This window comes from Carex rostrata, chromosome 7 (genome assembly GCF_964058835.1).
Source record: "Carex rostrata chromosome 7, lpCarRost1.2, whole genome shotgun sequence".
Classification (NCBI taxonomy): Eukaryota; Viridiplantae; Streptophyta; class Magnoliopsida; order Poales; family Cyperaceae; genus Carex; species Carex rostrata.
This window is the reverse complement of record NC_135924.1, coordinates 4,503,560-4,575,648: the sequence shown is the minus strand read 5'-3', so window position 1 is coordinate 4,575,648 and position 72,089 is coordinate 4,503,560. Positions and strand designations below refer to the sequence as shown.

The window sequence follows — 72,089 nt, the reverse complement described above, 5'->3', positions numbered from 1 at the left end:
ATTTTTGTAAACACAGGGTTATATGCTTTAAAATGTGTTTGTAAACACAGGTTTATATGTTTGTAACAAATTTTTCAATGTTTGTAAACACAGGTTTATATGCTTTAAAATGTATTTGTAAACACAGGTTTATATGCACAAATTTTCATTGTTTTGTTTATGTTGTTTTCTTGCCAGTATATATTGGTTTACTTGTTTTACACACATGTCTATATGCTTTAAAATATGTTTGAAGAATAAGCTTTAAAATGTGTTTGGAAACACAGGTTTATATGTTTGTAACAAATTTTTCAATGTTTGTAAACAAAGGTTTATATGCTTTAAAATGTGTTTGTAAACACAGGTTTATATGCACAAATTTTTATTGCTTTGTTTATGTTGTTTTCTTGCCAGTATATATTGGTTTGCTTGCTTTACACACAGGTTTATATGCTTTAAAATGTGTTTGAAGAATAAGCTTTAAAATGTATTTGTAAACACAGGTTTATATGCACAAATTTTCAATGCTTTGTTTATGTTGTTTGCTTGCCAGTACATATTGGTTTACATGTTTTCTTTTTTCTATTAAATCATACGTGTTTCAACAAGTTTATAATTTATTTCATTTACACCAATTGAATATTATGAACATCTTTAGTTGCTTGTAAACGTGTTGCTTCTGCACAACCTTTGTAAGACTATCCTAATTTCACCTGAAGAAATGTACTCAATCTATTAGATTGTTTTGACTTTCAAATTTTCAAAATTGTAGTATGACACATTACAGTAACCTGTTGATACTATTTTGGTATTTGCATGGCAATGGAAATTGAAATGCAACCCACACACATTCTTTAATGTTTAGGTACAGAGGTATAAATAACTGATGGTAAAGCCTATAGTAAAATTCCAAATCAGCCCTTACCAGAACTGGGTCTGTACCAGTATGACATTCAGAACAGGTATATATCAATTTACAAGAATATTTCCAGATATATATCTCTAAATTTGTCAGAATTACAAAAATGGGTAATTAGGGCTGGTACAAATGACATAAACATTTACAAAGGTGAGCACCTTATCGGAACAACAAAAGTGGGCCAAATACCTGCTTAATAGTGTTGATAATAGGCTGATACCGGTGAATAATGCAAATATCAGTAAAACATCTACAGGGCATTAATACCAAATGGTTACAGAGATATCTAGTTACAACTCTCTAGCTAAAGATTTTTCAATGTTTCTAAACACAGGTTTATATGCTTTAAACATAGGTTTATATGCACAAATTTTGAATGCTTTGTTTATGTTGTTTGTTTGCCAGTACATATTGGTTTACATGCTTTACTTGTTCACATGTACTGTTCCTGACACATTCTGCACAAATGAAAAAAAATTGTGCTTGGGGACGCCCTCGGGAATTAGTACAAATTTAGACTTGTAAATTTTGTGCTTGGGGACACGCTTGGGGATTGGTTCAAATTTAAAGCTTTAAATTTTTGCTCGGGGACGAATTCAGGGATTCATTTTTTGTTTTAAAAAATGAAAAATTAACTCATTTACAATGAAAGCTAAACACTTGAACGCAGTTGTTTAAACGCTTTCCTTTATATGTTTAAATTATACGATTGTTTCGCTGCATTTGGCGGTGGTTTTGTTAATTTTTTTAACATAGCGTTTTTATCTTCATGCAGCAAAATTATGTATAATAAAGAAAGATTGATACTGTTATTGCGCTGTATAAAGTAAAACCTGATATTTTTGTTGCCGACATTCTAGAAGGTTGGGGGACGCGTGCGGGTACTTTGTTTGGGGTACAATTATCAGCTTCCTTTTTTTTTTCAAATGTTAATGGTGTAATTTTAATGCCTTAATAATAATGAATGGCCAATTAAATTCAAAATGAATCCAAATTGGATATACACCATATCTAACAAATTGAAACACATCTACAATTTTTTTTTAGTTGAAATAATATTTTTTAAATATATGTACAATAAAATTTAGATGCGCTAGAATTATCCTTCAAAAATTTCAAATAGGAAAACTAATTTGTAGGTATGTTATTAGAAATCTATCTAATAACAAGAAGATTTTTTTTTTTTGTGTGTGCAGATGCTATATTCTCGAATCATGCACTCAGCTCAGATACGTTAAGACTGTGCTCTAGACGGATGGACGTAGAGGAAAGGGAAGGGAGAATTATTGTACGGGAGTGAGCCTAACCCTAGACCGTTACTGCCCGACGGTTTTACCTACTTCAGAAGAGAAGAACCGGAGATGGAGTGGAGGCGAACGAGCACTGTTCAGAGGGAAGAAAAACTCAGCGTTGTGTTAATTTTTAAAGACAATCGTGACCTCTAAATCACAGTATAAAATCACTGTGTGGAAGTGAATTTACACCCCTCCCCCCCCTCTCTTTCATGAGGGATTTCCCCATCCGTTTTGAAAAACATATATATCATACAATAGTGAAGAGAACAATGTATAATTCTTTTTCTTTTGTTAAATCACAGTCTAAAAGGACTTGAGCTGATCTCCATAATTTCAAAAGTTGTCGACTACAAAAGAAAAATATGTGGGCAATTTAGCACTAGAAGCAGAGAACAATGTATAATTCTTTTTCTTTTGTTAAACATATCTATCATACAATAGTGAAGAGCTTGGAGTATCTAAGTGTGAAGTCAGAACGGCATTACTGCTATTTTTTTTTTTTTAAATTTTATCCCAGTTATGGGTCTCATTGTCATGTGCATTTTGATGGAGAGTAGCACTTATTCAGTTTTTTTATTTTTTTATTTCTAGTGAAAAATAAATATTTTAAAGATTCAGAAAGATGATATATTTTTTTTGATGATATAGAAGGAATCCCACAAGTGCATTTTTTTTGGAAAATTTGCTAAGAAATTGCATATTCGCATTTGGATGCACTAGAGAATAGCGAGAATAACTACTGTTGAGAATAGTAAATTAAGAATAGCGAGAACAGCTATTATTTAAGAATAGCGCTAACTCAAAGCTATTCGGAAGTTGTTTGGATTGAACATTTAGAATAGCTACTGTAGGAATTGAGGCTTTGAGAGAGTTCATTTGCTATTCCATGTTTTTGTAGGAATAGCGAGAACAGCGAGAACAGCGCTATTCTCGCTGTTCCTGAGTATGTTTGAATGGATCGGAACAGCGCTATTCTCGCTGTTCTCGCTATTCTCGCTATAGTTTCTCAAGGAGCGCTGCACCTGCACGGTTGGTTAAGGAACTGCGGATTAGCTACAGCTCTTTAGAGTTATTTTCTGCATTGTAGAGAAATCGAGATGCAATTAAAAACAGAGCATAAAGAAACCACGCACATTAATTACCAAATGGATTTTTACGAATAATATTTTTAGTGACCGTCAAATAAGTGGCATTGTGACACAGTAAGTAACGGCTACAAATATGTGGTTCCTTAGACCTTAGGAAATTCCGCAAGGAACCATATATCTATAGCAATTTCTTTCAGTGTCACCAAAAAAAAAAAAAAAAAATCTTTATCTACCTTTTATTTGTAAATATTTTTATTTCATTTCTAGAAATTAAAAAAACCGGCAGTAATTTGTTGTAAGAGAAATTAAGTTGAGAGATGTTTATGTGTGGGCGAGTGGGTGGATGCTTTTCTTTAATTCCCAATATATGGCACTTATTGTGTACGGAAGCTGTATGGTAGGTAGGCAAAGAAAAGGAATCATGTCAGGTGCTGCCAGTTTTATAATCAAATACAAACACAGTGAAAAATAAATTATTTGAATTCAGTTTGACGAGATTAAAAGTTTGTGATTCGGAAATAACTCGGGTATAATTCGAAAATGATTCAGAATAATTTAAACTAGAGATCTTAGTTCCACAAGGGAGCAAAAAAAAAAAATTCACAAATTAGTTAGTCAAAGTTCAGTCGATCAAATAATTCAGTATTAGATTCGCCATCATCAGAAAAACATTTAATTCGCACATTAAAAGCGAATCTTATATCTTATGACTACAAATACAAATAGTTATACAAGCAAACGCAGTCATTGATAGTGTGGAAAAAATGGCACGACAGAGCCGACACGGCACGTGTTAGTGTTCCGTGCCGTGACTCGCATGTCGCATGCCGTGACTATTCGCGTGCAGTGACCACCCCTTGACATTTTAGTCACGGCACGGCATGACACGCGAAAGATCCGGTCATGGCATGACACGTAATCACGCGAGTCACGTGTAATTAGGACCGTTAGGTTTTAATCAAATGATGAATCTTGAAGAAACTAACTTAAATTATGAAAAAATAGTTAAACGTGACCAATCACGTTTGGACACGGCACACGAGTCACGGCGTGACCATTTGCATGCCGTGACCACCTCTTGACATTTTGATCACGACACGGCACGAGATTAAAATCACAGCATGTTAGTCACAACACGGCACAACACAACATGTTTTTTCCACTCTAGTCACTGGCTCACTGTTAGTCTGCCACACTGACACTGAAGCTTTCAGTTCAATCACACGCACAATTACCTAGAACTCTGTATCTCTCTCGCTCCATCAGCTGATCCTTTTCTCTCAAAAAAAAAAAAACATCAGCTGATCCTTTCCTAGATGGACAGTAGTATCTAAATTTACAAAGTTGATCGGTCTTCTCAAATATTTACAGGTTGGGACCTCTGAAAATCAGGTAGGCGGGCCAATTCAACAAAATACAGAAAATTAATTGGGACCTGACTAGATCTGAACCGATCCCTTCTGTTCTTTGAATATATCAAAGATTAGATGCCGTTGCAAGACGGATGTCGTTTTGTTCTTTATGTTTCTCATTTTATTGTATATTTTTATTAGATTTAATGTAGCAGAAGTTAGAAATAATAGATTTTGTTTGACATACTATATTAAGAGAAATATTTTAATATTTTAGTATAGAGTATTTTAGAAGGTATCATTTATAAGATTATTTTTTCAGAAATTTATATTGTTATGATTGGGCCAATTCAACAAACTACAGAAAATTAATTGAGGTCTGACTAGATCTGAACCGATCCCTTCTGTACTTTGAATATATCAAAGATTAGATGCCGTTGCAAGACGGATGTCGTTTTGTTCTTTATGTTTCTCATTTTATTGTATATTTTTATTAGATTTAATGTAGCAGATGTTAGAAATAATAGATTTTGTTTGACGTACTATATTAAGAGAAATATTTTAATATTTTAGTATGGAGTATTTTAGAAGGTATCATTTATAAGATTTTTTTTTCAAAAATTTATATTGTTATGATTGGGCCAATTCAACAAACTACAGAAAATTAATTGAGGCCTGACTAGATCTGAACCGATCCCTTCTGTACTTTGAATATATCAAAAGATTAGATGCCGTTGCAAGACGGATGTCGTTTTGTTCTTTATGTTTCTCATTTTATTGTATATTTTTATTAGATTTAATGTAGCAGATGTTAGAAATAGTAGATTTTGTTTGACATATTATATTAAGAGAAATATTTTAATATTTTAGTATAGAGTATTTTAGAAGGTATCATTTATAAGATTATTTTTTCAGAAATTTATATTGTTATGATTGGGCCAATTCAACAAACTACAGAAAATTAATTGAGGCCTGACTAGATCTGAACCGATCCCTTCTGTACTTTGAATATATCAAAGATTAGATGCCGTTGCAAGACGGATGTCGTTTTGTTCTTTATGTTTCTCATTTTATTGTATATTTTTATTAGATTTAATGTAGCAGATGTTAGAAATAATAGATTTTGTTTGACATACTATATTCAGAGAAATATTTTAATATTTTAGTATAGAGCATTTTAGAAGGTGTCATTTATAAGTTTTTTTCTTCAGAAATTTATATTGTTATAATTGGGCCAATACAACAAAATACATAAACTTAATTGGAGCCTGACTAGATCTGAACCGATCCCTTCTGTACTTTGAATATATCAAAGATTAGATGCCGTTGCAAGACGGATGTCGTTTTGTTCTTTATGTTTCTCATTTTATTGTATATTTTTATTAGATTTAATGTAGCAGATGTTAGAAATAATAGATTTTGTTTGACATACTATATTAAGAGAAATATTTTAATATTTTAGTATGGAGTATTTTAGAAGGTATCATTTATAAGATTTTTTTTTCAAAAATTTATATTGTTATGATTGGGCCAATTCAACAAACTACAGAAAATTAATTGAGGCCTGACTAGATCTGAACCGATCCCTTCTGTACTTTGAATATATCAAAGAATAGATGCCGTTGCAAGACGGATGTCGTTTTGTTCTTTATGTTTCTCATTTTATTGTATATTTTTATTAGATTTAATGTAGCAGATGTTAGAAATAATAGATTTTGTTTGACATACTATATTAAGAGAAATATTTTAATATTTTAGTATAGAGTATTTTAGAAGGTATCATTTATAAGATTTTTTTTTCAGAAATTTATATTGTTATGATTGGGCCAATTCAACAAACTACAGAAAATTAATTGAGGCCTGACTAGATCTGAACCAACCCCTGCTGTTCTTTGAATAAATCAAAGATTAGATGCCGTTGCAAGACGGATGTCGTTTTGTTCTTTATGTTTCTCATCTTATTGTATATTTTCATCAGATTTAATGTAGCAGATGTTAGAAATAATAGATTTTGTTTGACGTACTATATTAAGAGAAATATTTTAATATTTTAGTATAGAGCATTTTAGAAGGTATCATTTATAAGATTTTTTTTTCAGAAATTTATATTGTTATGATTGGGCCAATTCAACAAACTACAGAAAATTAATTGAGGCCTGACTAGATCTGAACCGATCCCTTCTGTACTTTGAATATATCAAAGATTAGATGCCGTTGCAAGACGGATGTCGTTTTGTTCTTTATGTTTCTCATTTTATTGTATATTTTTATTAGATTTAATGTAACATATGTTAGAAATAATAGATTTTGTTTGACATACTATATTAAGAGAAATATTTTAATATTTTAGTATAGAGTATTTTAGAAGGTATCATTTATAAGATTTTTTTTTCAGAAATGTATATTGTTATGATTGGGCCAATTCAACAAACTACAGAAAATTAATTGAGTCCTGACTAGATCTGAACCGATCCCTTCTGTACTTTGAATATATCAAAGATTAGATGCCGTTGCAAGACGGATGTCGTTTTGTTCTTTATGTTTCTCATCTTATTGTATATTTTTATTAGATTTAATGTAGCAGATGTTAGAAATAATAGATTTTGTTTGACATACTATATTAAGAGAAATATTTTAATATTTTAGTATAGAGCATTTTAGAAGGTGTCATTTATAAGTTTTTTTCTTCAGAAATTTATATTGTTATAATTGGGCCAATTCAACAAAATACATAAAATTAATTGGAGCCTGACTAGATCTGAACCGACCCCTTCTGTTCTTTGAATAAATCAAAGATTAGATGCCGTTGCAAGATGGATGTCATTTTGTTCTTTATGTTTCTCATCTTATTGTATATTTTCATTAGATTTAATGTAGCAGATGTTAGAAATAATATATTTTGTTTGACATACTATATTAAGAGAAATATTTTAATATTTTAGTATAGAGCATTTTAGAAAGTATCATTTATAAGTTTTTTTTTAGAAACTTATATTGTTACAATTGGGCCAATTCAGCAAATTACAGAAAATTAATTGGGGCCTGACTAGATCTCAACCGACCCCTTATGTTCTTTGAATAAAATGATTAGATGCCATTGCAAGACGGATGTCGTTTTGTTCTTTATGTTTCTCATCTTATTGTATATTTTCATCAGATTTAATGTAGCAGATATTAGAAATAATAGATTTTGTTTGACAGACTATATTAAGAGAAATATTTTAATATTTTAGTATAGAGTATTTTAGAAGGTATCATTTATAAGTTTTTTTTTTAGAAATTTATATTGGTATGATTGGGCCAATTCAACAAAATACAGAAAATTAATTGGAGCCTGACTAGATCTGAACTGACCCCTTCTGTTCTTTGAATAAATCAAAGATTAGATGCCGTTGCAGGACGGATGTCGTTTTGTTCTTTATGTTTCTCATTTTATTGTATATTTTCATTAGATTTAATGTAGCAGATGTTAGAAATAATAGATTTTGTTTGACATATTATATTAAGAGAAATATTTTAATATTTTAGTATAGAGTATTTTAGAAGATATCATTTATAAGTTTTTTTTTAGAAATTTATATTGTTATAATTATCATTTGTACTCTTAATTATAAAGTCAAGAATATATTGTTATAAATATAATCACTCTCTAGGTCTCATTCGTAATTGATTTGTTTGTGGATCAAGCAGAGTGAACGGATTTAGATTTTAGGTTCCGAGTTAAAACTGCTGCTGAGGACTGATTCATGGCTTACCCGAGCAAGCCGAGCTGCCTTGTTACCAGCTTGGTAGATTCATAAATTTGTATTATTCCTTTCATGCTATATCTTAAATTTTCGTAGTACATCTTATCAATTATGACTAAAATAAAATGACATTTATATGACTAATTATTGAACAAATAATCTTAATTCAAATATAAGTGAGCAAATAAACTACCATAAATCAAATTTGAAGCTAAATTCATACATACCAAAATATCAAAATTTTAAATTCATACAAACATAATTCACATAATAAATTCATACATACCATACCAAACAAATTCATACAAGTTAACTTAGTTGCTTATAATTCACCCATAGTATATATAAAAATTACCAATCAACTTAAGCACAATCCAAAGTGTAATTACCATAATACTGGTAATAACATCCATATATCATAGTATTCCCTAGCCTGAAGTGAACAAATATAATTAAACTATTGAACTACGTATATTCAATAGCTCATTAATGAACCGAGTTAGCTCATGCCAAGTTAAGTCTAACTCAAACTCAGTTAATTCTAACTTGAGTGGTGAACATACTCGTTTTAGCTCGGTTTTCACTAACGAACGAGCTGTCATATATTGATCGAGTCACGGACTGATACTAAGCAGGTCTCGAACCACAAATTTTTTTTTTGCGAGCCCTATCTACTATACGGGCTTTTCTTGAATAAAAATAAATATGAAGATGCAGATGCTAGCAGTGGTTTGTGTTTTCCTACTTCCTAGCTTTATTTTATAAGACAGACTAGATCAACAAAATTGGCTGTCAAAAGTCTCATCTCAGGGCTTCTAATTCTACTTTTTGCGTTAATCATGGCAAAAATTATTGATAATTGTGACAATTCTATCTATCTCCAAATACCAAGTTCTCTTAGATTTGGTCAGAATAAGTCAACAAATGATCAATTGTGGCCAGCATTAAGTATACGCTGGAAATCAAGGAGCATTAAATAATAATTTTTCTGACATATATATCAGCAGTTCAGCACACAGCTGCCTACCAGACAAGTGATGGGTCCTGAATTAATATTAGAGCTAGCTTGTTCCTTTCCAATTGTACAGTTAAACAGTTGAACAGTACTGATATCAGTAGAGTCGCTCTGAGACTTGCACCCTGTTTGGAACTTTGGATAGAGAGGGGAGGTGAATAGGGGTGTCAATGGGTACGATACGGGTAGGGTGGAACTATTTTAATATCCATAACCACTAAGAGTTGATCTTACTCATAGCTGTTAAAAGTGGACCGCTAGCATCCCTGGCGGTTTGGTTATATTTGAAAAAACTCAGATTTTGTAGTTATTTTGGTAAATACCTTATTTTTTTGGGTTATTAATAAAAATGGCCGGTCAAATGATTAAACAGGAATGGGCACACCAAAAAAAAAAATTATAATAGAACAAACAATTCAAGTTGTGGGTCAAATTTGAACGATCGATTTAGATGGAAGAAAATGAGAGCCATAGAAGAACACTTAAAATTGAACAAGTAAATATTAAAATTAGACCAATAATTTGGGCCCACATGAGCCTGGCAGGCGCACAGGTCGAATTTAGATATCAAGAAAGCCCAAAATCAAACTTCATTATTAAAACAGAAAAGATGGCATGGAACATTCGACATTCCGCACAACTACGCTCTTCAGAAATTTTCAATACTCAAAACTTGATTTTCATAAAATAATTGCATTGGAGACAAGTGAACAATGAGAATATATACATTAAGGAAGCTAATTACAACACAATGGAACTAATAAGTAATGAAAATTAACAATTCCAGCACCTCAACTATAGAACTTCTTTTATCTAAATTATAGAAATGCTCTCAACAGGTCCTTAAATCAACACTAAGCTTTTGGGGCTGAAAATCTAATTGAACCCATTTCTACGAAAATTTCTCATTTGTATACTTGTATATATGACTCACGATTTGTATACTTGCATAAATCTAATTGAACTCATTTCAATTTCAAGAGTACTCATATATGAACACAAAATTACCAATACCAAAATAGAATTTAATTAATACACGGCAAATTGAACACAAAATTTTGCTTTTGGGTACACGGCAAATTCAAAGTCTAAACAATATCTAATAAAATGAATTAGCAACTAGGGTTAACAAGAAATTTTGGAATTCAGAGAAGGAATTTACCAGAGGCGGCTAGGGTTACTAGGCACAGGCAGCGGCATAGCTATTCTTCTCTTTGCGCAGGCGCAAGCGGAGCGGGCATAGGTGGATTTTTTTTTTTGATTTACCGTAGAGGCGACTGGCTAGGGTTAGTGGTAGCGGCAGACACAGTTTGATAGGCGGTTTGAAACAACCGATCCTAATTTTTTTTTTTTTTTTGCTTTTTGCAGAACCAACATTTTGTGAATCCAGATATAATGCATTAGGATCGGTTATTATAAACAACCGATCCTAATATATGCACCATTAGGATCGTTTTTTTTTGAAAAAACCGATCCAGGTAGGTATTAGTATCGGTGGTTTAATATAGCCAATATCCAAATAGGCTGATCCTAATTTCAGTTTTTCCACTAGTGTCTCCCTCTGTTTTGAAAAACAGTCTAAAAGGACTTGAGCTGATCTCCATAATTTCAAAAGTTGTTGACTACAAAAGATAAATATGTGGGCAATTTAGCACTAGAAGCAGAGAACAATATATATTTCTTTTCTTTTGTTAAACATATCTATCATACAATAGTGAAGAGCTTGGAGTATCTAAGTGTGAAGTCAGAACGGCATTACTGCTATTTTTTTTTTTTTAAATTTTTTTTTCCCAGTTATGGGTTTCATTGTCATCTGCATTTTGATGGAGAGTAGCACTTATTCAGTTTTTTATTTTTATTTTTATTTTTTTATTTCTAGTGAAAAATAAATATTTTAAAGATTCAGAAAGATGATATATTTTTTTTTGATGATATAGAAGGAATCCCACAAGTGCATTAAGGAACAACCTTAGCATGCCACAATTAGCCGTTTCTTAAGGAAAGCTGCACGGTTGGTTACGCAGTTTGCTACGCTCCTTAAGGAACTGCGGATTAGCTACAGCTCTTTAGAGTTATTTTCTGCATTGTAGAGAAATCGAGATGCAAAAAACAGAGCATAAAGAAACCACATTAATTACCAAATGGATTTTTACGAATAATATTTTTAGTGACCGTCAAATAAGTGGCATTGTGACACAGTAAGAAACGGCACCAAATATGTGGTTCCTTAGACCTTAGGAAATTCCGTAAGGAACCATATATTTTTATTTGTAAATATTTTTATTTCATTTCTAGAATTTAAAAAAACCGGTAGTAATTTGTTGTAAGAGAAATTAAATTGAGAGATGTTTATGTGTGGGCGAGTGGGTGGATGCTTTTCTTTAATTCCCAATATATGGCACTTATTGTGTACGGAAGCTGTATGTTAGGTAGGCAAAGAAAAGGAAATAAATGGTCCCCAAATATTTGTTAACAGAGGAGGGTTCAAATGCCTCCATTTTTTGTGTCTCCATCATGCCTTCATTTTTTAAAACTTTAATAACTCAAAATTTAAAACTAAAAGTCAAAATAAAATCGTTGGATATGATCTACGTCATTTTATTAATGCAAAAAAATTATAACATTTCAATTTTATTTTGATTGTCTTCAAGAGCTTGTAAAAAATGCATTAATGTGGATGATTTCTAGACGTTGATTTTTGAATTTATTGATTCACATTAGAACAAAATTGAAATGTGATAATTTTTTATGAGCACATAGAGAAAATAACATAGATCACATCTAACGGTTTTATTTTGACTTTTAAGTTTTAAATTTTGAGTTATTAAAGTTTTAAAAAATGAAAGCATGATGGAGGCACAAAAAATGGAGGCATTTGAACCCTCCTCTTGTTAATATTAGCTAGTAACTGTAACTGTAAGTGGCTCAATATCATATACAAATAGTCTATTTTTCTTTTTTGAGGAATCATGTCAGGTTCTGCTAGTTTTATAATCAAATACAAACATAGTGAAAAATAAATTATTCGAATTCAGTTTGACGAGATTAAAAATTCGTGATTCGGAAATAACTCGGGTATAATTCAAAAATGATTCGGAATTAGTTAGACCAGAGATCTTAGTCCCAGAAGAAAACAAAAGATAAAAAATAAAAAAAATAAAAAATTTACGAATTAGTTAGTCAAAATTCGATCAACCAAATAATTCAGCATTAAAGTCGCTATCATAGTAAAAGCATTTAATTCGCGAATTAAACACCAATTTCATGACTACAAATACAAATAGTCATACAAGCAAATGCAGACACTGTTACTCTGCCACACTGACACTGAAGCTTTCAGTTCAATCACACGCACAGTTAGATAGAACTCTGCATCTCTCTCTTCATCAGCTGATTCTTTCCTAGATGGACAGTATATAAATTTACAAAGTTGATCGGTCTTCTCAAATATTTACAGGTTGGGACCTCTGAAATTAAGGTAGGCGGGCCAATTCAACAAAATACAGAAAATTAATTGGGGGCTGACTAGATCTGAACCGACCCGTTCTGTTCTTTTAATAAATTAAGATTAGATGCCGTTGCAAGACGGATGTCGTTTTGTTCCTTATGTTTCTCGCCTCATTATATATTTTTATAGATTTAATTTAGCAGAATGTTAGAAATAATAGATTTTGTTCGGCAGACTATATTAAGAGGAAGATTTTAATAATTTAGTATAGAGTATTTTAGAAGGTATCATTTATAAGTTTTTTTTAGAAATTTATATTGTTATAAATATCATTTGTACTCTATGTAATTGTAAAGTAAAAAATATAATCTCATAAAGTATGCCTTTTGTTTCTGATATCTCTTTCTGATCACTCGTTGACTTATTCTAACCAAATTTGAGAGAACTTGGTATTTGAAAATAGATAGAATTGTCACCATTGACAATTCTATCAATCTCCAAATACCAAGTCCTCTTAGATTTTCAGAGGTCCCAAATATTGGATTACTTCAGGGGATCCGGACCCATCTACTATACGCTTTTCTTGAATAAAAATAAATGAAGATGCAGATGCTAGACATGCGACATAATGACGTCCACTTGAGGAAGTAGGTGGGTGAAGCAGTACTTCCTAGCTTTCTTTATTTTATAAGACAGACTAGATCAACAAAATTGGCTGTCAAAAGTCTCATTTCCGGGCTTCTAATTCTACTTTTTGTGTTAATCATGGCAAAAATTATTGATAATGGTGACAATTCTATCTATCTCCAAATACCTAGTTCTCTTAGACTTGGTCAGAATAAGTCAAGAAGTGATCAATTGTGGCCAGCATCAAGTATACGCTGGAAATCAAGGAGCATTAAATAATAATTTTCTGACATATATATCAGCAGTTCAGCACACAGTTGCCTACCAGACAAGTGATGCGTCCTGAATTAATATTAGAGCTATTTTGTTCCTTTCCAATTGTACAGTTAAACAGTTGAACAGTACTGATATCAATAGAGTCGCTCTGAGACTTACACCCTGTTTGGAACTTTGGATAGAGCGGGGAGGTGAATAGGGGTGTCAATGGGTACGATACGGGTAGGGTGAAATCATTTTCATATCCATACCCACTAAGAGTTGATCTTACTCATACCCGTTAAGAATTTGTCTTACTCTATCTTACACATATCCGTTAAGATTGGCGGGTAACAAAATGGTAGTGAACGAATAACAAATAATACAAATATGATAGTTTTATTATTTTTACAAATAAACTATCAAAACTTATCATGTCGTACATATGCAATCATAATTACTAATATAAAATTAAAATATAAATATGCAATTAATTCTAAGTAATAGTTTTTTATTAAACAAAAAATTCTAAGTAATAGTTCCTTGACGCTTCTTAAACTATTAGTCCTTCTCTTATTGCCGAACAGCTCCAGAGAGATCCTTATTTAATTTTAAATTTTGTTCTATTTTATTATAATTGTCAGGATCAAATTTGTGGTGCATGTGATCATCTAAATGTAAATATAGGAACAAATCTCTGTATCCAGATTTTGTACAGAATAAATGTATTAATTGTTTTGTAATATTAAACAAAGCAGTGTATCAGTTTTATGATTTAAATTCATAAAAAATATTAATGTAATGAGGCATGTTCATAATTAATATGTTCGCTTGTATACTCTTATGCAGAGTTCGACTAATAAATTTCCCAAAAAAAAAAAAGTTCGACCAATCAAATTATTTAAGCTATACAAGAAACTTTTACAATTAACTATTTCTTGTCCAGGGTTTTTTTTTTGGGAATGTGCTATTGTAAGGACAATAATTTCAATAATAAGAGCTGAGAGAATATTTCATATACTAATATCCACTTTGTCCTTCTCTCTTAATACTATATATATAAATACGTAATCAATGAATATCCACTTTGTTCAAATGCCTCCATCATGCCTCCATTTGAGATAATTTTCTTATTAGTTATTCATTGATTACGTATTTATATATATAGTATTAAGAGAGAAGGACAAAGTGAATTTCAGTATAAGAAATATTCTTTCAGCTCTCATTATTAAAATTATTGTTCTAGAAATTTTCTTTTCTTTTCTTTTTTATATATAATTACATTATTCTCGAATTCAGAGGAAGAGATCCTACTTTGGCAGTTGGAACTTGGAATGATTCCACACCTAATAGTAAGATGAAGGGCATTATCGTAATAATTGATGATAGCTCTATTAGCTTTTAGCCGACACAGTGAATACTTCCACTATTTCATTTCAGCTCCCTTTGCTATTAATTAAAAGAGACCTAAATCTCAGGGTTCTAATTAATTAGCAGTGCGATATAGCACTATTACAGTGTTTTCGGACTATAAAAGCTATAGCGTTATAGTACGTTATAGCAGCACAATATGACAATAATATTATTTTTTTAGCCGTTCCGTTATAATGCGATAAATGCTATATAAACATTTGCTAAATATGGATAATCAAGTGTTTTAACTTAATCAAGCTGATCTTAACTTCAATAACTTATTAGATGAATTTTAAATGATTTATTTAAATTACTCAAACCGGTCTACTTCATTAGTGATATATTTAACTTTTCAAATTAATTTAATATAAAGTCAAACGGTCAAAAATAATGAAAATTAAATGCATCAAAACTAATATAAATATTTCTTTTACCACTTGACTTAAAATTAAATTAATTCAAAAATTAATTTTTTTGTATAGTATACTTTATTGATCTCAGTAGTTTGAATTCATTATTTAAAATCAATCCAATAAATTATACTAAATTTAATATATTGCATATTTATTAAACTCTCCCTATAAATATATTCCGAATTTGACATATTATATTGTTCAACTGGGAGAAATCATCTACTCTTATGACATGCTTATTAAGGCTTGCTTACATCACCATATGAAGCCTAATAAACTAATTGAGAAAAAAATAGGCACTAAATTCTGGGGCACTTCACAGTGCTTCAATGACATGCTTATTACCACTTGCTTACTTCACCATATGCAGCCTAATAAACTAATTAAAAAAAAAAAAAAAAAAAAAAAAAACAATCCTGGGTACTTCACAAAACAAGTTTATTTTTGAAATGACAAGGTTTTTGCTCTTTTTAATCAGAACAACGGGCAGTTGAGCCTGGGTGTGGGCACAGCTGACAGCCTGACCGCTCTCGGTGCGGTCAGTCCGAACACATCGCTCATGTCAAGCTCGCCGGGTTTCATTCCGTCGGGCAGATTCCAGTTGAAACAATGCACTAGCTGTGCCACGGCTAACTCGAGCGAATAAAGGCCTAGCTGCATGCCTGGGCAGGATCGCCTGCCCGATCCAAACGGCAAGAACTCGAAATTGCTCCCCTTGAAATCCTTTCCGGCACTATCACCCGTAACACCAAATCTCGAGGGGCGAAAAGTGTCGGCATCCTTCCACGCAGACTTGTCACGACCGATAGCAAATACATTGATCATGATACGAGATCCTTTTGGAATCTGATAGCCGGCAACAACGCTGTCTTCGGCTGTTTCGTGTAGAAGAAGAGGAATTGGCGGGTGAAGGCGGAGAGTTTCTTTTACGACACACTTGAGGAAAGGAAGTTTGTCGAGGTCGGTCTCATGGACCTTTCGGTCTAAACCGATCGTGGTTGCGAGTTCGGCTTGGAGCTGCTGCATGTCGTCTGGGCTTCGCATCAGCTCGGATAGGGCCCACTCTATGGCCGATGCTACCGTCTCTGTGCCACCAAACATTACATCCTGCACCAAAGAGAAAATAACACCTCTAGTAATTAAAGTAGATGGCACAAACAGTAAATAATCAAAAGTTAAAAGTTAAACATTTCTTATGGCATATAGTAAATATACTATTTATGTATCTTTATTACCATAGATCCTTAAAAGTTAAAAATAAAAAGTGAAGTTTCTTATTATGAGCATATAGTAAATATATTATATATGTATCTTTATTACGAGATATAGATATTTAAGAATAAAAAAAAGGTTCTGATGAGCATATAGTAAATATATACTATTTATGTATGATTTATCTTTCTTATGAGAGAGATAAATGGATATTTTTTACTATCTACACATCCTTTTTTATGAGATAGATAAATAAACTGACAGCTGTGAAGCTGGAATTTTTTTAACTTAAAGGTAAGTTGGCAATTAACCAGTAATCATGAGACTTAGAGTAGTGGTTGATTGTCATGTTTTGACATTGACAGCTGCATTTGAATTGAACTTATCAAGTAAAAAGTTGACAGCAAATTTCTCTTTGAAAAAAACTACTGCCGAAAGGGTAAAATTTTGCTTTACCCAATTGGCAAATTAATTGACAGAGATATCCCAATCAGTTTTCAAAGCAATTTTTGTTTCTTTTTACCAGTATACATCTTATCTAAAATATCTAGGCCTTTTGAAACATGAGGAGAGTTTCAAACTATCGATATCAACCGTCCAACATGATATCTATATTGAAACAAAAACATGCTTGGATCAAATATATAATTTTTGAATTTTTTTTTCTATTTTTTAAGATAGATAGAAAATCACTGTTTGATATATAAATATATTGTGATTGATTAACAAATTAAATTATATAATAAAAAAACACTACAAAGAAACATTGTTCGAGACTTTTAGGGATGTCACCTATCTCTTTTGTTGGAAATAATACCATCAAATTAACGATATAACAATGTAGATGTATTTAAATTTTCCTTAAAAAAATAAGGTTTTGTTGATGATAAAATTATTTATAACTTGATAAAATGTTCAAAACTTTACTTTTACTTATTTCATAAAATGTTCAACTTTAACTTCTTTATGATAATTTAAAAAATAAAAAATAATAAACACTTTGCATAATATGTATAAATATATATGCTTGAATTCGATTATGAACAACTTGCATATTAAAAATAAATATTTTTAAAGTGGAATAAGAAGTGCAAAATATTCTATGTAAAAATATTTTCTGAAAATATAAGTGTCCTCTGTTTTGCAATGTTTCTATAATTAATGGTGAGGTAGGGTTCACTGTTGTGCGGAATTCATTGTGAACTAATAATTATTGATATATTAAATGAGGAGACAAGACAAGGATGTCAAAGAAACATCATACAATATTTCCAGAGCTATATATTATATATAGTTGCAATTGAGAACTTGGATTTTTTTTTTCTTTTGGGAATTTAATTAAGACCTTGACAATTAAGACTGCCTGATTATTGTTATTGTTACAGTCTGAGTTACGGGTGGGAAAAAAACTTGTAGCTTGTGGTTCGAGCGTGAATTGCATCTGACTTGCTCATTAACAACTTGCTTGTTATTGGATCGAACTGTTAAGTAACCAGCTTATTAGTAGCTCGGTCTAGATTAAACGAGTTCAATCAGGGGCCTAGATCGCTCGCTAGCTCGGTTAGGTATGAATTTGTATGCATTTTATACTAGTTCGATTCAAAAAATTTATAAAATTTATTTTCTTCTTAAAAATAAGATCCAGTAAAATCCGTGAACCAGCTCACCAGTTCGGTCCAGATCACAAACTAGTTCGCAACAATTACAATCTAAAATTTCAGCTCGGTCCTCTAATCCCAACTCGATCCAGCTCACTCGTTGGTAGTTGGTACCATTGAATTTGACTATTTATTAAAGCTCAAGGACTTTTATTCAGATTCAAACTAGTCAAATTCAAACCATTGAATTTTTTTTTTTTTTTTTTTTTTTTTTTTTTTTTTTTTAGTGTAACTCCACAGCTTCTCTTTATGTTGCTGTCAGCTTATGTAATATTTTTTATTCAATCAAAAGTGCCTAAGGGCTTTCATCAAAAAAAAAAAAAAGTTGGTACCCGTAACTATGAGTTCGCTAGCAATAGCAATAGCAATAGCAATAGCCTCGTATATACACTAGGCGATAAATAATAAATTTATACTCGGTGAATGAAAGTTCACGTGACAATTGATGAGCATGTTTCCCAGCTACCAAATAAGTAAAATATCTTCCTACGCAATGCACACATGGTTGGAAGCACTCGGGCACTAAAATATATAAAATAATTGGGGATAAGCAGAAACTTAGAATCAATGAATGTGTTTGTCTTGTTTTTGGTTGGTCAAAGGAATGGGCGTTATCCCACAAATGTTTCTTTTCTTCATTGAGATAGGAATTGACAAATTAATAAATTACTTCAAGTGTATGCGTGACTGACCGTCACTCCGGACTTTTTGGGCTTTCCTAAAACAACATTAAAGCTCAAGGACTTTTATTTCTAGAAATATATAATTATTTTTAAATTTTCATCCACACTTTATCTTTATTCTATCCAGTATATTAAAATTCGGTATATGCTGTCGCATATTTTTATTCCGTTACAATTCGAATAGAAAATATGTATTCGATTAAATATGTGATTTTATATTTTGACCGCATATTACCGCATCTGAATTCTCATTTAAATCCACATATGTAACCGTATATCACATGAAAACCGCATTTTAAAACATTGATTCTACCTATGTCTTTTCATATGTGATCACTATGTAGATTTACAGGTTCTGTTTTGTGTAGGAGTAAGTATAAGAATTAATTAATTAAATAATGCCATGCTAATAATAACATATAAAGTGTATATGATTTAATTGGAGCGTACCATGATGATAGCTTTGATATTGTTTCTGGTGAGCCTGAGGCTGTTTTGCAAATCATCTCCATCTTCTCCCCCTTTACCATCCTCTGATTCTACCACAAATGCCAACATGTCATCTACCATATCAGCATCGACATCATCGCTACTCTTCCGGTTCTTCATGTGTTCATCAATGATCGTATCAATGAACCGGTCCAGTGACTCGCGCGCTGCTTTGAGTCGCTTGTTGATCCCTTGTAGATCGATCCAACCTAGCCACGGGATGAAATCTCCGACATTAAAGGCGCCGAAGAGTTTAGAGAACTCTTGCAAAATTGATATGAACTCATGTTGGTTTTCATTTCCTTGTGCTCCAAAGGCTGCTCTGAAGATTATGTTTGTTGTGAGATTGAATATGAGTTCACCGAGGTTTACGGCAGTGCCAGGAGTGCTGTTCGCAACAGAACGAACCATCGAATCAACCTAATTAAAACAAGAAGGGTAGCTTAGCTTTCAGTAAGATTTTGTTTGTTTAAAATTTGTACATCATAAACAAAAAAACATATCATCATTGGAGTAAATATACCTCGTCACGAACTGAGGCCCAGGATTCAGCCCGTTTCCGGCTGAAGAGCTTCATGACACAAAGTTTGCGCATTTGGCGCCAGAAGGGGCCGTAATGAGCAAACGCCATATCAGCGATGTCGTATGTCAGATAAGTAATGGCTATGGTGGCCGGACGATTCGAGAAGACATTATCTTGAACCTGTTAAAGATGGAAATTTTAGGAGAAAAAGAAAAAGTAAAACATTATGTTTTTCTAGTAATTGACTGAGTAACTGGTACCTGAAGAACCTGGCGTGCCATTTCTGGAGTGGAGACAGCAAAGGCATGGAGAAAGCCGAGACGAAGATAAAGGAGGCCGGTACCATAACGCTCAGCCAAAGTTGCCAAACCGCGATGCGTCAACTCACCCATCATTAGCATGTTGCCAATGAAGGGTAGTCGTGGTGGTCCCGGAGGGAACGGAGCCTTGTGCCGGTCCCGCCAGAGCTTGAAAACAATGAAGAGAGTGATGCATATAATTGCCAACAACACTGGGTCTTGAAGCAACTCCATGGTCATAGTTTGTTGTCTCAGGATTCTAATTTTTGGTTCAGTGGTAGTTGTACTTGAGATATAAAGAATATGTAGAGGTGGGGGTATTTATTTATAGCTTGGAGAATCGGAGAGCAGATCACCTGCCCCCGGGTGCAAGAAAATTCTGCTTCTTCAGTCACTGCGGGTGGGATCTGTCACTGTTAAAGGGGACTGGTCACTGTTACTTTTTAAAATGGGGACTCACCAATATTAACTCTGGAGACAGACGATTCGATCTCGGAGAATCATAGAATTAATTAATTTTTGAACCTGTAGGTAAGTGTGTTACAGCGAAAGTAAAAATAAAAATATAAAGTTAAGAGGGACTTTTTCACAACGTGATCTTTATAGGAGTGTGTGTCCTCTACATTAACTCAAAAATGAATCTTTTGAGTTAATAAATCTCAACCATCTGATTTTAAACGGAGTCAATCCGACCTCTACTTATAATATAGGGATCCTTTAATATTAGTACGGATTTAGTCTGCACGAATCTTAAAACAAATCGGATGATCAAGATTCATTTAACTCAAAAGATTCTCTTTTAAGTTAATGCAGAGGATACGAATTCGATCTTTATAGGGGACGTAAAAAAACAGTACGTGGACTGGTTAGTGGTTACGTATCAGGACTTGTATATCTTTTGCTTTGATTATTCGCGTAACGTGACAATTTTTCAAAAAAATTGACATGGTATGGCATGTAGGAACATGTGCCTGAATCATGCGTAATTAAGACAAGATCTAATGATAAATATTAAATAAACTATGATCAGACATATTTGGATACAACACATGTGCTCACAATATACCTCGGTCACAATGCGACTAACACTAGTGTAAAAACTAGAATCAGGATCGGCCTATTTGGATCGGTTATATGAACCAACCGATCCTAAAAGGTATTTGAATCGGTTTTCTTAAAAAAACCGATCTTAAAAACTATTCAGATCGGGTTTTATTGTCAACCGATCCTGATTTATGAACTATCAAGATCGGTTTTTTGTTAGAACTGATCCTGATACTATCAGGATCAGTTATTCTAAATAACCGATCTTAATAATTCAACTATCAGGGTCGGTTGTTTATAAAATCCGATCCTGATAGTATCAGGATCGGTTCTAACAAAAACCGATCCTGATAATTGAAATATCTCAAATAAATCTTATTAATTGAAATATATCAGAAAATAGCATCTGGATCGGGTCTATACATAATAACCGATCCAGATAACTTAAATACATCTAACAAATTAAACTATATCAGAAAATAGCATATGGATCGGTTCTGTACATAATAACCGATGCTGATAGTATCTGGATCGGTTTTATTGTTAAAAACCGATCCTGATAGTATATGGATCGGTTTTTAGCAATAAAACCGATCCATATACTATCAGGATCGGTTTTATTGCTAAAAACCGATCCTGATACTTTTTTTTTTTTTTTTTTTTAGAACCAACTTTGAAAAAAAAATAGTATTAGAATCAGTTATTTCAAATAACCAATTCTAATACTATTTTTTTTTTTTGCAGAACCAACTTTGTGTGGTGCGCTGTATGTAGTCTAAAATGCTCTGCTCGGATTGAAACCAAATTGGCACAGTGACAGCTTCAAAATTGAGATAGCAAATTTCATTTTATAATTAGTTTTTTTTTCAATATTTTAAAATATTTATGTTTGTAATTTTAATATTGAGAAGTATATGTAATTAGGCATTTGTGTTATATGTAATTAGTGTGGTGATTAATAAAATATATATATATGACTGTTGTATATGGCATATGGTTCAATTATAAATTTTTTTTTATGAAAATTAATGTAATTTATATTATTAAAATTTATGTGATAATATAATTAATTATTTGACATTGATATTTCATTTTGAAGTCATTTTGACTATTGAATTTTTTTATACAATCATGCATGATGCATCAATGACTTGTGCCATATAATAATATACATAGGACTTGAACCCTTGTTGTGTGGGGTTGTGAAGGAACGAATACGAATATTAGCATTTGGTCAATCGGAACCGTTAAAATGAAAGAATGTCATATTAATTTCACCATTATAAAATTTGATACAATTCGGGATTCGTGTACTAGTTCATCAAAGCAAAACAATATAGCAACATCGCACGGCCGTAAATAATTTACGTTGTATCAAAACTTACAGTTGTCGGGCCTTCGGCACTTTTACGTTATTAATGTTCCATGTTATATCTTGATCATTTTAAAAATTATTACATGTCATTTAATTACAGACCCACCGTTGGATGATCATGCAGAAATGAACGGTCTGCATTCCATTTAACAATTTGATGCCATTAATAATAATAAAATTGTACAAAATTGATCATAGTAGAGTTGATTTGGCCATACAAACACAAATAAATAAATTTTATATTTTTCACATTTTTCTTAATATTTATCTGTGTACATGCATTACCAAACAGAAAAGAAAATAAATGGTAGCCGTTTGATGGTTGATAGACCATCAATATGAGTGGGGTTTACCTCAGTGATCTTTCTTATATATAGTATCAGGATCGGTTTTTTATAAAAAACCGATCTTGATACTATTTTTTTTTCAAAGTTGGTTCTGCAAAAAAAAAAATAGTATCAAGATCGGTTTTTTATAAAAAACCGATCCTGATACTATTAGGATTGGTTTTTTTTATAAACAACCGATCCTAATACTATTTACTCCCTATATAACCTGCTTAGGGTTCTTCTTATTTTCATTTCACGCCTCTCATTTTCAACTTAGCGTCTCTCTCTCTGTGTCTCCGTATCTCCCTCTCAAATCCTCAGTACTCTTTGTGTCTCTCTCTCTGTCTCCGTCTCTCCCTCTCCTCCGTGTCTCTCTCTCTCTTTCTCTCCGTCTCTTCCTCTCAAAACCGAGCCTCTCGCACCTCCGGCTCAATTGTGTCAGTTTTTAATTTTTTTTATTGTTTCAAAAATTAATTAATGGTGTTTGTATATTGTTTTACAGTCTTGAGGACATCTCGCTCAAGTTACTTAATCATCCGGCCGATCAACTATGACGGTATTAGCTTTATCTAATTTTCTCATTATTATACTTTAAAAATACATTTTTTTGTATTTTTTATTGTAAAATGTTTTTCCATCTAATTGTTACCTTTGTTTTTATTTTTAGGATCTTTTTTAATCTCAAGTGATGTGATTGCAAAAGAGGTAATTATTGATTTTTTTATTGTTGTGCTTTACATTAATTGCATAAATGTGTGTTAATTGAAGAAATAGCTCAATTAGTCACTTGTATGTTTGTTAATTAATTTTTCTTGGATTTAAATTTCTTGTTATAATATGTAATGCTTCACAAAACTTTGTATGAACATGATTTTTTTGTAATAATTTAAGATGTGTATGATATTTAATTTAGGATGTGTATATGATATTTGATTATTGTTTCTTACTGTGCAAAAAAAAAATATTTAGGATGCTGGCCAGCAAAATATATATGGAAGCTGGTCAAATAAATAAAAATATTTTTTTTAGCTTCAATAAAACATCAGGATCGGTTATTTTAAACAACCGATCCAGATTACTACTATTAGGATCGGTTATTTTTTAATAACCGATCCTAAAAGTTTTTTTTTCAGATCCTCATTCCAAAAAAAAAAAAAGTATCAGGATCGGTTTTTCCTGATACTATTAGGATCGGTTTTTTATAAACAACCGATCCTAATACTATTTATTTTCAAAGTTGGTTCTTCAAAAAAAAAATAGTATCAGGATCAGTTTTTTATAAAAAAAACCGATCCTAATACTATTTATTTTCAAAGTTGGTTCTGCAAAAAAAAAAATAGTATCAGGATCGGTTTTTTATAAACAACCGATCCTAATACTATTTATTTTCAAAGTTGGTAAAAAAAATACTATCGGTTAACCTAAGGAACCGATCCTAATAGGTATTCATTTGGATCGGTTATTTTAAAGAACCGATCAAGAATATAACTATTAGGATCGGTTCGTTAAGAAAAACCGATCTAGATAACTGCTATTAAGATCGGTTATAATAAACAACCGATCATAATAGTTGCTATTTGGATCGGTTCTTTAAAAAATAAAAAACCGATCCTAATAGTTGCTATTTGGATCGGTTCTTTAAAAAATAAAAAACCGATCCTGATAGTATCAGTATCGCCTTCATCAGGATCGGTTGTATTCCGATACTGATATGCGTATATAACTGATCCTGATTCCATATTTTCCACTAGTGTAACGTGTCATTACTGAGAGTGTAGATATTTATAGCTTGAATAATTGGAGAATTAATTATTATTTTCATGCAGACAAGGATCTTGCAGCAAAAGTTATATGAAAATATAAAATTAAGATGTGGTTTATTTGCTTTTCATCTTTGTTAGAGATAGAAGTAGATTTGATGGGCATTGAACCTATTTTTAGATTTAATTAGCTTCATCACCGTACAATTAGCATTACGATATATCCGCATGAAAATTAATACAGACGCGCACAGATTTTAATACAGAACACACAAATCTTGATGTAATCGGATGGTCACTACACATCGAACCAAAGTAGGTCCGATGGACATCGGACCTACTCTGAAAACCCCTTGTTAAACCAAGGTCCTATTCTTTGTTTGTTTGTTTTGTTTTTGTTTTTTTTTGTAGCTTCTTCCATTTTCCCCTCCGCCAATTGAAGTTTGATTGTTTTTTGGTTATTCAATAAATCAGAGGATTTTATATTTGATAGATAACATTGGCAGGAATTTGGATTTATACTTGATAGATAACATTGGCAGGAATAATTTGGAAGGCTTTACTAGTAAAATAATAGGCAATGACAATACAGTATGTTTTGGTTGAATAGATGGGATGGTGAATATGAGCTACATACCACATTTCTCCATTTTTTTTTTTTTTTTTTTATTGCCAGAGATTCTAAAATCTGAGTGGCATTTTTATTTTTATACAGTAGAGAAAACTTATACTTTAAAAGACAACTTTCAGATATTTACTTATGTGAATGGAAGACTTTACCAGCAAAATTCTCTAACTTTGTTTTTAATTTTTTATCATGATCAATTAGTGTGAAGATGGCCCACATTTGGTATCTTCACAATACACTCTTTGTATATCTGGCTTGATTATGGAGGGTCCCCTAATTGTAATTATATTATATTTTGGATAACTAAGATTCTCTTAAGATCAATTTTTTTTATGGTTGGTAAAAAAAATAATATACTTGCCAAGGTTAATTTAGTTAAAAGAGGTTGGAAAGGCTCAGTTGATTGCAACTTTTGTGGGCTCCCTGAGTCAACTGATTTAATAATTTTAGTTTTAAACTTTTAATTGTAATAACCATTAGTGATTTATGGTTTATTGATGCTTCTATATATTTATTTGAAAGACATGTAACTTATAGAGATGATTAAAGCTGCAGGTGTTAATTTGTTGCTTCAAAGCAATGTAATTTTGCTTTCATTTGATAACTATAGTTGTAAAAGCTCTACAAATAGTTTGGTGCCAATTTAGTATCTACATCTTGTGCGCTTGATTTCTAATAAAATCGGTAGAGTTATCCCACTTTTTCTAAAAAAAAAAAAAAATAGTGAGAGGAAATTAATAAAGGATTTTTGTTAATTTCTTGTAACCTCTTAAAATGTATATTTTATTACTTTGTAGATTAAGACTAAACAAAAGTAAAAAAAAAAAATAAGGTCATGAAAAAAAATGATAATTTCTTATTCGATTCCATATTTTGTTACTCTTTTTTCATCCTCTCCTTTCACCTCATGGCAAGAAGTAATTATATTTGGATTGTACGACAAAGTTATAGACATAGTTAAGACTTCAATCATGGTTCTACCATCACGCGGGTAAAGAAATTTTAAATATTTTATTTAAAGAAAATGCAGAGGATGTCTCCAGAACTTACAAGTTGGAATCAGTAGTAACATATATGCATCTATAATAAAGTCAAATTTGATCATGTCATAAATTCATAATTTCAACCGATAAATCAAAATATAAGCTATGAAAAGGTCTCATAACTTTTTTTATATTAATAACGACAACAATAAGAGAAGTCAACATTTATTAAAAAAGGGGGTCAGACTAAATCAAAAGAAATAATTTTGATAGCCATGTTTGTCTGTTGGAGAGAGATGCTCAAGAATTTTTAGGGATGAATACAAGAAAGTTCATCAACTGACGCAAGAGGTTATTGATCAGTGGTTATGGCTGCAGGAGCAGTGTTACTGATAGATTTGTTTTACTAGTTAGCAAAATTATTTTTCAACAGCTTTCTTTTTCATACTAATGTTCAATAAAATATTGAACAGCTTTGTAACTCTCTGTAAAAGGTTTCTGTAAGGAAGCCTTTAAACTGTTCAAACAAACAAATAAATTTAAATAAGGACTGAGATCCTTATTTTTTTTCTCAAAAAAGAGAGGTCAACATTTCAAATCAAAACAATTCTTCAAATAAATAAATAAATAACATCAATACTAATTCGGATAAGTCAACGGCTCAAATTCATTACAATATCTTTTTCATTTCCTCATTTTTCTCAAAATTTAAAAGAAAGAAATAAAGAAATAAAAAGAGAGATTTTATCACTAGTGGAAAAACTGAAATCAGGATCGGCCTATTTGGATCGGCTGTATGAACTAACCGATACTAATACCTATCTGGATCGGTTTTATCAATAAAACCGATACTAAAAGCTAATGAAAACACAGCACATGAACTAATTGGATCGGTTCCTAGTTAAGAACCGATCCAGATAGTATCTGGATCGGTTCTAAGCTAAGAACCGATCCTAATACTTGATAATTAGGATCGGTTCTTAGCTTAGAACCGATCCAGATACTATCTGGATCGGTTCCTAACTAGGAACCGATCCTGATACTTTTTTTTTTTCAAAGATGGTTCTGCAAAAAAAAAAAATAATAATAATAATATCAGGATCGGTTGTTTATAAACAACCGTTCCAGATAGTCCATTTTAGGTTTTTATTTTTCCGCGCTCATCCCTTCTCTCCTTGCGTTTCTCCATTATTCAAAATTACAACTCTCTCAACTCCTTGTCTCCTCTAGCCGCAAGTCTCCTCCTCTCCCTCCATCTTGCCGTCTCCTCTCAGTCCGATCGGCTCAATAAAAAGAGTGCTCAGTGCTCAACGCAAGTGTGCTCGGCGCAATAAATCCACTCACTCGCTCGGTGCTCGGTGCTTGGCCCTCTCCTCTCAGTCCGCTCGCCTCTCAGTTTAGGTAAATTTGCTAGATTAGTTTTGCTAGTTTAAGTAATTTCAAATTATCAAATCAATTCGGTTTCATTTAAATCAATTCGGCTAGTTTAGTTTTGGATTGAAATTACATGAGATGGTATTCTGTTTTATCAAATCAATCCGGTTTCAATTCTTTGGGTACCATAAATCCTAAAAGAATAATATTGCAATTTTGCAGAACCAACAAAAAAAAAAAATAGTATCAGGATCGGTTGTTTATTAACAACCGATCCTGATACTTTTTTTTTTTTTTTTTTTTTTTTTTGCAGAACCAACTTTGAAAAAAAAAAATAGTATCAGGATCGGTTGTTAATAAACAACCGATCCAGATTATTGTAGTATCAGTGTCGCCTTCATCAGGATCGGTTGTATTCCGATACTAATATGCGTATATAACCGATCCTGATTCCATATTTTCCACTAGTGTATGGACCATCCAAAAACAGTGATTTTCTACGTATCTTAAAAAATAGTTACAAAATTCTAGAAAACATATTTATTAGTGTGAATGCATAGTACCGTAGACTCACTCAACTACTTACTACAAAAAAAATTAAAATAAACTTTTCAAAACACGCTTATTAGTTTTGAAACAACTAACAAATAATATATATTTTACCTAAACATGCTCATTAGGACTTGCTTACGTCACCATATGAAGTATAGTAAAATAATTCAAAACAAATTAGGCACTAAATTATGGGGCACTTCACAGTGCTTTTATGACATGCTTATTACCACTTGCTTACTTCACCATATGAAGCCTAATAAACTAATTAAATACAAATTAAGGAACCAAATATCCTAGAGCACTTTACACAACATGTTCCTTTTTTTTTTTTTTTTTTCAAACATCAAGGTTCCTGTTTTACCCAAACCACCACTAATCAGCACAACGGGCAGCTGAGCCTGGGCATGGGCACAGCTGACAGCCTGACCGCTCTCGGTGCGGTCAGTCCGAACACATCGCTCATGTCAAGGTCGCCGGGTTTCATTCCGTCGGGAAGATTCCAGTTGAAACAATGCACTAGCTGTGCCACGGCTAACTCAGCCGCATAAATACCTAGTTGCATGCCCGGGCAGGATCGCCTGCCCGACCCAAACGGCAAGAACTCGAAATTGTTCCCCTTAAAATCCTTTCCGGCACTATCGCCCGTAGCACTGAATCTCGAGGGGTAAAAAGTGTCGGCATCCTTCCAGGCAGACTTGTCATGACCGATAGCAAACACGTTGATCATGATACGGGATCTTTTCGGGATTTGATAGCCGGCGACAACACTGTCTTCGGCTGTTTCATGCAGGAGAAAAGGGACCGGAGGGTGAAGGCGGAGGGTTTCTTTTATGACACATCTGAGGAAAGGAAGTTTGTCGAGGTCGGTCTCATGGACCTTCCGATCGAGACCAATCGTGGTTGCGAGTTCGGCTTGGAGCTGCTGCATGTCGTCCGGGTTTCTCATCAGCTCGGATAGGGCCCACTCTATGGCCGATGCTACCGTCTCTGTGCCGCCAAACATTATATCCTGCACCAACGAGAGAAAAAAAAAAAAAAACATTCAGTAAATCAATGAAAATAATTATTGTCCCAAAAAAGTCTTAACTTTCCCATAGTTTATGTTTACATTATTACCTAATAAGTTCTTAAAAAAATATTCTTACTAAGATATTGTAAAATCAGTAGATGACACAAACAGTAATTAATTAATAAAAAATTAAACATTTCTTATGGGCATATAGTAAATATACTATCTATGTATCTTTATTACCATAGATCCTTAAAAGGAAAAATATAGGGTTTCTTATTATGAGCATATATAGTAAATATATTATTCATGTATCTTAATTAATTACGAGATGGATACTTCAGAATAAAAAAAGGGTTCTTAATTATGAGCATATAGAAAAGGTTCTTTTATATATCTATCTATGTATGATGCATGTATATATCTTTCTTACGAGATAAATTGACAGATAAATGGATATTTTACTATCTATACATCTTTTCTTACGAGATAGAGAGGTAGACAGATAAACTGACAGACAGCTGCATTTGAATGGAACTTACCAGGTAAAACGATGAGTGCAATTGTGCAAATTTCTCTTTTAAGAATACTACTGCTAAAAGAGTAAGATTTGCTTTACCCAAGTGGGGAATTAAATGACATATATTAGCCCAAACATCTTATCAAGTATTGAAAATTAAAAGTCAGAGTATTATAAATTATAAAGTGTGTTTGCTATAAAAATGAGACAGTATTCGCGAGGATATTTGCGAGAATTTCGTTGTGAATATTTCTATTGACACACTCAGTAAAAACACTTTTTTATCAGCATATCCTCACGGATAGTCACTTTTTATCCTCGCAGATTCTGTCGCATAAACATCGCAAAAACTTCTCTCCAGCTCAAATACAATCCTCACTGTGCAATTTTTCTTCTCTGCCGAAAAAACTGTTACTTAATTCTCAGCCCTATTTCTCAAGAAAAAAAAATTCTCAGCCCAATTAATTTCTCCTCTGGCCCAGCTGAAGAGTTCCAGGTTGAAACCTAACCTGCTACCTCTGCGCCTCAACCCGAATCAAATCCTGTAGTAGCTCACACTTCTCAGCACCATACAGAGAACTCAAACTCGGAAGAATAAACAGTTTCCAGATCAGATCATGTTACTTATCTCACCACAAGGCATCCACACTTCCTCTCCCCAAAAATGATGAGCCAATCTCCTTCACAAGTGCTAATCAATTTCCCAAATGGCGTCAAGCATGGCAAACAAATTAAATGCTCTTGCATACAACAAACACGTGGGTTCTTGATCTTCCTCAAGCTGATCACCTCATCGTAAATGGATTTACAAAATCAAACGCAAAGCCGATGGATCGATTGAACGACAAAAAGCTTGCCTTGTGGCAAAAAGGCTTTCACCAAGAAGAAGACATCAATTACAATGAGACATTTACCCCTATGGTCAAACCTACCGCAATTCGTGTTGTTCTTTCTCTTGTCATTTCTCATAAATGAACAATGCGACAATTGGATGTCAATATTGTATTTCTCCATGGAAATCTTCATGAAATAATTTAAATGGCACAACCAGCAGGGTTTATTGATCTTCTTCGACCTTCATATGTGTGTCTCTTAATGAAAGCTCTATATGGCCTCAAGCAAACTCCTCGTGCGTGGTACCATAAACTTGTTTCCGCTCTTACCAATCTCGGTTTCAAGGATTCTCTATCCGATATATCTTTGTCCATGTGTGCCTTCAACAACTCCCTCACTTTTGTGCTTGTCTACGTGGATGACAACATTGTCACGGGCTCTCATAATCATCATATCACCTCTCCCATTGGTGATATTGCTTCTCGCTTTTCTCTCAAGGATCTTGGTCCTCTACACTATTTCTTGGAGATTCAAGTCTCTCCCGTGATATTCATCTCTCTCAACTAAAGTACATTCGTGAGCTTCTTTCCGTTCCAAGATAAATGGTTCGAAACCATGCACCATGTTGAAAAATGGCTCACAATAAAGCAGGTACAATTTAAAATTTTATGTCATTAAAGGGCTATACTTGTAATTTGATATACGAGTGATCCAATGGATCATAGGTGCATTCAATATAGTCTATTTTCCTCAACTTTGACTAAGTCAAAAATTCCCGCAGTAGATCAAGTTTGACTTTTGTCAACCTTTTTTCATTTGACTATAACTTTGGATCTACAAGTTCAAATCACACGTTACACATATCCACGTGACTCTCTTAATTATCTACATTATGCCACATCTCACATGATCATAGAACTGAGAATTAATGACTCCATCACATGTTTAATCTCATTAAACATTTTCTCAATCAATCGACTCGTCATTGTACAATTATTATACGTCTTTGATTCGATTGACATTCATCACCATTATGTGTTGAATTGATGTCATATTATGTCCAACATAATTATGCACTATTAGATTCGATATATGTTGTCCAGCAACATATTTCATAGTATCACCTAAACTATATGATGCCCGGATGATAGAAGATCCACCACCGGATTTTGTGTTTTTCTTAGGATGAACTTAATTTTATGGGGTTCGAAAAAGCAATATACCGTGTCTCGTTCTAGTACGGAAGTGGAGTATCAAAGCATGGCCATTGCTTGTGCCGAACTCATTTGGATACAACACCTCTTGAAAGAACTTCATGTCCCTGACCTCTACTAAAAAAATCGCCCCTATGGTGTGGTTCATTTGCCCAAAAGATCAACTCGCTGATCTTCTCACCATGGGACTGGCTTCATCACGCCTACAACTTCTCTGTTCCAAGCTTAGTGTCGCCTCTATTGACCCTTCGCTTGAGGGGGGGTATTATACAACAGTATCATCTAGACTGGTGTATCAGATGTATCAGAGTGTTTATAATATATAGTTTACTCTAACTAACTAAATTCTGTTATTGCAGTATTAGACAATTAAACTAGCGCTTGTGGTTGTGTTGTAATTAAACATTTGATGAAATACAATTCATTTCTGATATTCAGCTTTACATGATTCTTTAGTAGAGCATTGTTTTGAATCTAGTATCTAATTAACTATTTAAACCCGATTCGTTATTTTTTTTACCTCCCAACGAAAATCCTGAATCCGCTCATGAAAAAATCTTGCTCGTACGTACCCATCTTATCGGATACAGTATAGGTTGGGTAAAAGGATACCATTGACACCCCTAGCGTGATTGTACAAATATTTTTAGTTTTACAGAGATGGAAATTAATTCAACAGTATGAATGTATCCGTCACTCCGGACTTTTTGGGCCTTCTTTTTACTTATTTTAGAGCTTCACAGAGGCTGCAAAGTGGTGAGCGAGACTCGAACTCTCGATCTTTGAGTATCCAACAATCTTAGGACTTTTTTCTAACCAACTGTTCTACCGCCCCATTCTCTGGCTTTTTGGGCTTTCCTAAAAGAAAAGCTAGATAACCTTTCTATACTGGATATAATTAATTTCAAATTTTCATCCATCCTTTATTCTACATATATATGAAGAAATACATACAAAAATTTTAAAGATGTGTTATTGTTAATAGCCGATGTTTACTGAGCAATTGACAAATCAATTCAATCTTATATTATACATGCTTATATGCTTGCAAGTCGACTGCAATATTTGTTATATCTTTTCATATGTACGTGATCATAATATAGATTAATTAGAAGTTCTGTTTTGTATAAGAATTAATTAATTTCATTTTAATAATAACACAAAAGTACATATATGGTCCAATTATATTAGAGCGTACCATGATGATAGCTTTGATATTGTTTCTGGTAAGCCTGAGACTGTTTTGCAAATTATCTCCATCATCTCCCCCTTTACCATCCTCCAATTCTACCACAAATGCCAACATGTCATCCACCATATCGGCATCCACGTCGTCACTACTCTTCCGGTTCTTCATGTGTTCATCTATGATCTTATCAATGAACCGGTCAAGCGACTCGCGTGCTGCTTTGAGTCGCTTATTGATGCCTTGTATATCGATCCAACCTAGCCACGGGATGAAATCTCCGATGTTAAATGCGCCAAAGAGTTTAGAGAACTCTTGCAAAATTGGTACGAGCTCATGTTGGTTTTCATTTCCTTGTGTTCCAAAGGCTGCTCTGAAGGTTATGTTTGTTGTCATATTGAATATGAGTTCACCAAGGTTTACAGCAGTGCTGGGAGTGTTGTTCGCAATGGAATGAATCATTGAATCAACCTAAAACATGAAGGTTTAAAACTTAGCTTTCAGAATGATCATATTTGTTTAAAATTTGTACATCATAAACAAAAAAGATAATATCATCGGAGTAGACAGACCTCGTCGCGAACTGAGGCCCAGGATTCAGCCCGCTTCCGGCTGAAGAGCTTTATGACACAAAGTTTGCGCATTTGGCGCCAGAAGGGGCCGTAATGAGCAAACACCATATCAGCACGGTTGTATGTCAGATAAGTAATCGCGATGGTGGCCGGACGATTCGAGAAGACATTATCCTGAACCTTTTAACAATGGTAAATTCGAAAAAAAAAAAAAAAAAAACATTAATTGGTAGTAGGCAGTAGCTTAAAGCTGTAAAAAAATACATTATGTTTTTTCGAGTAATTGACTGAGTAACTGGTACCTGAAGCACCTGGTGCGCCATTTCTGGAGTGGAGACAACAAAGGCATGGAGAAAGCCGAGGCGAAGATAAAGGAGGCCGGTACCATAGCACTCGGCCAAAGCTGTCAGGCGATGGTGCGTCAAGTCACCCATCATTAGCATGTTGCCGATGATGGGTAGTCGTAGTGGTCCCGGAGGGAATGGAGCCTTGTGCCGGTCCCGCCAGAGCTTGAAAACAATGAAGAGTGTGATGCATATAATTGGCAACAACACTACTGGGTCTTGAAGCAACTCCATGGTCTTAATTAGATTGAATTGTCTCAGGATTCTGAGTTTGATTTGGTGAGTTTAACAAGTGGTTCAGTGGTAGTTATGCTTGAGATGGAAAAAATATGTAGAGGTGGGGGTATTTATAGCTTGGAGGATTGGGGTATTATTGCTTATTTTTTTCCTTATTTGTTTTTCACCATGTGATCTTTTTCTTTTTTCTTTTTTTTTAAAAGCTTCACAGAGACTGTGAAGTCATGAGAGGAAATCGAACTCTCGACATTTAAGTAACCAACGGTCTCAGAACTTTTTTCTGACCAACTGTGCTACCTCTCATTTCTCTTCACCATGTGATCTTTGTTATACCGAATTCGCTTCCTCAAAGATATCTCAAATTTTGGGTTGATCAGTGCAAAATCTGAACTGTTCAGTGTTCAGCACAAATCTTACAAAAAAATTAACTTATTGAAATCAATTTAATTCACATGTTTATATGTAAAATTTATAAATTTTCGAATTAATTTAAAGTCAAGTGGTCATAATTTTTTTTTTGGTAATTTAATTTTAATGCATTTTTTTAACCTTTTAACTTTATACTAATTAATTCGAAAATTAATTAATATACAAATCACTCGTAAAGTTATTTTTGAATGATTTCAATCCGAAAAGTTTCGAAATTAAACTCTTCATGAGATTTGATGAGCTTAAAAATACTATAATTTTAATTTAGAATTATTGATCAATATATTGTTTCCTTGAATATGAATTCTAATATATACAATCAGGCAATTGATCAAGATATGTATCAGAACTTTTCAATTCCATCAATACACAATCATGTCTGAATCAGTGTAGACAACTACTTACAATTTTGAATAGACAATATCCTCTGAATCAGACAGAACCAGGATAACATCTCATGGAATTTAAGCACTACAAAAGATTTTAGGGTGAACAGTGCATATATACATGGATATAAAAGATGAACCAAGAATACAAGTTCTTATTCACATATAATACAAAAAAAAAATACAATTTCTGAATTTGTGATACCTAAATAAATCACTTGGTTATATAGTAAAAGGGCATCTCACATATTGTATTCCAAAAAGACTACAATTCTCGAGTATAACAAACAATCTTAAAATAAATGTCTTGAAGCCAATTTTAATATTTTACAATAAATTTAGTTCTATTATTTTTCCGTTTCCAGGTAACAAAATTTTAATTACTAATTCTTTTATCATCATCATCATCATTGTTATTATTAAAGTGTTATTATCAAAATATTACCATTTGAAAGTTCTCTGATAACGCCTCATCAAATTCAAATCATTATTTTTTTTAATTATTTTGCGATTTTTTTATGAAAATAATTGTCCTGACTTTGACCCGTCGACTTGCCCGAATTATTATCGATGCCTTTTTATTTATTTATTTGAAGAATTGATTTGATTTGAAATATTGTCCTCTCTTATTGTTGTCGTTATTGTTATGATTAATGTTGAGACCTTTTCGTAGCTTGAATTTTAATTTGTCATTTGAAATTATGAATTTATGACATGATTGAATTTGCCTATATATATTATAGAATTGATTTTAAATTATAAATTTAGAAACTTTGATCTTGAACTTCTCTTGCCAATTCTTCCACTGTTTTGAATTCTTCTCTAAAATTTACTGAATACCTCTATACAAATAGAGATATTAGTTCCTTTCTGGAGCTTGGAACAGATTTGTTACAGTTTCATATAATGCCAGAGAAAAGCAATATTCTGTGAACATGTGCCTGATTGACTCACTGTTCTGTCTGCAAATGACACACGTACTGGATAAATTCCATATATTCTTAGTCAGGTTTTTAGCTGTAAATATAGGAAATTTCATTTTCCTAAGCTCCGGTTCATTCCAACATCTTTTAGATATTATTTTTAAAAATTAAACATGAATCTTATTTGAAGAAAAATGAGAACCCGTACCACTGCACTAATTGCGCTAATATACAAATTCGGAAATTGTACTTAAAATACTTATTTTTGGATACCAACAGCAAGCTATGATTAATCACCATCACATTTAACTTTATATAATAAAAAATATACACATTGCAATAATGATATTATACATATATTAATATATATGTCATTATTGGAAGAAGAACCCGATATAAATAAAAAAAATCAGAAATTATCTGTAGGTGCAGAATAAGCCAAAAACTTAAAACCTAGAGATCTATATGATAACATATCTTTTAATTGCTTTACAAAACATGACACGTTCAATTTGGCGCTGGTATATGTACATACTCTAAAACATGTCACAGCTGTAAACCATGATTGCTAATATCCAGGGGCAGAGGCAGCATTTGAAGTAATGGGGTCAAAAATATAATATAGAGGGTAGTTAGTTGCTCATCTTTTAGAAAAATATATATATAATACTACAAGTTTCCAAATTGTACACATTGTGTAATAGTTTGTTTTTTTCTTTGAAAATGAATGGGGTCAACCATAGATAATTTTCACAAAATTAATGGGGATCATTTTTAAGATACCCATAACATTTTACTATAAATTATTAAAAAAGAGCCTATATAATAATTAATTTTTGAAAATGAATGGGGTCATTGACCCCCATTTGGCCTCTGTAAATTCACCTCTGCTAATACCTCTACATGCACACTACAATAACAACAGGTGCAGATCACTACTGTTTCTCCAGTCTCAAATTCGTTGGTTTGCATGATTGATGGTTCATGGTCACAAGTTGGCAAGGTAGAATTGGATTTAAAATGCTTGTATGTAGACGGGTGGGATTATATAGGTTATAGTTTTCCTATGTTCTTACCATGTATAGCTGTTATAAATTTTGATGGTTCCTCTTTTTCTCATTACTAAGGTATTAGCTAGAGGAAGTTGATGAGTTGTAATATGTGACTGATGTACTGGTACAGCCTACGGGCTTTTTTAAGTTCAAAAAAAAAATTGTGTAGGAAGTCACTGATGAGTTGTTCTTAGAAAATCACAATTGCGTGGATTGCGACTTAAGACTAATTGATATTTGAACTTTAAACAATTTGAATTTCTTAAAGCCCAAAGTCATAAATAATACATAATAGAAAGAAAATTTAACAAAAAAAAATACTAAATCTTTGAATTTAACATAATTTATCAGCCAAACAGTACATAATTTAATATAAGTCAAGACTCGAGAGAGTATAGACTATAGACGGAGAAGGAAAGGGATAGTCGATGAGTTAGGGTCTAGGATCCTTTGCAATTTTGACTTGGATTTGGATCCGGTTAGAATTGGATATGGCATGACTTTATGTAACTCGAGTTGAAATTTGCTCATATTTAGTTCATTAAGTTAACGAGCGAGTTGATAATGAACAATTTATTAGCGATTGATAATGAACGAGTTATTTGTTTTTTTTTTTTGAAATGCTCTTGCTTTGTGTTTTTCCCCCAAGTATTGCTTTTTTACTTTGTATTCCATCTAATTTAGAAATTAAATTAACATAAACAACCTGTCACCTTGTTTACCAAATTAATTCCTCTTTCAAAAATTCAACAAACACCTCTTCAAGAGTTGGAATAGCCATGCAAATAAACAAATAAAGCACACAAGAACAGAGAGTAATTCTACCAAAATTAGGCACCTGAATCTACTTCCACTACTAATAAAATTTCAGTAATATACAAGTGAGTAACTCATTAAAGTGTGTGTAAAAAAACATACAATACCAAGCTCTAATAAACTCCTCTACTCCTAAGCATCAAGTGCAAGCGAAATTGTTATACCAAAAACATATCTTACATTGATATCAAGGCTTCCTCCAAGAAGCTCTTGGGCCCTTTTTAATACTTCCAAATTTATAGTTTTTCCCGGGTTTATCGGACCTCGAATTCACAGTATAAGGTTTCTTATAAGATCTGGGTTTTATAGCACTGTTTGCGGGTTTTGGGGTCTCTTCCTTTTTCATTTTGGAGAGGCTAGGCCGGTATAGAATAACAGATCGACCAATCTGACCAATTGCAACTGAACCTGTTGACTCTTCCAGTAGTCTTACAACATTTATAAACTCTTCAGGACAGTTGCCATGCACCTTTAACTGCAGTTACCATCAGGTGAAAGTTGGTTATTTGTGTTTCAGTAGTAAAACAATGATGAATTAAAAACACTGTTTAAACCAGGGATTAACCCATGTGTTATGGTTTTTCTTATAGTATGTTATGCACTGGCCAAAGTTTCAGCTCATACTAGCTTTTCTACTAGCTTTTCTATAATGTACTATGCATAGCGCAAATTGGTCCATACTATGGATTAATATCTCCATGATCAAATTTTATATTTTTGTTTAGATAGGTAGAAAATCACTTGAGTTAAAGATTTTAGGTCATTTAAAAGTACTGATTTTCTACCTATCTAGAAAAATAGTAAAAAAATTCTAAAAAATGTAAAATTTAGTCCGAAAGTGCATTTTCATATGAAAATTATGTTGATATGTAGTATGAACCAATTTGCGCTATGCATAGTATCATAGCCTCACTGTTTAATATAATTTGCTTGAACACAAGGCCTAACTACAACATATAGTCAATTAAGTCAAAATTTGAGGTAAATTTTAAGAGAGAGAGAGAGAGACCTTGAGAAGCTCATTGGCCTCGAGAAGTTGTATAAAAGATGCAGCAACAGCAGGTGTGACGCCAGATTTGCCGACTTGCTGGTACTTGAGCTTCTTACCAAGACTGTGAGCATAGGAAGCCAATTCCTTCTTCTCCTTGACAGTCAATTGAGGCACTGCATATTTAGGCAGCACCACGTTTATCTCTTCTTCTTCCTGTTCTTTGTTTTCATCAGAGACTTCCAACTCGGGCGATTTAGCATCGGTATCATGAAGAGGGGTGGCGATGGCGACGGCAGTGTGCGTTGAGATGTGGCGGAGAGGAGGGCAATGGAGAGGATTAGAGAATGTGAGAGAGGAGAAGAGACGGGAAGGGAGAGAAATGGGGCGGTGGAGAGAGAAGCGGAGGAGTGGGGCGTAGAGGGAGAGTGCGGCCATGGTGTTTGATGAAATATTTGTGAGGGGGGATGGATAAGAACTAAGGAGTGAGGGAGTTGTGCGAATTCATATCACCTGAGGTAACATAAAATTTGGGTTATATCCAGACCGTTCGATCAGAATCCACACGAATATTAAAGATCCCCTGCATTCCATCTTGGGCCGGATTGGCCCAAATTCCGATCGGACGGTAGACACCTAAAAATAAATATACTGTTACCTCAGAGGATATTGACTCGTGAGGTTACTTGGGCGAATTCAAATCACCTGAGGTAACATAATATTTTTGTTTAAATCCAGACCGTCCGATCAGAATCCGCACGCATAAGAATGGGCCCCAGCATTCCATCTGGGGCCGGATTGATTCGGATTCTGATCGGACGGTTCGGATATAAAAATAAATATTCTGTTACCTCAGAGGAAGAGGATATTGACTCGTGAGTCGTGAGATACTTGGGCTCCGACAGCAGCTTGGTCCGATGCCCATCGAAATTACTTTAGTTTCGATGGGCGGCATTACCGTTGGATCTCATCCTCGTTAAAATCTGATTAAAGGGTCCAATAAATTAACGGAGCTTTCTAAAACGAATTTGATTTATTAAAAAATTTGAACCCGACAGAGAGATTAAACCCACACTGCGTCGCCTGCTCCTCCTTGCTCTCTCTCACCACGTCGCCGGCTCTCTCGCAGGGTCGCAACTTTGTCGTCTCTCTCTCTCGCACACGCAGTCCCAATGGCTCTCTGTCTCTCTTTGAACAACTCTGCGTTTCTCTCTCGCACCGCGAGACTCAGGGTCGATCAGGTGATAAGGTACAAGTCTAGCTGGGCAGATTGTGGAAATGAACCAGCACAAATTTGCATCAAATGTGGTGGACAAATGCTTGACTTTTGGCACTCTTGAAGAGCGCCAGATTCTGATTGATGAGATCCTAGGCACCACCGATGAAAATGAGCCTTTGTAGGTACTAAGATATTTCAAATTTCGGTATAATATACTCTTTATCAAGAGATATGATCTCTTGATTTTTAGTATTTTTCCATATTCGCAAGCTAAGATAGCACCGCATGGTCCACATCCTAATTTGAGATAACACATGAAGCCAGGCCCATATAGAAATGCTCACTTACCAGTACCTGTCAACTAAATTTAAGAGATTGTCATTTTGTTATTAATAAATTAACACATGAAAAATAAAATTGTTTGCAAATACTGTGAAGCGTTGGTTATTGGTTGCAAAAGATTTTGTCGAGTTATCAGACTTATCAAATAAGATGCACTAAAAAAAACTTCTTTGATTGAATTTTTCAGATGATGATGAAAGACAAGTTTGGGAACTATGTGGTGCTAGAGACGTTGAACAAAATGGAGAGCTGATTCCATCGCGCATCAAAGTGCACTTGAATGCTCTAAAGAGGTACACTTATGGTAAACACATAGTGGCCCGTGTTAAGAAGCTTATTGCTGGTGGAGGTAACATAATTATGAGCAGCAGCATTGATTTCTCTTTTCGAAAGTCGGTACTAACTCATTGCACATGTGCACACCATTCTGCTGCTCCTGCTCTTTCTTTCAAAGAGATGCATGAGGTTCTTTTCTTTCTACTTATTCAGTTCATTAATTATTCCTATGAGTATGTCATTAGTATCACTTTTTGGGTTGGGGGTGGAATGTTGGTGGCATATTCGAATAGAGTCTGACATTAGGAGTTGTATCTTTCTGTTTATTTTGTGGGGTTTTCTCCATGTTTTATTGAATCAACTTTGATGTTCTAAACTTCTAATCTTCAAGGCACATGAAATTCTGATTTTTTTTTAGTAAGTTGCTCATATTTTTTAAACCGTTATCCATATATATGTAATCGAGCAACAAAGGACATGTTTTCTTAATACAGAAGTGACTTTTGATGTACAGTTAGTTTTTTTGTCCTACTGAATCTCTATTCTTAATGCAGGAAGGGTCTCAACTTCTTCATGAGAAAGATGGTATTAGAAGTTTTTTTTATTTTTTTTTTTATTATTATTATTATTATTATTATTATTTTATTTTATTTTATGGTTAAATGCATTAGATATATTGATAAAAAAAGTATGATTACAAAAATAATTACAAGTAATGCTCCCTCATTATTTTCTAGCGATTATAAGAGAGGCTACAAGCTTATCCCATGCTCATTTATTTCAGTGTATAATTTCGAGATGTTGAGCTAATCTCAGGCCTTATTTTAAATAAAGGAACTAGAGGGGTTTTGCTATATGTAAATGTTGTACTCTTTCCATTTTAATTAGAAGGCTTTTTGTTGGTAAAGGATGAATTTATCTAGATACTCGCTTCTTGAAAGCATTAAAGCTGTATGATATTTATATTATTATTGGGTTATCAAGAAAATGTAAATGTGATGACATTTATATTCATATATTCTTTAATAATTTATGTTGATAAACATTGAGAAATTAAAGAAAAATGTATATACTACTCTTAATTTGTTTTATGTACTATTTTATCATATGTAAGCTAATACCACATAATATGTACTGTTTTCATTTTTTTTGTTATATTAACAATAACTCAGACAACATAACGCTTCGAGTTATTCATTAATCTTTGTCATTTTGTCTTTTCTCTTTAAAAGCTAACATAATTAACTTATTATTAATGAGTCTAGTTAGTATAACATTAGTGTCATTTCAGCATATATAACACCAACTCTAAAATCTATCGAATTGACTTCAAATGGTGAATTCAAACTGTTCAAACCATACTTCATTAATTGTTTTTACATTAAAATTTATAATTTTTCGAAATTATTTAGTATCAAGTCAAACGGTTAAATGTGTGAGTTTTTAAGTTAATTTTAATACATTTATTTTTCAATATTTTTACCGCTTGATTTGATACTAAAATAACTCGAAAATATAAAAAAAATTATATTTAAAAGCATCACTCATAAAGTAAATTGGTTTGAACGGTTTAAATTAGTCATTTGAAGTTTATTCAATTGATTTTGAAGTTAATATTATATGACACCGATGTTATACTAGCCGGACTAATTATTAATTGTAATTTAATCTGAAACTTTTTTATCACCATCTTATATTTCAAAATTCTGACCTCACCATCGATATCTGAAAAGTGTAAAAACTAAAATCTTACTAGTTACTACCATAGTGACAAATGTATTATTCGGGTTCGGTTCGGCGAGATCAAAAATTCATGATTCGGATATAATTCGGGTATAATTCGGGAATGATTCGGAATTATCTGGATCAGAAATCTCAGTCCTGCAAGGGAGCAAAAAAACAAAAAAAATAATTGTTCTTGGAAAAATTCAGGAAAAATTCGTGAATAATTCGTAAAATTTGGGAAAAGTTTGTAAAATTCGGGAATTATTCGGGTTTAATTCAGTCAAAGTTCGGTCAACTGAATAATTCGGTGTTCAGTTCGACATCACCCAAAAAAGAATTAAATTGGTATAATTCGGGTGGTTAACCCACGCAGCTCAAAACTGCGCACATCCGTATCCTCCTGTATCCCTCTAATATCCGTCTAATCCGAAAAAAGAATGGTTTTACCACTATCGGATCCGTATACCATCCGTTTTGACCCCTAGCTAAACGCCAATAAAACTGGAGCATAGTTTTCCAAATTGGATATGTTGCGGCGACTCAGTAGACAATGAGATGTGTGCACACACGTTACAGAGAATCTGAAAAAGGATTGAAATCGAGGGAAGCACAGAAAGCGTTTCTCACTCTCTCACCTCTTCTTTACCTCTCGCGAAAGAAAAATATCAGCCATGTCTACTCGAACCCTCGTTCGCTACTCCTCCGTACTTCTCTCTGAATGCAGGCGCTCCTCCTTCCCACACCTATCCGCTCCACCGAGTAGAGTCAGGGTTCCGCGCCAGAACCCCTTCTTTCCGTTGCGATGTAGCCATGGCGATTCACATCCCGCTTCCTCTGACGAGCAGGACCCACCCCAGGAGGCCGTGCTGAAAGCAATTTCAGGTGAAATGTGTACAAATTTTCTAGAATTTTAGCTTTACGTTGAGATTTTAGAGGTTGATTAAGTGAATTAGCTACTTGTAGTGCTAGGGTCAGGTTCCAGGATCTATTTTAAACATTTGTTTGAAATGAAAAAAAAATAAAAATTCTGATAATTTTTGGTTAAATCCAGAGGTGTCCAAGTCGGAAGGAAGGGTAGCACAAACTACAAATGTCATCATAGGTGGTACTGTGGCTGATGATTCTACGAACGAATGGATAGCTCTTGACAAGAAGGTATATTTTTTATTTGCACTAAATTATATCAATATGCTTTAATGCACTAGTATCCCTTGGTGCCTTGAGTTATTGTTTGGGGGTCAACTTTAGCAAGGATTCGAATCATATGCTTTCTTCATGGTATCTTTAAAAGTATGGAACCCGTTCGGCAAGAGCGGATTAAGAGTGAAGGATGAAGAGCTTAAGGAGCGCTAAGGAACTGATGTTTGGTTGTCTTAATCCGTGGATGAAAGCGAAGGAAGCTAAAGGAGGAGGTAAAAGTGCCTTAAGGTCTGGGTAGAGGATTAAGATCCGGGCAAAAGGAAACTAAAGGAGGTGATCTTAATCCACGCTAAGGAACCGGTGTTTGGCAGAATTAAGCGGCTAAGGAAGTTCAAGGAAGTAGATTAAGCCTTAAGGAAGCTTAATCCGTTGTTGCCGAACAGCCCCCATGGGGATCAATAGTGGAGACATTTAGTAAACAGTATGGGGGTTAATCATTTCAGTCCAATTAGTATATGTTATTACAATATAGACGATATTGATCGTTGAGACAATGGAACAGGAATTGCACAAAACTTGAGGAATCATGTTTGCGAGTTATTATTTAGTTTCTTAACATCCTATACTTTAATCATTGAATAGTTACTTAAAAGAGATATTCACAATCGACCAACAGGTAAACTCATATCCAACAGTAAGAGGATTTACTGCCATCGGTAGTGGAGGTGATGATTTTGTGCAATCAATGGTGGTAGCTGTTGAATCAGTCCTTCAAGAACCAATCCCTGAGGTGTCTTTTCCCTCATACTGTCGAACCATTATTATATTTCTGTTTTCTACATAACTTTCTAATGTGCATCAACTTTTGAAAGTTTGGTTTTTCAAATAACCCTTAGTTTCATTCTAATTGCATGGATGCTTTTTACGTATATCAGGGTAGGGTGTCTCGAAGGCTATCAGAAAGGGGCAAATATGTCTCTGTCAATATTGGACCAATCCGTGTCATTTCCAGTGAGCAGGTACCATTTCTTTGATCTAATAAAGCAATGAAAGAGAAAATGTTTGAATGTCAAATGCCTCAAAGAAAAAAGAGAATTGTCATAAAGTAAGGATGATATTTTTATTTTCTAAATCTTATTGCCACAGTATTCAGAAGTTGCCAAAAATTGTGTGTTTCAGGAAAATCATTTTTATAATTACAATATCACTTGATTGGATGCATGCATTTATTACCAGGTCCAGGCAGTTTACAATGCCATGAAAAGAGATGACAGAATGAAGTACTTTTTGTAGAGAACAATTTAAGCATTGGTGTAAATATACATCTTGATGGAATCCGAAGTATTTTCATGTGGATAAAGTCTGTTGTCTTTTCGTAATTGGGAACCTTTTTAGGTACAACCTTTTTTCTTTTAAATTAAGTGTGTCCTTGAAAAGGAATGGTATTGTTTCCAAAGCATTGTACCAGTTGGAGAAAACTCCCTCTTTTTGTTGTTGAATTTGCATTTTCTTTGGCATAATGAGGTCAGATGGGATAGATTGAGAAAAGCTGAAGCTTAATTCATGCTGTAATGCATACAGCAAGGGTTGTTTGGACACTTAATCTTTATAGAAAGGCTTGTTAACATAACTACAGAAAGTGTCATTTAGATTTTTTAATTTTGGTTTGTAGTCCAAAATTGAATATCCATGATTGCAAATTGGGTTAAGCGGTAGCGTTGGGTAAATTTGTGCTACTTGCATTGATTGGACATAATTGAGATTTCTCGGGGCCTTAATTGCCATTTGTTGGAGCTGATACCTACTTGTAGTTTGCCTCTGTGTGTCAGTAGTAAATTTGATCTTTAGTAATGTTAGCATTTTAAAGAAAGTTACTAACCTTTTCTTTTTGTTTCAGAAAAATGGCCTTCAAATTCACAGCTAAACTGCTGATAAAGTGCATCTGTTTTATGTGCTATTTTTTTTTATTACTGTCAGCTGATGTTGATCCCTGTTAGTGTACTTATACATGTATTTCCTAACTTAGACTTTATGTATTGTTCTTTGTTCTTTTCTACCAACGAGGCACTTCAACATGTGTGAACTAGGACAATCCTTGAATTTTGCCTATGATTTGTCAACCTATTGTTTGGTACAAACTACAAATCAATGTCTTGATTTTTCAGCTGGTTGGATCCAACCTGAACTCATATATATCTGCTAGTTTTTCTATAAGAATTATTAGAAACATATTTCACTCCTTTCTATCCGATCTAATAAGGACATGGCATCAACCTGACCGGCTTGGTGATGTCCAACCATCCTTTTGTTAACTTGATTGCTATCAGTTTTGTCAGCAGATATTATCAAATTGAATTTATAAATTGAACTCGGTAATACATAACTCATTTATGATTTATGAAATCATGTTGATTACCTGAGAATGACTACCAGTAGTTCGAGGAAACAGCACTACAATGAGCAGGCCCTTGGGGACTGGTAGTTTCAAGTACCATTGGAACATGTAAATTTTCATGTGTTGTCTTTTCGTAATTGAGAGCCTTTTTAGGTACAACCTTTGTTCTTTTAAATGGAACCGAATCTCCTGTCCCCAGAGTCACTATGGGGTGGGACCAATTACTGTTAAAGGGTTTAATTATTATTACTGTTTTTAAATTTGGGCCCACCCGCAATGACTCTAGGGGCAGGAATTTCCTGCCCCCAGGGGGGCAGACGATTCGGTCCCCTTTTAAATTAAGTGTCCTATTTTTCCATAGCATCGTACCAGTTTGAGAAAATTCCTCCTTTTTGTTGTTGAATTTGCATTTCTTTGGTATAATGAGGTCAGTTGGGATAAAGATTGAGAAAAACTGAAGCTTAATTCATTCTGTAATGCATACAGCAAGGGTTGTTTGGACACTTAATCTTTATAGAATATCTATGATTTCAGGATTGGGGGTTAGTGGTAGAGTTGGGTAAATTTGTACTAATTGCATTGATTGGACATAATTGAGGTTTCTCGGGAGCTTTAATTGCCTATTCGTGAATTCTTGTTCATTTCGTTCAAAGTTATAGTGAGGTTCTGACTCAACCCAAGCAGCTGTGCTTTGAATTTACAAGTGATTACACTCCATTCCTTCTAAATTATTACACAAGCTGAATTTAAAGGAAACAAATCTGCTGTGATTCTTGAGAGGACCCTGCTTTTCCAAATCTACCCATTCATTTGTTTTGAGATTTGTATATATAAAACAATAGATTTTGAAATTTGTGCATTTAAAAAAATAGAGGGGTAGATTTGGAAAAGCAGGACCCTGTAATTCTTTTAAGAATTGCAACAGATTTATTTCCGAATTTAAAATAAAGGGGGAATTTCACGTATACCCCTCAAAAACTGCAAAATTATATATTCCCGTTCTAAACTTAAGACTCACAAATGTATTCATTTTATTGTCTTTTATATTAAAACACATTCTAAATTTATAAAACATTTATTTTATCCTTTCATTAAAAGCATAAAATACTCATCTGACTCAAATTTCAATCCAATGCTCATGAATTAAATTGACATATGACAATCTCAAAAATATTTTTTTAAGTAAAAAGTATTAAATAAAAAGTTGTAAACATATTAGTCGTCTTATAGATTATTTTTCTTGGTAAAAGTCAAGTTCTGATCCGCTGTAAAATTCACTTCAAGTTTCATCATTTTCTTTTATATGGCATAATTTACATACGCTCTAAATCACATTAAACAAATGTCGTATTTTATAATTATAAATTAATTTTAATAATTGTTAATATTATCGAATTAATCTATAAACCCGTAACCCTTAAAAATATGTAATCAAATCAAATGAAAAACTTCACAGAAAAAGGAACCAGCTACAAATTAGTAATGAAGCATCCGTTAAAGGAATCAATAAATGTAAACTGCTAGCAAAATCAATAAATCTATACAAACATCACAAAATAGAATTTTTTTTCAGACAGTATATATGCAAAGAACTTATTCAACAACCTAGCTTCTCTAACCAAGGCCGAGAAAGCCCTCAAAGAATAAAAATTGGCCATGTTTCGGAACCGAAATAAAGCAAAACTTGTTTTTGAGTGATTATTTCTACAGTGTATGAGTGATTTTACTGGCAAGAACACGCTCGCGTCTTTCAATGTAGTCAGAAGGGAACCAGCCAGCTTTTCCTCGACATTCCCCTTCGGCCCAGCCATTGCTAGATAACTAAAAAATAACCATACAAAATATCAGTTGAACCACTGGTGCTTTAAGTGCATATCATAAAAAGGAATTTTGCAAGGTCTGAAATTTAAAGATTTGTCCTTGCAACAAGTACCAGTACCAGTACCAACCTTGTTGGGTAATTGGCAAAAAACACAGAATGTGAACTGAAACAAAAAAAAAAGACGGACAAAATTGACAATATTAAAAAGACTATGGCTTTGTCCTGAACCACTTGTGTTGTTTGCAAAATAGGATTGGTATCACCTGCTTAGATACCTACTATTCAAATTCGGACTGTGAGTTTGAAACAAACGGATCAGATTCACATAAAAAGGGCCCCCCAAATTCTAAATCGGATTGATCAGGTATGTTTATTTTCTTTTCTTTTTTTAATTGAAACAGAGAAAACAGTACTTTGCGCACAACCAAGAAGTCACCAACAGATAAATTAAGCTCGACATCGCTCTCGGCTTGGTATGATTGAATGACCTAAGGAAAAGAGTATATAAAACTAGATAAAGCATTACATCTCAATAAAAGTGCAAATTTCAATAAATTAAAAAGAAAACTGAAGAAAGGCACTACATTAACAAAATTTAAAAATAGGTCCCTCAAATCAGCTTAAAACAATGGTGTTTCTTTTTTTAACCATATGATCAGGAATGAGATGTGACAATAGTATAATTATAGACATATCTATTTCAAGGTTCATTGATGCAATATTGTTAGTAAGAAGTTTTTAATGAAAACGCTAATATATGTTTTTCAACTGTGGTTGATACTGTCGTTCTGTTCTAGTTAAGATTATTAATGAATAAAACGAACAGTACTAAACAAAAGTAACAGCAGGGGACATTCTGTGAAGTTCTCCAACAAAATCCAAATATTGAAGAGATAGGGGGTCTTTTAAAAATTTAACACCAATGTATAACCTCAGCTAAGTAGTATTCCATGGTTTTGATTGCTTGACCAATAGTCGCACTTGCAGACACCCCGTTGACTTCTTCATAAGAGGGAGGAGGTGTCGCTGAATCCAGCAGCCCTGTCCGTGGAGCCCCCTCTATTCTCTGACGCTCTGAAACCATCTGGAAAACAAAAGTACACTTCTTCGTGACACACTTTTTTTTCCCCATTTTTTGTCCAAATTACACCCCAAGCACTAACAAAAAAAAAAAGCTGAGCATCCAAACAGGTCAAGGTTAAGTCCATACAATTCGTCTTTATATCCAACATCCCACAAACTTCGTATCCTTTGCTTAAAACTCCAAACAGGTCAAGGTAACAAAAGTAACTAAATTACCCTACAATTTTTCATCTCAACTTAACTATGACACTTCAACACATGTAGATTGAAGCCTGGCCCAGTATTGAAATTCTCTTTATTTGATTTAGCATAATTAAAATTTAAGAATATAAAAGGAAAGATTGAGTTAAAAAGTACTGAAAATTGCCATCAATCAATAAAGTGCAAAACATTTTTATGACATTCATTTTAAGGTTGAGTTGTATTCTCCGCTGAAAAAATTGCAAGTGGCATATACTGCAAATTTTTGTTGTTTGTCAAAAACCCTTCTTTTGCAATGGAAGCAAAATGGAACTAACTCAAAAAAACAGCATACGCAATTTATAAGTTACAAGTACCTCTTTTTCAAGTTGCTCAAGAATCTGTAGCGCTTTCTGGTGGTATGCTCGCTCACATTCAACCTTCACAAAGAAATTTGTTTGTCAAAAATCATGTCAGACTTCATAATGGCACATTGAGTTATGTAGATACATAAGAAAACCAAGTCTGAAAGTTATTATATGATGTTGTTGATTTGCACAACCTCGGCAGAAATATATGGAAAAATAAAAATATAAAAGAAGGTTGGGCCCACATAGGTGGTCCTCGCTGAAATCGCTGGAAAACTACCTCTGGCTTTTTCTTTCCATCTTTATTTTTTATTTTTGTTTTCTCAACTGTCTGAGGCAAATAAACCCTAAACTGACAAATAAACCCCCTCATAAATATTATCCTGATAAAAGCAAGATCAAATTACAAAATCCCTTCAATTTTCAATCAACACCTGTTATGGTTCCAAAATCAGTTGTCATCCCTAGGAATCAAAATGTGACATGGTGTTAAACTAGGACCTTTTCTGTAATTTACTAAAAAAACTGAAGTTTTGATAATAACAGTTGATACCACAGTGATGAGTTTCTCTAAAGTGGTGCTCTGTTGGTCAGCTTCTACAGCAGCCATGGCCAGAACCGCTTCCTTGCCTAAACGCCCCATGTTTGACTTCAGTTCTCCAAGTTTTGACTCAGCCGTTTCTAATTTTGAATATATATCGCTATTTCCAGGTGATTCTCTTGCTCTCATTTGCCGTTTTGAGACTTCTACAGCCTGTTCAAAAGTGATTTAATTATTCATGTTATAGTGCAAGTTATATTGCAGTAAAAAAAAAAGATTTGGTTAACACCTGTAGAAACTTGAATTAAGCAAAAGATGACCAAATTAGCAATAAACTTTTTTTAAAAATACTTTCTTTTGAATCTCCTCATGAGATAAATTTTGAGACCCAGGGTACACATCTCCTAAATTTAAAATGAGGAGGGATCCAATTACACCATTTTTTGGTGACACCGAATTACACCCTATGTTTTTAAAGTCCAAATAGTCGATCCAAACCGTTCAACATGATGGATATGTTAAAATGTGCTTGCAAATCAAATTTTACATTGTTCTGAATTTTTTTACTATTTATTAAGATGGATACAAAAATTCAATGGTTTGGATATAGCAATTTTGTTAAATACTTAATAAATAGTAAAAAATTTCCAAAAAATATAAAATTTGTTCTGCAAGCACATTTTAACATATCCATCATGTTGAACGGTTTGGATCGACTGTTTGAAATTTGAAAACTTTGAAAATGGAGAGTGTAATTCGGTGTCACCAAAAAAGGGTGTAATTGGATCCCTCCTCATTTAAAATAGGAGTATATGATAAACACTCGTAATAGTTGGGGACAAAAGTGTGAAGATGCAGCAGAATATACTTTTTCAATCATACTATCCTAACAATATTTTGAGCCTTTTGCAAATGAATCGAATAATATTCAGCCCTAGTCTAAGAAATGTTGTTATTATTTGAATATTTGTAGTTATGCTCCACGGATATGAGTATGGTATCTGATATAATATGGATACAGCAATACGACATGTTTACAAAAACTTAGGATATGATATTTCTATATACATATTGTGGTTTTTTTTTATTCCTCTACAAGGAAACTATATACTGTCAATAAAATAAAATTTTAATTTTTCCAAATAAAAGTATGAAAATAAACAAATAGAAGTATCAAAATTAACGGTTTAAGGTTAATAAAGTACAATTGTACATATGTATCAATGACTTGATTAACTAAAGAGAATATTAGAAGGATGCACGATTTAAGAAAAAAAAATTCAACTTTATTAATGGATAATATTACAAATGTGTTAATTCAATAATGGGATAGAAAAAGCATAAAGATATATATATTTTTTACAAGGACTGTAATGTAAATTTTAGATTTTGACTTTTGAAAATCAGTGGCACTGCAAAAGCTTAGCTTTGAGGATGAGCTCAGTTAGAAGTGAAAAGCAAAGTTATTACTATTTCATTATATAATTGGAGAGAATATTACCAGGGTTTGGTCCACTTTTCATTCCAATTGGAATTATTTAGTCCCACAACAACTGTTTTACTTCCTTGATCTGGATACCTCTCTATAAATAAATATTAGATTCACCATCTGACGTATCAATGTATTGTTTGTAAATCATAGGCGTACCCATAACAGATTCGGTTACAGGAGCTAATTTTCCATATCAAGATAACAAAGATTTGTACATATGATGAATTAGAGCATGGCACTTGCCATTCATTGTACAATTAACACAAGTGTACATAAACTTATGTATGATATTTGTAGGTTAGTATAACCCCATACAAAAAATGTGGTTTAACGGCAATATGGCCGGACTTGATATGTAATTCCCAAATTAAGTCGTAAAACGAACAGAATTCTCACTCGATTTGAATTTAAGAATTGGAAAAGATCAGACAACCGGCCATGACTGGTACCACAATAGTACCAACCGGTAAACACAGGCATGCCAAAAAACTGATATGGTGAGACAAACCTGAGCTTCGGCCTCTTGGCGAATGCGGTCATATCTCTGTGCCAGATGGCGTGCATCCTCAAGAGGTGCACCCATCACCATTGCTCTCAGTGTCTCCGCCACCTGTCATACATTCAAACTCATTATATATATATAATATCACTCATAATAAACTCCAATAAAACCTACTATTGATCATGTTACCTTTTGACCTCATCTGATATAGAAAAAAAAAACCTGGCCAAGGGAGCTGAGCATTTCTCTTCGATCCTTCTCTATCTGAAGCCGTGCTTTGGAAAAACACACAGCAGCTTTTGATAAAGTACTCCCACTGGTACACGTATTCTCAGCACCATATTTCTTGCTTTCCTCAGCCAATTTATTTCCTACATAAATGATTTTAAATTTTTAATCGCATTATAGTAATATAAACAATAAATTCCACCAATGAAAACATTTCATACCATACCTGTTTCAACCTGCTTGAATCCTGTTACAATGTATCCTTCCACACCCCGAACTATGTCCCGCTGAAAATGCTGAAAATTTACAAAAAAAAACAAAAAAAACAAAACAAAACAAAACAAAATGCAAAATTATCATTATATAATAAATAATTAAATACCTATAAATGCAAAAGTGACAAGAGAAAAGATTTAATGGAGACCTTAGCAGTCCTGGTAGATGTAAATAGCTTCTCTAATCTCTGATGTTGCTGTATTTCTGATTCATCAGTAAACAAATTGTCATAGGCTCCATATCCACCAAATTGTTTAAGAACAGCCTGTTTAAATTAGGATCAGAAATTTTGATAGCTACACTTCCCAATTATAGGGGTGTCAAATCAAAGAAGCATTTAATGATTGATAGGGAAATTAAGATAGATCGAGAAAAGGAGAGATGCCTGTTGCTGTCTGGCGACTTGTTCTCTTAGCTTAGAGGCTTGTCTTCGCAGTGACTCCATTGTTGAATTGTCGAGATCTCGAGTAAAACTGTAAAAGAGAGAGGTGAGATCCGAGTTCCTATTTATAATTCATCTACTCTCTCTCTCTCTCTCTTTTGGTAATTTGGAAAGAGAATGAGTCGTTCGTTGAAGAACAATCATCGAATCCAAATCCTCTGAGGTAACAGAATGTTTCCTTTTGGATCACGGCCGTTCGATCAGAATCTGGATTAATCCGATCCGAGGTGGAACGCATGTGGACGATTTAATAATCGGGTCGAACAGTCCAGATTGAAACAGAGATATTCTGTTACCTTAGGGGATACTAATTTCCCGATGTCCCCATCCCTGATTTCAAAATGTTTAGAGAATGAGAAGCGTCTCAAAGGTTTAAATAAAATCCGTATCCTCCCAGGTACCTCACTCAACACAATTGAAATGAACGGCCCAGATTTACTTTCAGCCGGTGCCGGCTCAGAATGACGTAAGGGGCGATGTTATTTGTGCTTTGAAATTCGTGCCAATTTTAAATGAACACTTTTGAACCGTCCGATTCAATTGTCCTCAATGAGGTAACCTGAGGAGATGTGAATTCTTAGAAATATAGAGCGAGCACACCCAAATTCAAAATTTACTGAATTAATTTGAAATAAAAAATTTTAAACAGTTAAATTTGATTTGTATTTCAAAAATAATATGTTTATCTATTAAATTTATAATTTTTTGAATTATCTTAATATAAAATTAAGCAGTAAAAAAAATTTTGATATGTTTATTTTCATTATTTTTTATTTGCATGACTTCATACTAAATTAATTTGAATAACATGTAAATGTATCACTTGTAAAGTAGATCGGTTTTAACGGTTTGGATTCGTTTATTTTTAAACTAATATGCGCTATGGATTTATGTTTTTGTTTTTAAATTTTAAACGGTCAATCTGAACCGCTTAACATGATCCTTCATATGAAAATGTATTTGAAGATCAAATTTTACAATTTTTTTAGAATTTATTTTTACTGTTTTGTTAAATAAAAAAAGCACAATTTTAGGATGGAGATTTGAAACCTATATAAAAACAAGTAAAAATATATATATATATAGAGAGAGAGAGAGATAGGCTAATGTGTTTTCGGTAGTATATGAGCTGAAATACACATGGTCCAAATTTGAAATTTCAAAATTCAAAAAGTCGATCTGAACCGTTCATCTTGTTCTCCATATTAATATGTGCTTGGAGACCAAATTTTACATTTTTCTGATTTTTTTTTACTATTTATTAAGCCACTTTGAAAATCACTAATTCAACGGTTTTACTGTTTTGTTAAGCCACCGTTGGATCAGTAATTTTCAAAGTGGCTTAATAAATAGTAAAAAAATTCAGAAAAATGTAAAATTTGGTCTCCAAGCACATATTAATATAGAGAACAAGATGAGTTCAGATCGACTTTTTGAATTTTGAAATTTTAAATTTGGATCGTGTGTATTTCGGCCCATATGTTACCGAAAGCACATTAGCCTATCTATATCTATATATATATGTAAAATTTATCTCCAAGTATATTTTTATATACAAATCATGTTAAAACGTTCTTGAACATTGTAAAGAGAGAGATTAAATTGATCCAGAGCACGAACTGTTGAACTGCTTTGTACTTTGCAAAATGCCATAGCATAACATAAGGTCCCTCCTCATATAATATTTGCCAGACCAAGATAAGATGGAATTCTTTGAAAAAAGAAAAAGAGAAAAGGCTCACAAGGCGGCTAAAGTGAACACTTGCAAGTTGCAACTTATCACAAAAGCACACTTTTGGGTATTTAATTGAATGTGTTTTGCTTAAATTTTATTTAACCAACAATGGATTTTCATTATTTAGTTTATGAGTGAGTCTATGTTGCTATGCATAGCACAGATTAGTCCGTAATACATATTAATATTTTTGTTTTTAAAATTTTAATGGTCGATTTGAACTGTTCAATATGATCCCCCATATGAATATGTACTTGCAACCGAATTTTATATATTTATTACTATTTATTAAGATACGTGCTCCATAATACGAATCAATAAATATTTTCATTTTCAAAATTTTAATGATCGATTCGAACTGTTCAACAAAATTCCCATATGAATATTCAGTTACAAACCGAGTTTTATCTTTTTTTTTTAGTTGTTTTACGATTTTTTAAGATAGGTAGAAACTCACTTGATCTGAAAATTCTAGACCATCCAAAAATAATGATTATCTACCTATCTTAAAAAATATTAAATAAATTCTAAAAGATATATAATTCGATCTGCAAGCACATATTCATATGGAGATCACATAAAACGGTTGAAATCGACTGTTAGAATTTTAAAAACAAAAATATTAATCTGTATTACGGACCAATCCGTGCTATGCGTAGCACCATAGACTCACTCTTAATTTTTGGTATCTTTTTTGTAATCATGAGATGAGATGATTTGTATAATTTGTCTTAGATATCTTCAACTATTTCTGTCGTTTAAAATAATTTGTCTCATCTTATATTCTTTACTCCTAAAATTGTAAATACGGTTTTAAAATATATGTGAAAAAATAATTTAAATTAAGTTTTAGAGTGAGTCTATGGTACTATGCATATCACGGGTTGTTACCGTGCTACAGCTCTATATTCGAGTTTTCAAATCCTAACGGTCGATCCGAACCGTTCATCTTGTTCTCCATATTAATATGTGTTTGGAGACCAAATTTTACATTTTTTGAAAATTTTTTACTATTTTTTTAGATATTTAGAAAATCACTTGATCTGAAAATTCTGGACCATCCAAAAACAGTGATTTTCAATAAATTTCAAAAAAAAGTAAAAAAATTTCAAAAAATGTAAAATTTGGTCTCCAAACACATATTAATATGGAGAACAAGATGAACGGTTCAGATCGACCGTTAGAATTTGAAAACTCAAATATAAAACCGTAGCACGGTAACAAATCGTAATATGCATAGTACCATAGACTCACTCTAAGTTTTATATTATGTATTTTAAATAGAGAATATAAGTAGAATATGACTTGTATTAATCACAAGTGCAAACTAGTCAAGTCCAGTGACTCTGCGCTTGGACAAGTTACGCATGTCGTCAGTTTTGATTAAATTTCACGAATCTCCAAGCCATCTTGATCCATGGATCGCTGACTTGTCATATGCTCAGATTGTCAATCGGTTATATAATAATTTTCAGTTAAAAATGTTACAACTATATATATATATATATATATTTGTATAGTTTTTCTGAACATGATGCACTCAGAATTTGTAAATTAATAAAAACAAGACTCCAAATTTGTACAATTTTTCGGAATTAATATCACCTAAGTAAATCATATTTTGGGTTAACAAATTGATTAAAGTTTAATTAAAATACATTATTATATGGGAATCAAATAGAGTTCCTAAACATGTCGCAGTATATTTGATCTAATCTGAATCGGCTTTAATCGGAATTCAATTCGTGCATTTTTTGCTTCATGATATTTTTAGTAAGATGGATTATATTTATTACAATTATATTTGTAGTAGCAACAAACTAATTACTCATCAAATAAAAAAATTTAAAAATTCTAATGTGTTCTCTGTCCCTTAATCTATTATCAAAAGTATTGCAATTTAAAAACTAATCATTTTTTCATTAAACAATTTGACAATTAACAAACAAACACAATCTGTTCAAATGATAAAAAAGCACATCTATGATTCATTGAATTCCCACAAATATTCTTATTACTTTTATTTATTTTTCTATACTTGGTTGGAAGGGAATTCTGGAAGAGAGCTATAGATATGCAATTTAAAGACTAATTAATTATTTTTTCATTAAACAATTTGACAATTAACAATCAAACACAATATGTTCAAATGATAAATAAAAACAGCACATATATGATTGATTGAATTCCCACACAAATATTCAGGGAACCTTTATTACTTTTATTTATTTTTCTATACTTGGTTGGAAGGAAACTATAGATATGCATGATTGAGAAATAATTAAAGGCTTTCTAATTTGATTTTGCATCATGTACACCTTTCATCAGGAGGGATTATTTGATTGGCTTATTTCTAATTTGATTGGCTAGGAAGAACTTTAAAAAGGAATTTATATGTTGCTGTTTAAGAATCAACAAATCAGAAATAATTTGGAACAACAAATTTGTCCCACCCTATATTAGTATATAACATTTTTAAAATTAAAGAAAATTTAATTTTAGGCACAAAGAAGTCAAAATATATAATAGAAAAATCAGCATATTAAATTTATTTAATCTCTAATTAGTGCAAGTTTCATATTTAGTGATTCTAATTTAGTAATCAGAATAGATGTGATTATATAAGAGTTAGGCTGGAGTGCTATGGATAGCATAGTGGCCTCTGTGCTACGGCTCAATATTCGAGTTTTCAAAATCCAAACGGTCGATCCGAACCGTTCATCTTATTCTCCATATTAATATCTGCTTGGAGACCAAATTTTATATTTTTCTGAATTTTTTTACTATTTATTAACTATTTTACAAAATTGTTGATCCAACGGTGGCTGCACAAAACAGTAAAACCGTTGGATTAGTGATTTTCAAAGTGGCTTAATAAATAGTAAAAAAATTCAGAAAATTATAAAATTTGGTCTCCAAGCAGATATTAATATGGAGAATAAGATGAACGGTTCGGATCGACCGTTTGAATTTTGAAAACTCAAATATTGAGCCGTAGCATAGAGGCCACTATGCTATCCATAGCAACCCAGCCTAACTCATTATATAAAGTTGTCTCTCACCTCTACTTGTTAGTTTATTTTTTCTCTCGCTTGAAATTGCTTCTCTCTCTCTCTTTCTCTCAATTTCGCCTGATTCAAACTTGCTTTGGTTTTTACTTTGAATCATACGAACTTGTCATGGCCTCCAATCAGCATGCTCGGTAAATTTTTTTTATTAATTATTTATTGCTTGTACTAGCTTTTTAATTGTACTTTTTGTTATTGTTCAATTATTTAATATTCTTTGGGTTGAAATTTGTAATTATATTAATCACATTGATCTAGATATATTAATTCTATTGTTTATTCAATTTAAAAGTATATATATATATTGGAGAAAGATGCACCGAAATTCTTACTGCTTTATTCATTTTAGTTAAAAAGGAGTTGAAACTTCCATTCGATTTTTTATTTATTTTCCTTTTAATATATTTGCTTAAAATCTATGCTTATAATATTTTATAAATTTGAGGGCTAATATGAATTCTCATATCCTATTAATTCATTTTAGTTTCTTTCTTAATATAACCATCATCTAATTATAATTTGGTTTCTATTTTGTTAATCTCCTTTAATATAGAAGTTTATTCTCGTTCTTAGTTAAGGAGTTGTCCTTTCTTAATTTATATTGTGCATCCGAGATATAAAAAAAAGTCTCTTATTTTACTAATTGTTGGGATCCAAAAACCAGAAAAATAATATTTCTTGATTATTCCAAATGATTTTTTTTATTTTACTTCAATTTAATTAAATTCAACTACTGGATATTACGGAGTATTATTTGTTACTTATATAGTCGTGCCTAAAAAACGACAATTTCAGATTATCTTAGTTGCGCTTTCAAATCTTGCACAATTGATAGAGATAAAATACATTTTAAGACAATGCTTTACGCAATTCGAAAAATATTATTTCAAGTGAATTTATTTTGATTAACTACTAACTATCCTTTACTCTCAAATAAAAGGTTCATCAATAATAATTGGATTGGAGGAGAGGAAAAGAGAGTAATCTTACTCTTGAAGAGTATGAGAGAAAGATCAAGTCAAAGGCAATTTCTTGTCAAACACCGGATTTATATACAAAATTTTGTGATATTATGAATGATTTCACAAGCTATAGGTACGTTTTTGTTCCTTAATATTTTTCGTTTTCATATTTTATAAATTTATAATTTTGTCCAATAGAGACTTTAATGCAATGCTTTTTATTTTTAATTTGTAGAACCAATATGCATGACTTGAAGTGCAAAGTGGATAATCTTTGCAACAATCATGATTTATTGCAAATTTTTCATAAGTTCATCAAAGATGAACTTGCTGCAATGAGGTCGGTACCGTTATCGGTTGCAACATTTTTATATGCTGGATATTGCCGAGTAATCGTTAGTTATTTTTATGAACTGAAAAGTGATAACATTATATTCTCTTAGTTGTGATTTCAAATCTAGCATGATAAAAACAAAATATACTTAAAAAACAACATTTCATTCAATTCGGATAATGTTGTTTTTATTTAATTTATTGTGATAAACTTTTTTAACTATCTAAATTTCTAAATTTTTACTATTGATTAAAGGTCAAAGGAGCATGTGGAAAAGGTCGGATCAAAGATATCACCAGACTTGTATAAAACATTCGGTGATATATTAAAAGATTATTTGAACATGAAGTATGTATTTATTCATTAATTTTTTGCTTTTTACATTTTATAAATTTACTATTTTGTGTAATGAAGACTTTCATACAATGCATTTTAATTTGTAGAATTTTTATTCACGACATGGAGTGCAAAGTGACGAATCTCTTTTACGGCCATAGTGATTTAGTGGAAGATTTTTATATAGTCTTTGGGAATTCATATACTAATATTGAGGAGTATGGCTAATATAACATCAGTGTCATTTCAGTCTATATAACACCAACTCCAAAACCTATCAAATCGAGTTCAAATGGTGAATCCAAACCGTTCAAACCGATCTACTTCATTAGTTGTGCGTTTACATGTAAAATTTATAAGTTTTTGAGTTTATTTGATATCAAGTCAAGCGGTCAAATGTTTGAGTTTTTAAATTAATTTTAATACATTCATTTTTCAATTTTTTTGCCGCTTGATTTGATACTAAAATAACTCGAAAATATAAAAAGTCTGCATGTAAACGCATCACTCATAAAGTAAATTAGTTTGAACGGTTTGGATTCACCATTTGAACTCGATTTGATAGGTTTTGGAATTGGTATTATATAGACTGAAATGACACTGATGTTATATTAGCCATACTCAATATTGAGCCGGTACCACCACTTCAATTGAAAGCTAAAATTTAGTGTGGGATTTTATCAAATTCTGTAGCATACTAATTTGTTTGAATTACTTCAGTATTTTATATTTGATTTAATTTAATCTCTTTTATTTCAGTTGGAATAATACTTTTTAACTCATGTAATAAATTTTGCGTGTCCACGTATAAAATATTTGTTTTATGTGATTTATTTTATGATGCAATTGTATTTGAATATCTATATTTTTTTTAGATTTTTTTTAATAGAAATCAAATATGTGTTTCTTTGTTAAGAAATCAGACTTATAGCTTAAAAATGTTAGGCGTATATTTCAATTGTGACTATACATAAATTTTAATTTCCGCACATGCATGATTTATATATCTAACATCATAAAATTTGATAGTTGAAAAACTTTAAAATATAAATTATACATACCTTATGGGTTTTTTTTTTCTTTTCTTGCATTAATTCATTCTTCTACAAATAATAACATCATCATCGATCTTTATATAAACAATTATAAACTTTGATAGTTCAAAATGTACATATTCATTTTGTGCATGATTTGCGTAACTCAAAATAAACATAAAATTTATGTCGATTAATTTTTTTTCCTTGAAATTATTCGGACGATATATATATCACTCAAATCTATTCTAACAATTGTTATTTTACCAGAGTCGTACTTGTACTTCACGGCATGTGAAATTTAAAATGGAGTCTTTTTCAATATATAACCAATGATTATGTAATGGAATGGATAAGTTGATCATATAATCATAATAAAAATAAATCCGTAGAAATCCTCGAATAAAAAATTCAGATTTTTTAAAAAAAATGTTTGTATTAAAAAAACACAAAAAAATGTAACATATAATTTGCTGAAAAAGTATGTTAAGATAAAATATTATACTCAAATATGAAAAGTATTTTTTTTATCCTGATAATTATTTTTGTACAAATATTATACTGAAATAATCTCTATTACCTTTATTTATTGAATTATTTTTTTCCACAATATTAAAAAAAATCTCTTAATATTCTATCATTCTACTATCTGTTGGGATCGAAATATATATATATATATATATATTGCTTGCTTCTTCCACATGATATTTTTTATTTTGCTTCAATTTAATTAAATTCAACTACTGAATATTACGGAGTATTATTTGTTACTTACATGGTTGTGCCTAAGAAATGACAACTTCAGATTATCTTAGATGCGGCTTCAAATCTTGCACGATAGAGACAAAATATATTTTAAGACAACGTTTCACACAATTCGGATAATATTATTTCGATTCAATTTATTTTCATTAACTTTTAACTACATGAATTTCTAAAATTTTACCCTCAAATAAAAGAAAGGTTCATCAATAATAATTATAGAAGAGGAAATCAGACTATACTTACAAGAAGCTGAATCAAATTTACTGATAACCACGAACTCAGTTCATGAAAGATACAAGTTACCAAAGAGAAATTGTCTAAGTATATTTTTCCATAAAAAGAAACCACCGATAAAAAAAGCCTTATATAGACGATGCAAAAAAAACAAAAAAATAATAATAAAAAACATCCCTTATTTACTCCTAATCACTATACTAATGACCTTCAGCAAGCGTGCCTTCAGAAATTGTTGCCAGGATCGTGTGTCCAGTCTTGCGATCCCTTTTTCTTCCATTTCTATCTTCCTGAGCCCCATAGTCAGTCACAGGTATAACTGAAGGGACCGTGCTTTGATTTAATCACAGGAACCACTGTCAGCTACACTATTTAAAGTAACGGGCTGACCTTCTTTGTTGACCGCACCTCTTTCTTCTTCTTCGCTTCATTTCAACAATTGCCAATTACCAATGATAATCCCCAATTTGACTGGGCCTCTCTGCAACGATTCTTGAAATTTCTTTTTCTATCTGATCAATAATGAACAGATACCTGGAGCAGCTAACTGGCACCAACAATTACTGTGAGAAAGGTATCTCCGACATGGAAGAGATACATTGTTTTTGCCTCAGTTACCCATCCATGAACCTCGAGAAGATGCATCTCATTGCCTACTGTCTCAAAGTGCTTAAAGGTGAAAAAATTGTTCAAAACAACAATTATCACACCTTAATATTTGATTAGCACCAAAACAGTTAGAAAACTATTCTTTAGTTTAACTCCAATAGCTTATCAAATATTTTAAATAATATATTTTAATAAAAAAATGCCGAAATAAGAATAACAAAGTGATGCATGAGTAATATTTTAGTGGTAACTATGAGATTTTTAGCCTTTTTATTTGTTTGGGTCATCAAATTTGCATGTGTTTCACAATATCTTTATTGATTGTCATCTAATTGAAATGAAGATTAAATATTTCAAGCAATAAAACACATGTTGTCATGAGAATTATATGCGTGGTCACAAATTTAAAATCCTAATCGATTTTCTTTTATGAATATTCAAATTTGAATTAATTAAATCTTATCTTATCTTTTGGTTTTTTTTTTTTTTTTTACAATAAAAAAAGGTGCCCACCTATTTTAGGATGTTATTGTGGTTCCAAATAGTTGTAGAGAGGTCCATCAACGAACTTTTGTTATTGTTTTTTTTTTTTTTAATTTATATTAGAACCTACAAGTTTGCTCTTCATCCTTGAGATGCATCTCTCATGTGCCATCCAATCGCACAAGTGGAGAGCATTATTTATTATTACGATAAGAGAATGAAAATGGACATTGAGACATGTACAAAGTTACAAATAACACAAACAACACAAAATTCTCAATCCAATATACTCGAAAATTTCTCAGAAGCATATATTTCAACGAAAATAAAGTAAGAAAGCATGTGCAAATTGGAACACTAAAGGAGAATTTTTTCAATTCATGAGCAGATAAATGATCCTGTCAAAAGAGAGGGAGAGAGAGAGAGTGGCTATATTCGTAATGAAAATAGATCAAGGGGCAACTTGCAAAACAGCAATGACAACACATTTTACAAAAAGTTGTTTTGAAATTAAAAATGAGAACTAGCTTGCTGCTAGTAGAGCATTATCAGCATTTATATGTGGTCTCTTCTTTACCAAACTTATGTTTGGTAATTTAATTTTCTCTTTACCAAATTGTAAAGACTACTGGAGGATGTGAAGGAAATAAACTGAGCCCTATTAATTTTCTCAATGAATCATTTCAAGCTATATATCAATGGTCAATATACTTTTAAATGATAGTACTTTGGAAACTTCTCCGAGCTAAATTAATTTAAGGCCTAAAATTTGCATTTCTCAATAGAAATCATGGAGTTATTTCTATAGTTATCAAACACGGCACAACCAAAGTCAAATAAATTTATAACAATTGACTTTGGAACAATATTAAACCCAGGAGATGCAATAGAAATCATGGAGTTATTCCAAGTTGAGCTCAAAAGCTTGGAACAATCAAAAGACATGATCTTGATACCTTGGTAATTCCTCTAGTACAACTCAAAAGCTCCTTAATTGCATTTAAATAATATGATAGATGAAAACAATTAGAACACCTACGTACTAAAACAAACATTTGTACGTAGTATGATTGATGATAATATTAAACCCCGGAGATGCAATTGATAAAATCTTGGCTGTACAATTGAAGAATCTTAAAATGTTGGCTGTACAATTGTATTTGTTCTTTTCAACAAATACAAAAAGAAGAATCTTAAAACATAGCCCCTTCAATAAAAAATGAGAATTAAATCTAAAATAGTAAGATACATAAGGTGTAGCACAGAAGCCACTATGCTATGGGTTTGAAAAAAGTTTATCTATGAACCATAAATGGAATTCTTCAACCCAGAAGCATGGCACCATGACCTAAACAAAAATCAATTAGAGCCAAAACAATAGACTAAACACACTGTAGCACCAGAACAGATGTATTATAGAATTGAAATAACATGAACATAGTTCCTAATTGGAGTTGTGTGACCCTTAAATATATACCTGAACACTATGCAAAGACAATATCCAAGCTCTAAGAGAACTCAAATCTAAGCAATTGTGATGAAAAATGATGACACCATGAACCCAAGGCTCTGACCCACGAGAAACCATATAAAGACACTCTCTGGATTGAAACCAAACTCAAGACCATGTCATCTTAAGAAGTAATATTCATTACCTGACCAAGATCAAAATGAAGACCAAAGTAACTTGATCTTTCAAAAGGATCAGATCCTGTAAACTAACAAATTAATAAAACATAAAAATTAACTTTGTAAGGTAACATAACGTAAAGAATTTACCTATATGTGCAAAATACTTAATTCTCGTGACCTCGTAATTGGTAGCTCCGCCACTGACAACACGTGCATGGTCACGCTCAAAAGGCTCCAATGTAACCTGCTCTGTTGGCTTCAACTGCTCAGCCTTCAGCTTCTTCACTTCATTTGCAAACACTGCCTATGCTGGCACAGTCGAGTTGAGTCAATTTGGTACAGCTTCTTTACCAGCTTCAGTATCATTCTCGTTCAAAATACATCTCTGCAAGGTCCAAGGGGAACTATTAACAATGAACAATCTGACCTCCCAAAAGCCTATTAATATAAGTAAAACTTGGTGACAAAACACCAACAACGAAGTACAGAATGAAGCAATAACTTCAAATTAATTATGCCTATAGAAAAGCTTTCTGGTGGAGCAGACAATGTTATGCACTAATTAATGATCGCCTGTTTAAATTTTTATTTAATTTGCCATTTTCTTTATGCTATTACAAAATATAATACCCTGAGGTGTTGGAATGGTACAAAAGGAGCTTTCAAATTTTAATATTCATAAAAATAAATTTTTTGGAATTTCTTTACTATTTATTAAGCAATTTTGAAAATCGTTGATCCGATGGTCTAGAAATTTTTACTGTTTTTACCTTTAATGGCAAAACAACAATATTGAAAATTGCTTAATAAATAGTAAAAAAATTCCAAAAAATGTAAAATTTGATCTCCAAGCACATTTTAATATGGAGATCACATCTAATGGTTCGGATCGGTCGTTTGGACTTTCAAAATGAAAATACGGCGGGGAGTACAAACGCGTTTTACTCCATGAAGTAGCGTAGCTCATCTCATACTTTTGAAAGGACTGAAGCCTAACTAACTATGCAAATTGAGCTAATTAGGATACAAACTTCTTTTTGTTTTACAATATCTTATATTTTAGGCTGACGCTTATAATGGATCGTGTCCATATAATATAATCATGCATGAAATATATCTTGATCATATATATTAATTATTTCCTGTAGTTGGGTATGCTTTGTTTTGTTTTTCTAACCATTCGCATATGTTGTTTATATTAAACGTTACATGTTATCTTTATTTCCAAAATGTGAAAAAAAGAAACAGTTTCTAAAGGATGCTTTATTCTTTTAGAATGTGCTCCAGAACCTGTCGCGCAGAGGAAGGGGACAGGAGACGAAGGGAGGGTAACACGGCTCATGTTACTCCGTCTACACCCCGAATCGGGGGGTACGAATTTCGGAAGCTTTCAACGGAGAGTTAACCCTGCAACAGTAGCGTTTCCCCTTTCTCTCCTCTCCGATTTCTTCGTTCTGGAGCGAGTAACCGTGGTGGGCAGCTCCGGTCTGCCTTCGTCTCCCCTTCCTTCCCTTTAATGAGGGGTTTACTCTCCGTTGTGGAGCACGCCCTTAATGCATCTGATTCAAAATTCAGATCAAGTCATGGAAATAGTCAGGAAAAGCTAAACTTTCAAAGTATAAGAGAGTCAATCAATAAAAATTATATAAAAAAATTGTGTGAAAATATAAAATATTTAAAAAATAAATGGGTCAATTGACTCTCATTTCTCTCAAGTAACTCCACCTCAAAAATAGTCCTTGCCAGCACTTGATTTTGGGAAAAAATAACATATTTTTAAATTATTATGTCCATAACTTTTCACGAGATTGTGCTTGTAAATCTAAATTACCAGTGACCTCAAATTATATCTAACATTTTTTTTTTAATTTTAATTAAATGATAATATTTCAGTTTAAAGAACTTGACAACATTTTGCCTAAACGTAATTAATATGTGTATTAATAAGTCATATTGGACTTTGTGTTCAGCTCTGCAAAAAGAATGATTCTTTTTTTTTTCAAGTAGAGAAATAAGTAGCTTAGTTCTCTTATGTCTGTATATTTAAAAAAAATAACTTAGTTGTCAGAATATATGAATTAATTAACCTATTAAATAAGAAAAACGGGATACACACAAGTTTTTGACAACGAGAATCGATATTTTGCAGCTTGTACAGGAAAAAATACAATTGCACAGGTTACAGAAAGTTGTGCCGCAGAAGATCAAATTGATAGGTTTATGTTTCTTTTTTTCTTTACGAAAATATATGCTTTTATTTCAAGGGAAAAAAATCGGCTCTTATTTCAATAGTAGCCGTTCAGATTTCTCCGTACACAAATCTCGACGAAAATACTTTTTTTTATGTACAAATTTCAACGAATTGAACAATTATCATTAGAATAACAGCTGATTTTGCATGATGTATCATGCATGCATGCTTCGTGAATGTGTTGCTTGATATTTTATGCAAGTATGTTGTAAAACTTACGATTGAACATATATTTGTTGCATCTTGATGTCTTCATACGATTATATTATCACAATAATTCATTATTAATCATATTTGCACTAATTTATAAATTTTGAATTAAGAGATTAGAGAAAATCAATGAACTATACTTATTTGGTAATTTTTTATTACAATTTTATTATGTAAATTTGAACTCTTCAAAACTAGAATTTATTATGACAACTTTTTTTGGAAATTGAAAAAGAATTGTAAGTTCAAAAATGAGACATCACTTAAAATGTTAGTAATTTTTAATTGTTAACTTTTAAATTGCTTAAAAAAAAATTATTGATTTTTAAATTGACAAATTTTGATACTAGATTAAGGGTAAAATTGTGAGATTGTCACTCCAAAATCTTGAAATTGTGAAATTGCCACTACAAAACATCTTAAATCCTAAATTTATCATTAATATTGTATTTTCATACTATTTTTATTAAAAATTAACTCAACAATAATGTTTTTGTATACGTATTTCTGTATTTCAGATTATACCTTTTATACAATTAATTGATTATTTGTCACTGCATACCTCCAGTTATAATCGCCTCTTCAAACCTCGTTGTGTTTGGGAACGGAGGAAAGCATCGCCTCACACAGGAACTCGCCTCCTCCCTCCACCTAATCGCCTCCTCCCTCCGCCTCAAACAGGATCTCGTCTCCTCCTTCCGCCTAATTTCCTCCTCTAGACATCGCCTCCTTCCTCTGCTCTCAAACATGATCTCGCCTCCTCACTGGTACCGAATCTTACCGCATGTCAAATTTTCCCTTAATTTTTGGTTGGATACTGGTTGCGATTGATAATGGCTTTACCAAATAATTTTTTGTCTCTCGTTTTCAAGCTTAACCGATCTAATTATAAAACTGGCACCTTAATTTTCCTTCTAGAACAGATTTTTAAAACATAACGACAAATGTCTGTTTTATTTTTCTAGTCAAGTATACATCATTATTTTATTGCTACGACGAACCAGAACTTGAACTGCTTATTTACACAAAGTTGCAAAAATAAAACCATAAATAACGAAAAATAACTAATAAAAAAACCACAAAGTTAAAGGCTTTTATTGCGAAATTAAAGGGCAAAATAGAACAATTATCATGGCAACCGTAGATTACGGTATACCAAGCCGGTCTCATTATTTTCGGTGAGAAGATTAAAGTTCTCAGAAGTGAATACTTCTGGTGAGTTGAAGGATATCTTTCTTTCCAAGTTGAGCTCAATAGCTAAAAGAAACTGAGGTTACCTTGCACCACTGATTGGAACTGGAATAATAAGCCATGAAAAATTAGTAATGATTCTAGCGTATAATATCACCACTATGCTTGCAAAATGAATAGGACTGACATGATAATTAAGATATAATATCACCACTATGCTTGCAACCTTTGAACTGTGCATTATTAACAACCACAAATTTTGGTTCAGTAGATTGCTCAGGATCAATTAATGAAGTTTGATTGTCAGCAGAACTTGAGTAGTACCAACACAATTGCTTTCTAAATTTTTTAAGTTTTAACATTCAGTATTGTGAGAAATAAACTTGACAGGATTTTTTTTTTGTTTTTTAAGTATAGGTGTATGTGCATGTCTTTTTTTCTTTGCTGAAGGAGAAGATTGAAGGCTTAGTGCTTTGGGGAGTTTTTGGATTTTAATGGTTGGCAGGGATTATTTTGCAAAATTGTAAAATTTGTCAGGTTTTTAGTATGGAGTTTGAACTGAATTTGTATTTGTTTTTAGGACTTTTGTTGCATATTTATATCATGTTTTTTTAATGTTTTTAGGGATTTATATCATGTTTTTGTTTTTTGACATTTAGTTGCACCAACATTCATGACTGTGTAGTAAGATACTGTTTAACCTTCTATTTCTCTTCTATTTCTCCACTATTTTTTGTTTTATATGGGATCCAACAAAATTAATCAAACAAAAGTTTAATCCTCAGCTTTTGAAAAGAGTATACTTTTGAAAGGACTGAAGCCTAACTAATTATGCAAATTGAGCTAAGGATACAAACTTCTTCTTGTTCTACAATATCTTATATTTTAGGCTGACGCTTATAATGAATCGTGTCCAAATAATATAATCATGCATGAAATATATCTTGATCATATATATTAATTATTTCCTGTAGTTGGGTATGCTTTGTTTTGTTTTTCTAACCATTCGTATATATTGTTTATATTAAAAGTTATATGTTATCTTTATTTTCAAAATGTTTTTTTTTGAAAAATTGGCAGTAACTACCAATGATGCATTATATAAATTTAATTACAACCGTATATCCTAAATTATTACACAGCCTTTAAACCAACCTTGCCATGGTTTGATCTATTCCCAAATTCACTACAAATTGCTTTTCCCTTTTGCAAAATCTCAGCAAAGCTGCGCCTCTTCCTTTGCTCTATTTGCAACTAGTCGATGGTAGCTTCGTGCCTCGAAAAATAACTTCATTGCGTTGCCTTCAAATGGACCATAGTACAGCCATGAATAATACAATTCAGATTAGTCTCTGGCAGTGTTTTAAAATGCGGTCGCATGGGCCGCATATGCGTATGCGGTCGGCAGCCGTGCTCAGAATGCCCATACGGTTTTGACCATGCGGCCGCATATGCGGTCCGAATATGCGGTCATGCGGAATAAAAAAATGCATATGCGGATTAAAAATGTGGCCATGCGGTCCGAATATGCGGCCATGCGGACTGAAATATGCAGCTATGCAGTCCTCCCATGCGGTTTTGATAATTTGATTGTATTTTAATTAAAATTTATGTGAAAAAAGTCAAAAAAAATTATTGTTGGTTATGTCAATATGTGAAAATAAATTCAAATATATGAATATGAATATATATATATATACATGAATAATTATTATTTTAAAATCCGCATATATAAATCCGCATGAAAATCCGCATATGTGTCCGCATACCGCATATGCATTATGCAGTGGCCTTCCGCATGCATGAACAAAACCACATTTTAAAACACTGATCTCTGGTTTCCTTGCTTGTTGCCGTACCGGTCCATTGAGGCCTCCCATGTTTCCTGTACCGAAGCCTCTTCCTGCATCACATCTCCCACACATGCCCAAACTTCTCTAGCATTGACACATTGGAAGAAAAGGTGGTGCGATGTTTCGAGCGTATCCATATCACACATCACGCAGTAGTCTTCGCAGTTTATGTGTCTCGTCTGTAGCCTTTCTTGTGTTAAAATTCTGTTCTCCAATAACAGAGCCGAAAATATCTTAACTTTTGAAGGAGCAGATGCTGCCCATACCTCTCTAAAGCCCCAACGAACTTTACCTGCTGTAATCAGTAATTTATAAACCGAACCAGCATATCAACTCATCTTCATGGTCCTGCAGTACCGGTACCGTACCAGTATAGGCAGAAATGATGTTTTCTAAAGGATGCTTTGTTCTTTTAATGCATCTGATTCAAAATTCACATCAAGTCATGGAAATAGTTAGGGGAAGCCAAACTTTCAAAGTATGAGAGGATCAATCAATAAAAATTATATAAAAAAATTTGTAAAAATATAAAATATTTAAAAAATTAAATGGAGTCAATTGACTCTCATTCCTCTCAAGTAACTCCGTCTCGAAAATAGTCCTTGCCAGCACCTGATTCTGGGAGACAATAACATACTTTTAAATTATTTTGTCCATAATTTTTCATGAGATTGTGCTTGTAAATCTAAATTTTCAGTGACCTCAAATTACATCTAACAATGTTTTTTTTTTTAATTAAATGATAATATTTTCAGTTTAAAGAACTTGATAACATTTTGCCTACTGAACGTAATGTGTGTATTTATAAGTCATATTGCACTTTGTGTTCAGCTCTGCAGAAAGAATGATTCTTTTTTTATTTTGCAAGTAGAGAAATAAGTAGCTTAGTTCTCTTATATTGTTAGAGAATATATGAATTAATTAAACTATTAAACGTTATATTAGTTGTCACAAAAAATGAGACATTTGAACCCTCTTCTTAAAATTATACATATAGTTGTCAAATTTATTAGAGCAAATATATTGTTATTAAGAAACACGGGATACACACAAAAGTTTTTGACAATGAGAATCGATGATATTTGCGGCTTTTACAGGAAAAGATACAATTGCACAGGTTACAGAAAGTTGCGCCGCAGAAGATCAAATTGGTAGGTTTATGTTTCTTTTTTCTTTACGAAAATATATGCTTTTAGAGTGAGTCTATGTTACTATGCATATTACGATTTAGCATCGTGCTACGGTTCTATATTCGAGTTTTCAAATTCTAACGGTCGATCCGAACCGTTCATCTTGTTCTCCATATTAATATGTGTTTGGAGTCCAAATTTTACATTTTTTGAAATTTTTTAACTATTTTTTGAAATTTATTGAAAATCACTGTTTTTGGGTGGTCCAGAATTTTCAGATGAAGTGATTTTCTAAATATCTAAAAAAATTATAAAAAAATTTCAAAAAATGTAAAATTTGGTCTCCAAACACATATTAATATGGAGAACAAGATGAACGGTTCGGATCGACCGTTAGGATTTGAAAACTCAAATATAGAGCCGTAGCACAGTGCCAAATCGTAATATGCATATTTCAAGGGAAAAAAATCGCCCCTTATTTCAATAGTAGCCGTTCAGATTTTTCCGTACACGAATCTTGACAAAATACTTTTTTATGTGCAAATCTCAACAGATTGAACAATTATCATTAGAATAACAGCTGATTTGTTTCCTATTATAAGATGCTAAAACCTAGAATATGTTTTAAATGGAATCGTTCTCCGCGTAATCTCCATCGACCAACATATTCTCACAAAAGGTTGGGGCCACACCGATGGATTTTGCATGATGTATCATGCTTCGTGAATGTGTTGCACGATATTTTTTTGCAAGTATGTTGTAAAACTTACGATTCAACATATATTTGTTGCATCTAGAGATAATGTAACAATAATTCATTCTTAATCATATTTGCACTAACTTATAAATTTTAAATTAAGAGATTAGAGAAAATCAATGAACTATACTTATTTGGTAAATTTTTATGACAATTTTATTATGAAAATTTGAAATATTTAAAATTAGAATTTATTATGACAATTTTTTTGGAAATTAAAAAAGAATTGCAAATTCAAAATGAGCCCATCAGTTAAAATGTTAGCTAGCAATGTTTGATTGTTAATTTTCAAATTGCTTAATAACAAAATAATTGATTATTAAATTGAACAAATTTTGATACTAGATTAAGAAACAAATAATACATTAGAATTTTTAAATTTAAGTATTTAGTTTGTTGTCACTATTGTCAAATAAAATTGTAATCAATATAACAAACTCTCTAAAATTATCATGAATCAAATACACATTTTGTTGAAAGTCGATTCAGATTAGATCAAAAG

At 32.4% G+C, this 72,089-nt stretch overlaps 5 protein-coding genes and 1 long non-coding RNA gene across 7 annotated transcripts; 2 read left to right on the top strand and 4 right to left on the bottom strand.

Annotated features, from left to right (window-relative positions):
* Nucleotides 1-15,724: 15,724 nt before the first annotated feature.
* On the bottom strand, nt 15,725-20,708 carry LOC144556768 (cytochrome P450 84A1-like). The gene is made up of 4 exons (XM_078305200.1): nt 20,376-20,708; nt 20,116-20,295; nt 19,554-20,012; nt 15,725-16,657 (listed from the first exon to the last, which is right to left on the bottom strand). The coding sequence occupies exons 1-4, from the start codon at nt 20,652-20,654 to the stop codon at nt 16,025-16,027; spliced, it is 1,551 nt and encodes a 516-aa protein (XP_078161326.1). The 5' UTR covers nt 20,655-20,708; the 3' UTR covers nt 15,725-16,024.
* Nucleotides 20,709-28,580: 7,872 nt separating this feature from the next.
* Nucleotides 28,581-34,461, bottom strand: LOC144556769 (cytochrome P450 84A1-like). The gene is made up of 4 exons (XM_078305201.1): nt 34,100-34,461; nt 33,798-33,977; nt 33,238-33,696; nt 28,581-29,471 (listed from the first exon to the last, which is right to left on the bottom strand). The coding sequence occupies exons 1-4, from the start codon at nt 34,373-34,375 to the stop codon at nt 28,839-28,841; spliced, it is 1,548 nt and encodes a 515-aa protein (XP_078161327.1). The 5' UTR covers nt 34,376-34,461; the 3' UTR covers nt 28,581-28,838.
* A 3,523-nt stretch (nt 34,462-37,984) lies between these two features.
* Nucleotides 37,985-39,443, bottom strand: LOC144557323 (uncharacterized). Its single transcript, XM_078305887.1, has 2 exons — nt 38,994-39,443; nt 37,985-38,459 (listed from the first exon to the last, which is right to left on the bottom strand). The coding sequence occupies exons 1-2, from the start codon at nt 39,408-39,410 to the stop codon at nt 38,172-38,174; spliced, it is 705 nt and encodes a 234-aa protein (XP_078162013.1). The 5' UTR covers nt 39,411-39,443; the 3' UTR covers nt 37,985-38,171.
* A 792-nt stretch (nt 39,444-40,235) lies between these two features.
* Nucleotides 40,236-41,712, top strand: LOC144557648 (uncharacterized). The gene is made up of 3 exons (XR_013512733.1): nt 40,236-40,373; nt 40,721-40,882; nt 41,364-41,712. It is a non-coding gene; the product is annotated as an uncharacterized LOC144557648 (long non-coding RNA).
* A 1,417-nt stretch (nt 41,713-43,129) lies between these two features.
* LOC144557282 (phosphoribosylformylglycinamidine synthase) lies at nt 43,130-45,749 on the top strand. Of its 2 annotated transcripts, none has more exons than XM_078305835.1 (5): nt 43,130-43,416; nt 43,586-43,689; nt 44,351-44,464; nt 44,610-44,693; nt 45,572-45,749. In XM_078305835.1, the coding sequence occupies exons 1-5, from the start codon at nt 43,206-43,208 to the stop codon at nt 45,596-45,598; spliced, it is 540 nt and encodes a 179-aa protein (XP_078161961.1). In that variant the 5' UTR covers nt 43,130-43,205; the 3' UTR covers nt 45,599-45,749. The 2 variants fall into 2 exon arrangements, with proteins under 2 accessions (XP_078161961.1, XP_078161960.1); XM_078305834.1 differs by lacking the exon at nt 45,572-45,749 and adding an exon at nt 44,911-45,069 and having other exon boundaries at nt 43,134-43,416.
* Nucleotides 45,750-47,518: 1,769 nt separating this feature from the next.
* LOC144557381 (SH3 domain-containing protein 2-like) lies at nt 47,519-53,092 on the bottom strand. The gene is made up of 10 exons (XM_078305946.1): nt 52,947-53,092; nt 52,710-52,826; nt 52,512-52,581; nt 52,280-52,428; nt 52,064-52,165; nt 50,076-50,276; nt 49,532-49,594; nt 48,823-48,975; nt 48,305-48,379; nt 47,519-47,890 (listed from the first exon to the last, which is right to left on the bottom strand). The coding sequence occupies exons 1-10, from the start codon at nt 53,004-53,006 to the stop codon at nt 47,774-47,776; spliced, it is 1,107 nt and encodes a 368-aa protein (XP_078162072.1). The 5' UTR covers nt 53,007-53,092; the 3' UTR covers nt 47,519-47,773.
* Between the last annotated feature and the right edge of the window lie 18,997 nt (nt 53,093-72,089).

Excerpts from the sequence above, each read along its gene's own strand:
- LOC144556768 (XM_078305200.1), bottom strand. The coding sequence starts at position 20,654 with ATGACCATGGAGTTGCTTCAAGACCCAGTGTTGTTGGCAATTATATGC. Across the intron at positions 20,296-20,375 it reads TGGCACGCCAGGTTCTTCAG|GTTCAAGATAATGTCTTCTC; the intron begins GTACCAGTTACT and ends CATCTTTAACAG. Across the intron at positions 20,013-20,115 it reads GGGCCTCAGTTCGTGACGAG|GTTGATTCGATGGTTCGTTC; the intron begins GTATATTTACTC and ends TGTTTTAATTAG.
- LOC144556769 (XM_078305201.1), bottom strand. The coding sequence starts at position 34,375 with ATGGAGTTGCTTCAAGACCCAGTAGTGTTGTTGCCAATTATATGCATC. Across the intron at positions 33,978-34,099 it reads TGGCGCACCAGGTGCTTCAG|GTTCAGGATAATGTCTTCTC; the intron begins GTACCAGTTACT and ends CATTGTTAAAAG. Across the intron at positions 33,697-33,797 it reads GGGCCTCAGTTCGCGACGAG|GTTGATTCAATGATTCATTC; the intron begins GTCTGTCTACTC and ends TTCATGTTTTAG.
- LOC144557323 (XM_078305887.1), bottom strand. The coding sequence starts at position 39,410 with ATGGCCGCACTCTCCCTCTACGCCCCACTCCTCCGCTTCTCTCTCCAC. Across the intron at positions 38,460-38,993 it reads AGGCCAATGAGCTTCTCAAG|TTAAAGGTGCATGGCAACTG; the intron begins GTCTCTCTCTCT and ends TGGTAACTGCAG.
- LOC144557282 (XM_078305834.1), top strand. The coding sequence starts at position 43,206 with ATGTCTACTCGAACCCTCGTTCGCTACTCCTCCGTACTTCTCTCTGAA. Across the intron at positions 43,417-43,585 it reads CGTGCTGAAAGCAATTTCAG|AGGTGTCCAAGTCGGAAGGA; the intron begins GTGAAATGTGTA and ends GGTTAAATCCAG. Across the intron at positions 43,690-44,350 it reads GGATAGCTCTTGACAAGAAG|GTAAACTCATATCCAACAGT; the intron begins GTATATTTTTTA and ends ATCGACCAACAG.
- LOC144557381 (XM_078305946.1), bottom strand. The coding sequence starts at position 53,006 with ATGGAGTCACTGCGAAGACAAGCCTCTAAGCTAAGAGAACAAGTCGCC. Across the intron at positions 50,277-52,063 it reads GCCAAGAGGCCGAAGCTCAG|GCTGTAGAAGTCTCAAAACG; the intron begins GTTTGTCTCACC and ends ACTTTTGAACAG. Across the intron at positions 49,595-50,075 it reads TAGAGAAACTCATCACTGTG|GTTGAATGTGAGCGAGCATA; the intron begins GTATCAACTGTT and ends TTCTTTGTGAAG.